The sequence below is a fragment of the Balaenoptera physalus genome (assembly GCF_965194825.1).
Source record: "Balaenoptera physalus genome assembly, chromosome: X".
Lineage (NCBI taxonomy): Eukaryota > Metazoa > Chordata > Mammalia > Artiodactyla > Balaenopteridae > Balaenoptera > Balaenoptera physalus.
Genome location: NC_138903.1, coordinates 90,606,044 through 90,678,132, shown reverse-complemented (window position 1 = coordinate 90,678,132; position 72,089 = coordinate 90,606,044). Strand labels below are relative to the sequence as shown.

Sequence of the window (72,089 nt, the reverse complement as noted above, 5' to 3'; positions counted from 1 at the left end):
GCAGGGTCCTCCCTCCCCACCTGCCCACGCCGCGCCCCGTGTCCCTCCTCACCCATCTCGGGACCCCTTCCCCTCTCCCCGCTGCTCCCGGAGCCTAGTCCCACCCGCTTCCACCCCCACCCGGGCCGCCAGCAGCGCCCACCTTCACACTGACCTGCAGCGCCCGGGCCGGGCCTGCGCCTCCTCTGGCTCGCCTAAGCCCGCTCGCCCCTCGCCCGCCGCCTGGGCAGCTCGGGGAGCTGGTTCCGCGCGGGCAACGCGAGCGGACGGCGCCGGGACCCGATTGCAGGGTGCCCGGCCAGTCACGTGAGCGTCACGTCACCGGAGCTCGGTCTCCCCCTGCACCCCGCCCGTCACCCCCATCCCAGAAGGACCGGACAGCTGCGGACGGGCTGGGGGGCGGGGTGGTTGGAGAAGGAGCAGTTACCGACAGAGCAGGTCGGGGGAGGCTTCCTGACTGCAGGTGCTTTACCTGGCGCCTCTCAGGTCCTCGCTCAGCATCCCTCTGAGATGTCCATTATCCCCAGTTGTGACAGCTGATCACAGGGAGGGTACCCGACTTCTCCAAGAGCGCTCCACACGGAGCCCCACAGCCCGCTTTCAAGACCAGCTCCGCCTGACTCCAGAGCGCTGGTGGTGGTGCCCGCCAGGAAGCTGCGCTGCCTCCTTTAGTAGCAGCTATGTCCTGAGCCTCTGCTCTTCTCGGTCCATGTGTTCTCGCTCCCTGGCTGATCTCTGTTCATTTCCCTCTAAACACAGATGATTCCCAAATCTACATATCCAGGTTATTCCCTCCCTTGAGTCTCAGACCTTCTTTGCCAACTGTCTATTGGACACCACCGCCTGAATGTCCCTGAGGGACCTCAAAATCCATAACCCCAAACTGATTTTACCAACTTCCTTCTCACCTTCTCTGTTCACTTCTCTCCACACTGGAAACTTGCACTCCAATGTTTAACCTATTCTCATCTACAGAGAATGTCAGACTGCTAAAAAGTGAAAAAAGAAAAAAGGATGCATTAAAACATTTAAAAATATGGACCACAGGTGCACAGATGCATCGTGTAACCCATGTTTATCCCTCTTCCTTCTCTTCCATTCCCTTTTTTTTTCCTCTTTCACATTTGTGAAACCACCACCCAACCCAAGACTAGAAAACTGCCAATAGTGTAGCTTCTACAGTGTTGTCACAGACACACACACAAACACACACAGGGTATACGTGTGTCTGAGTGTTCATATGTGTAACTATGGGACACCACCGTTTCTATTTTGATTTGCAAAATACCACATCTTCTTTACACAATTATTAATTACATGTGTGACACAACCAATTCTGATTATATTTCTGATGCATGTGTTTCTTAATTTAGTAAAGCATTTATCTTCCTACAACATTTTGTTCCACCAAAATGTGTATTCTCATTAACACATTAACACCACATCACAAGTAATTTTATCCTCAAAGTTGAATTTATTAACTGAATTCACAATGCCATTAATAACAAGGCTACATGTTTCCCTTTCATCAATAATACAAAAAATGCATTATTATTGTATTATTATTCCATTAATTTGATGAAAGTAATATCAAATCACTGTTGCTAGTAACTGATTTTCTTTGTAATCATCTGATGATGCTGATTTTAACTATGATCAATAATTGTTTCCTAAGTTCTTTTGCTAACAGAGCCAACATATTAGGAGCTATCGCTCCTACCTTTGAATATGCACACAAAAACTTGGGATTCAAAATCTGAATAATTAAATTAGAAGAAAAATAATTTCTTCTAAATTAGAAGTTCTGTTCATAGAATGAGAAGTTAACACAACTTCTGCATCTGTATGTACTAAATTGACATATTGTTTTAAAAATAACTACTATCTTCTGAAGTAGATGCGAATGTTTCTTTAGCAGGTTTGTAGATTTGGGTTTTCTTGAGGTCAATAATATCACTACAGTCCCCTTGGTGCATAGTAAATGTCAGCAAACATTTTGTGGGAGTTAAATGTTTATCACCAAAGAAAACAGAATTCGTTACTTAATTTTTCATTCAATCTTATTCAGAGATTGAAGAATCATTTCCAACAATAAAATAAATATAGATGTAGATTTACACTGCATAATAAACGACAAAACCACTGTACCAAGGATGTTCAAGCTCCAAGGCAGCACAGCTCAGCTTTTACTTCCCTCACATATTTCTCATACATTTTCATGCATTTTAAATGTCCTTGGCATGGTCATGGCCCAACTAGCTAATCACATATAACCAGCAGAGGTAGCAGCATCAAATGCTTTTGTCACTACCACTCAGGACAAAAAGGGGCTCGCTCTCTAGCTGCTCCTGTGTGAGTTTACTTCATTTTAACAGTGAATACCCTGCACGTTGTCCTTGAAAGGGATGTGTTAATTATGTTGAATTAGAAAAGGGACTTTGCAAATGTGATTAAGAATTTTGAGACAAGAAGAATATCCCGGATTATCCAGGTAGGCCTTAAATACGATTACAAGTGTCCTTATAAGAGGGAGATAGAGGGAGATTTTACTATAGAAGGCGGCAATGTGACAACTGAAGCAAGGTGCTAAATTGCTGGCTTCAAAGATGGAGTAAGGAGCCATGAGCCAAGGGATGCAAGGAATGCAGCTCTATAAACTAGAAAAGGCAAGAAAATGGATTCTCCTCTAGAGCCTCCAGAGGGAACACAGCCCTGCCAATAAACTTGATCTTAGCCCAGTAAAACTGATTTTGAGCTTTTGACTTCCGCAGCTGTAAGATAATAAATGTGCATTGTTCTAAGCCTTCAAGTTTGTGGTTATTTTTTTATAGCAGCATTAGGAAACTAATACAAGTAAACAAGGTCTACTAAACCCATTCTGGCTTACTTTTGTAACAAGGAAGAACAACTCTTACTCTATCTTGAACCTATTATAGTTCTTACCTTTGTATTCTGTTGTTAGTTGCCTTTGCTTAGTTATGCTAGCTCTGCACATAACCACATTAATCATTGAAGGAATTTTGCCTGCAGCTTGGGGTGTAGGTGATAGCCCCCTTTTGAAAAAACTCTACCTCCCCCCCGAGGTGATAAGGAAACAAGAACAAGAAAAATTAACGTTTGTCTTATCTAGTTCTGCAGGAACATCTTGACCAGACCTGATTAACTTCAATGGGAGTTTCATAACCTCCCTCAGACCACCACCCACGCACAGCTGCTTGAGGCTATTCCTCACCACCTGACCTCACCTCCTCCTGCTTCTCCTTTTGCTAGCATAAAAGAAGCTTGAACTCTACCCCAAATTAACATGGTTCTTTAGGACAGTCTGCCGTCTTCTCAGTTTGCTGGCTTTCCGAACAAAGTCGATTTTCCTTGCCCCAACACCTTGTCTCTCGATTTATTGGCCTGTCTTGTGGCAAGTGGCGTGAGCTTGGACTCAGTAACACTTTAATGTAAATATCAGCAATAATAATACATTGTTTAACAATGAAGATTTTGGGACTAATGTTAAACTATATGGGATGCCAGGTCAACAGGCAACCCTTCTGTTCAGGGCAGATCAGGAAGTATTTTTATCCTAGAGGTAATTCATGTAAAGCCACATGCCTGGGCTTCCCTGGTGGCGCAGTGGTTGGGAGTCTGCCTGCCAATGCAGGGGACACGGGTTTGAGCCCTGGTCTGGGAAGATCCCACATGCTGCGGAGCAACTAGGCCCGTGAGCCACAGCTACTGAGCCTGAGCGTCTGGAGCCTGTGCTCCGCAACAAGAGAGGCCGCGACAGTGAAAGGCCCACGCACTGTGATGAAGAGTGGCCCCCGCTTGCCACAACTAGAGAAAGCTCTCGCACAGAAACGAAGACCCAACACAGCCAAAACTAAATAAATAAATAAATAAAAATTAAAAAAAAAAAAGCCACATGCCCCACTGCCTAGCACATAGCAAGTGTTCAATTGGCGGTGGGTTTTCTTAGTTTCCTAAATGAGAAAAACCTATTTTTAGACAATTGTAGATTTACAGGTACTTGTAAGAAACAGTAGAGAGAGCTGTCTTATGCCCCTTACCCATTTTCCCTCAATGGTAACTTGTGTAGCTACAATAAAATATCACAAACAGAAAATTGACATTGATATGATGAAATAAAATTCATAGTTTAAGGTAAGACAAGAAAAATTTAAACATAAAAATTTTTCTCCACTTCTTTGGTCCCTCTCCCTCTCCTCTAGTGTGCATTGTGCATCTGCATTATGCATTGACCAGACCTCCCCAACAGCAGAAATACCTGCTCAACCACAAAGGACAATTTTTCTTTTTCTGATGCCAGCCATGTAACTCCTTAGAAGATAACATTGCTTTCTTAATCATGTAAGGGGACACGATGACCCATCGTTCACCTTGTACGTACAAACATCTTTGGTGAACTTTATGTACAATGCCAATATATCACTTCCCGTAAAGATAGCGATTGGTGAAGAACAGGCTGGTCATATGACCTGGGGAGATACTGGGCGCCCCACCTAATGGAAGGTCTTAGCTTAAACACTTACTTATGACCTTACTAATGTTACTATGTATATTACTTGTATTCTGCCTATTTTATGATTGTTTTTTTTTCTTGCATTACCAAATGTGTGACTGAGCCTCCAATAAAAATAATGAAGACTAGGAGACTTGAAACAATTGACCAAATATGTAATTCTATATGAGAATAATGATTGTAATAGTGTAACTCTAGATATGTGAAGAAGCAACAAGAGGGAATCTTTTCCTGGACCATAACAAACTAGTAAGACAGGCGTTCTAGAGAGTTTTAGCTACTGTTAATAGGGCTTAGTCCAGTAATAGCACATTGAGTGGCCTGTCAACGAAATCCTGACCTGACCTGGGAATGAGCATTTCTAACACCATGGGACAAAATGGTCATGAAATGTCTCCCAACCCTTGGTCATATTTATGACTATGAGGGAGCCATGCCAACTAAAGAAGGTTGCTTACCATGAGGCTCTACAAGTCTCTGACCTTCAACACACCCTGAAAGGAGTTCAGGGTGGAGATCAGGAATGAGGCACTCTGTGCTCTGGGAAAAGTGGCAGAACTGGCCTTCAGATAGCTAGATATTTTCAGGAGAAAAATTTTATGAATACAGTTTCTTGCATCTTCTCATACTTAGAAAAGCACTAAAACCATTAACTAAGATATCTGTCCCTTGCGAATAGCAGTAACCTTCTACCAAGATGTGTGCTTGATTGTACATACCTCTTCTCTAAAATCACATATATACTGATCTCCCCTTTTACCTCTTTGGAACAGTACCCAGTGCTTTCTGAAAGACTGTCTCCTGGGTTGTAATCCTCAGGTTGGCTTGAATAAATTTTCCATTTCTTTCTTAGATTGACTGTTGATTAATTTTTTTGTCAACAGATATAACCCACCAACCTTATTCAGATTTCACCATTTTACATGCACTCATTTCTGTGTGAGTGTGTGTATTTAGTTATATGACATTTTATCATATGTGCTTTCCCAGATGGGATCTCATAAACCCCTACATCTATCTGGGATGTTATCCAAAAAACAACCAGCACAGGGGAGATTACTTACCCAAGACCCTATGGTGTGCCTGGTCCCCAGTGTTCTATTGCAATGCTCCACTGCAAAGCCTCTTCCTTATGGGTCACGTCGCACAAATTATTCTTGAGAAAATAACATAGAATTAAAAAGTAGGATGGGGAAATATATGAAATAAAATGGGATGGGGTGATGGTTTTCTTTTGCAAACGCTATGGAACTGGCCCAGTGATTGTTTTTCTTTTTTCTAAATTATCAGAGAGATCACATCCATACATAGAAATGACACTGAAGTTAATACTTAATGGAAGCTTGTACATTTTCTTAATTAACATTTCCACGTGATTAACATGTAATCATGCTATTTGGATTATGTCAAAGGAGTCTTCTTTAAAGGAAGGATGGATGTGAGAAAGGAAGGGAACTCACGTCTGTTGAGTACGAGATAACCATATGCTGTGTATGACACTTGAAATATTTTGCTTTTTTGCTTCTCACATTAATTGTCTGATATAGATAAAATTATTCCCATTTTACAAATGAGAAGAAGAAAACTCAGAAACATCAGGTAATTTTTAAACATCTTCCCATAGGTATAGTTATCACAGAAAAACTAACTCTGAGCCAGTAGTTCTCCTCAAATAACACACTGAATCCTTTTTATTTTGTGGTCATGCGGGACTTAGGGATAAGTGTTTTGAAATGGGTATTTTTTTTTTTTTGTGGCTGTGTTAGGTCTTCGTTGCTGCACGCAGGCTTTGTCTAGTTGTGGCGAGTGGGGGCTACTCTTCTTTGCAGTGCATGCCCTTCTCATTGAGGTAGCTTCTCTTGTTGCAGAGCACAGGCTCTAGGCACACAGGCTTCAGTAGTTGTGGCTCACGGGCTCTAGAGCACACGCTCAGTAGTTGTGGTGCACGGGCTTAGTTGCTCCACAGCATGTGGGATCTTCCCGGATCAGGGATTGAACCCCTGTCCCCTGCATTGGCAGGCAGAATCTTATGCATTGCACCACCAGGGAAGCCCGAAATGTGTATGTTCTTGTTGATAATTCATGCATGTATGGATGGATACTAATACCTTTCTTTCTTCAAGTGGTCATTTCCAATAAATATAAGCATCTAGATCTCAGAAGAAAGATCTGGGACATGAATTTTGGCTGTAGTGTCTGGCAAATAATAAACACCCAATAAATATCTGTTGAAATAATAAATATATTATTATTGTGAAAGATATTAGCCATAATTCCTTAAGAGCCCCTATAACAAAATAGCAAAATGGACAAAATTTGTAAACAGTGCACAGATGATGAAATGTAGCTGGTCAATAGCTACAAGAAAAAGTTCAAACTTACTAATAATTTAAGGAATGTAAATAAAAGCATCTAAGTAAACTTTTATCACCTATCATCTGACAAAAATTAAGTATAGAAAGAAGCCCCAAAAATGGACCAAAATTTACACAAGAAGAATTTTAAAATTGGCTCTGTATGTGTGTGGAGAGAGAGAGAGAGAGAGACTCAATTTCAATACAAATCAAGGAAATAGAAGCACACTTATCAATTAGACATGAGTTTAAATATTTTGGTGACACCAGGAATAGAAGTGAAGTGAAGAAATGAGAATTCTCATATATTTTTTGAGAGAGTTTAAATTATTGAAATAAAATCCCAGGGAATATATGTGTAAGCATGTAATATAGGGAAATTTTCTCACATGTACAAGAATAGGCTGGCAAAAGGATATTCGCTTCAGCATTGCCTGAAACAGAAAAAAAAAAGGGGGTGAAATAAGCAGTCCAAAAACCTTTGTCTGTCTGTCTATCTATCTATCTACCTATCTATCTATTCCTTACTTAATAGATAATTTCAGCTAGTTCATGATATCTATACAGTTATGACTCTCCAAGTCCATACCTCACTCCTGATATCTGGGTAATATTATTTGACTTGCTCTGCAATTCATTCTTTTCCCTTTAAAATGCATTTCAGAGAACTTTCCATTAATGAACGCACTTCATAATTTATTTAAATACTCTACTTCTTTATGAAAATTTAGGTTGTTTCCAATTTTCTTTACCTCTACAGGACACAGCTATACTACATTGTTTAACTTCCCTTGTAATTAGGTGAAGGTCATGTGTAGCAAGAAGTTTTGGTGCCTCCTATCATATCTCCTTAGCATGCATCCACAGCTATCGTGGACAGTTGCCTGTGAGCTCACACTGATAGCAGCAGTGTCCTACTCAAGCAGGCCACTTTCATTCACCTTCTTGTATCAGATTCTTCTTATTCGACTCAAGCAATCCTCATAACCCCCACAGAAGCTCATCCTTGAATTGCAGGGGAATTAATGCCCTCCCCCACTCCCGGAGCAATCCTTAACCAACAGAACATGGAGACATGGAGAGATAAATAAACCTTCCAGCCCTCCAACTTTTTAGCAGACAATTCTGGGAGACATATTGTATGCTTCTCAGAGGTCACAGCTAACCCTAGTCCCCATTACTTACCTACAGCAGTCATGTTGACAATGCACCGTTATATTGGCTTTAACTCTTTCTTGACTCAATTCTGGCTCTTACCTCTTTGTTGCTTCCTGGGATCACCTCCCAAATAAGCTATCAGCACCCAAGTTCTGCTTTGGGGGGAACCCAAACTGAAACACGGAACAATGGAGTTCTATCCAATGGATGTGGACAGAAGTGATATTTGTCACTCCTACATCTGGCTTCTAAAAACCTCCCAAGCAATACTCCATGCCCTCACTCTCGTCAGCAGAGAATTGGTCATAGAACTCTGAATATCAAGGGAGTGGCAAGGCTACAGGATGGAAGAACCTGGGTCCCTGTAACCCCCTTGCAGGAAAGGCATCCATGAAAAAAACCTGACAAGTAACACCAGAGTTGGACTGTTTTATGAGAGAAGAATAAACTTCTATTATATTAAGTCAGAGAAAAATTAGCACTGTATGCTGTACCATCTTGAAAAATACAGTTGGGTACCATCTTTTTTTTTTCCATTGGTAACAGTTTAGAAGTTATAAATCATTTCTCATTGTTTTCTCATAATGAGAGTGCAGGCATCCAAATGATGGGAGCAAATATCTCTCTGGTTGGTCTTAAGTTCAAAGGTTTGGGGACAGAGGTTCTCTTCTTTCTAGGGTGATTCACAAACTCATAAGAACTGTTCCACACTGTGCCTCTGAGCAGATACTAATCCAGTTCCCCATGCTGGGAAGACAGACTTGCCTTTGACTCACCTGATGAGCTCAGTGAGAGATGGCACCAGGGCAGCAAGCTGTGGTGTTTGCCTAGCTGCTGCTCCTGGACTGTTCTGTATGTTAATACATTTATAGGAAAATTCTGGACCCATCCCACAGTCACCAGTGCAGACATCCTCAGAGCATGCATTACCTAGCAGCTACATCCACCAGGACTCCAGCTAGCTACCTGTTGCCTCCCTGAGAGGCAAAAATCCCAAAAGGACTAGCACTCCTTTGATACACGAGTACTCATTTTTCTATTCACTAATAACTAAATGCATATTGAGCTTAAGACCCATAGTGTTCCATTAGAGGTGTCATTAAATCTATAGAGGAAATAGGAGGGTAAGGAGGGAAATGAATACATGGGAAAATTCAAGGATTAAATCTGAGAAGAGATGGCTCTTTAACATTAACTTTTAAACTTACTCAAGTTTCAAGGCATTGAAGATTTAAAAAAAAAAACCTCTCTTTGGACCCCTCATCCCCACTCAGCCGCAAGATATCTCTCTCGCTTCACCCCCAATGTCCCTCTCTCTCTCTCTCTCTCCCTCTTCAAAGACATTTTCTGCATTCCCTGTTAACATTCTTCACTTCCAACTGACTCATTATCCCACTGCACTATGGATTCTGTCACATGCTCTCAAAATGGTCACAAAACACCTTTTTGTCACTAGGTCGAGATATTTTGCATAATATATTAACATACTTAGTGCTACTTTTAATGACCTCCTAAAATATGAATGTTTGTGCAGACTGCTCCTGTCACTTAACAAATCTTTGACAGTTTCCCAGGCTCTGGAGCATGAGGTTCTGGGTACAAATCCAAGCTGTCCTGCTCCCTAAATGTTCAGTCCTGGGTCAAGTCCTTATTTCCCCTGTCCCTCAGTTTTTCATCTATAAAATGAGGATTAACACCATATCTACCTTATAATGGTGCTGTGATCATTAAATGACTCAATACATGAAAAGCACTCAACACATAAAAATTTTACTCATTTTAATTTATTTTTCTCTATCTTTATCAGGCATTAGTATACCTACTATCCATATGGTATAGACTGATGTTTATTCACAGTCACTGACTGAGGAATGTTGTTAGTGAGATAAGCAGGTTACAAAACTAAACATAAATGTGATCTTATATTTGTACATAAATCTATAAATGCATGCACACATGCATAACTATATAAATTCTTGCATAAGAAAACTACTAGAAGAATACAATGCAGGTGAAAACATTAGTGGTTTTTCTGGGTTGAATTGTATCCTCTGAAAAATGTATGCTGAAGTCCTAATCCCAACTATCTCAGAATGTGACCTTGTTTGGAAATAAGGTCTTTACAGACGTAATCAAGTTAAAATGAGGTTATTAGGGTGGGCTCAAATCTGATATGACTGGTGTCTTCATAAAAAGGGGAAAGTTAGACACAGAGACACACACAGATAGAAGATAATATGAAGAGACAGAGGGAGAATGTCACATGGAGATGGAGGATTGGGAGCGATGCATCTACAAGCCAAGAAACACCAGAGATTGCCTTCAAACTGCAGGGAACTAGGAAGAGGCAAGGATGAAGTCCTATAGGTTTCAGAGAGAGCATGGCCCATTGATACCTTGATTTTGACTTTTAGCCTCCAGAACCATGAGACAATAAACTTCTGTTTTTAAGCCACCTACTTTGTGGTACTATTTTAAGGCAGCCCTAGGAAACAAATACAGTGGGTATGCTTTAGATGGTGTGTTTTGGGGTAATGTTATTTTAGTTCCTTTCTATGTTATATATTTTTACCTATAGTACACATTTATTGATCTTGCAGCAATACAAAATAATTAAATGGTATGGAAACAAATATTTTCAGTTCTACCAACAGGAAACTCACTCAGCTTTAGAATGGGGAATGCACCTGAGGCACAGGAAGGGAAACAAGATGGGGAGAACTTTTGCAATATACCAGGACACATTTCCCCAAAACTCCAAACCATACTAATTATTATCAATATTTTAAATGTCTGCCTAGTTAACTGGGGAAAAAAAAACATGGCACCTCAGGTTCTTTTATCTTACTTTGCCCTGAATAACAGTAAGGTTGAAGGCCTTGTCATAGGAGAGGCAATAGCATATCCTGGTTAGATGTATGGGCTCAGGAGCCATACAGTATATCTTACCCTTACCACCTGCTAGCCCTGCCCTTAGTTTCTTTTTTTAGAATTTATTTTATTTATTTATTTTTGGCTGGGTTGGGTCTTCATTGCTGCGCATGGGCTTTCTCTAGTTGCGGCGAGTGGGGACTACTCTTCTTTGAGGTGCACGGGCTTCTCATTGCGGTGGCTTCTCTTGTTTTGAAGCATGGGCTCTAGGCATGCGGGCTTCAGTAGTTGTGGCACACGGGCTCAGTAGTTGTGGCTCACAGGCTCAGTAGTTGTGGCTTGCAGGCTCTAGAGTGCAGGCTCAGTAGTTGTGGCACACAAGCTTAGTTGCTCCACGGCATGTGGGATCTTCCCGGACCAGGGCTCGAACCAGTGTCCCCTGAACTGGGAGGCGGATTCTTAACTACTGCACCACCAGGGAAGCCCCTGCTCTTAGTTTCTTATGTTTAAAGTTGGGCAACAATAGCTCCTCCTCATAGGTTGTGGTGAGGATTAAATGAGTAATATAGGTTTAGCACTTATAACAGTGTCAGGCACTGAGGAAGTCAGCAATAAATAGTAACCATTGCCATCATTATTTTCATACCTGAATTGACCATTAGTGCTTCTACTGTCATTTTAATTATGTGGATTTATATTGATCGGCATGGATTGACATTCATAATATGATGTTTTTCTATAAATAAATCAGTTTGCAAAACTGTAAGATAACATCTCATTGTTACTCTTAAATATGATTATAATTAAATATGTGGCTATATTTGCATAGAATTCTGAAAACAATATGTATGTTCAAACGATAACAGTGCTTACTCAAGACTAGTAGAGTTTTAAGGGTTTTTAATGATTTTTTTTTCTTTCCTGCATTTTCCATCTTTATCTACAATGAAAGTGTCTTGGTTTTGGAAGTGAAAAGATAAATAAAAAACTTCCTAGCCCTTTCCATAGGAAAGTGCCTCAGTGTCATAATGGGGAACATCCCTAAGCCAAGGCTACCACCTGACAATCCCCATTTGGCAGCTCCAGAGAAATTAAAGATGCTTAGGGGAAGAGCAAGCACAAGCAGGTCTCTCAAATAAACCTATATTCCACAGTCAGACAATGTCTCCACTTCTCTGGATATTTGTGAAGGTCATGAGATGAAAATAGTTTCACAACATGCTTCTTTCTGTTCTCTCCCAAGTAAAGCCCCTTGAATTGAAACCATATTTAACCACCCAGTTAGCCAAGTAGTGAGTGCCTAAGGGGAGGGAAAGGGTCTGCATGAGATCACCCATCATTCGGCCCCACAGCTTCTAGAAAGGGAGAATTCTTAAACAGAGGCTTTCAGAGTAAAAGTTTAATCACAGTCTCTTTCAGCCTAGGACCCCAGGGCAATCGACACAGGCAGATTAAAACACCTTTGATATATTTTCCCTGTGCAACTAAAAATAATAAAAGGAGAGAAAAATACAGTTGTCCTTCGTTATTCACAAGGGATTGGTTCCAGGATGCCCCACAGACAGCAGAATCCATGGATACTCAAGTCCCTTGTATAAAATATATAAAATGGTGTAGTATTTTCATATAACCAATGCACATCCTCCCTCCCATATGCTTAATTTTTTTTAATTAATTTTTATTGGAGTATAGTTGCTTTACAATGTTGTATTAGTTTCTACTGCACAGCAAAGTGAATCAGCTGTATGTATACATATATCCCCTCTTTTTTGGATTTCCTTCCAATTTAGGTGACCACAGAGCACTGAGTAGAGTTCCCTGAGCTATACAGTAGGTTCTTATTAGTTATCTATTTTATTCATAGTACCAATAGTGTACATAAGTCAATCCCAATCTCCCAATTCGTCCCACCACCACCCCCCTTCCCCCCTTGGTTCCATACGTTTGTTCTCTATGTCTGCATCTCTATTTCTGTTTTGCAAATAAGATCATCTATACCATTTTTTTAGATTCCACATATATGCTTTAATAGACGATTTTTGTTTATCTCTTTCTGACTTACTTCACACTGTATGACAGTCTCTAGGTCCATTCACATCTCTACAAATGACCCAGTTTCGTTCCTTTTTATGGATCAGTAATATTCCATTGTATATATGTACCACATCTTCTTTATCCATTCATCTGTTGATGGGCATTTACGTTGCTTCCATGTCCTGGCTATTGTAAATAGTGCTGCATTGGGGTGCGTGTGTCTTTTTGAATTATGGTTTTCTCAGGGTATATGCCCAGGTGTGGGGTTGCTGGGTCATACGGTAGTTCTATTTCTAGTTTTTAAAGGAACCACTATACTGTTCTCCATAGTGGCTGTATCAATTTACACTCCCACCAACAGTGCAAGAGGGTTCCCTTTTCTCCACACCCTCTCCAGCATTTATTGTTTGTAGATTTTTAAAAATAATTTATTGGAGTATAGCTGCTTTACAACATTGTGTTAGTTTATACTGTACAGCAAAGTGAATCATCTGTATGTATACATATATCCCCTCTTTTTTGATTTCCTTCTCATTTAGGTCACCACAGAGCACTGAGTAGAGTTCCCTGTGCTATACAGTAGGTTCTCATTAGTTATCTATTCTATACATAGTATCAATAGTGTATATATGTCAATCCCAATCTCCCAATTCATCCTATCCCCCCTTTCTCTTGGTAGCCATACATTTGTTCTATGTGTCTCTATTTCTGCTTTGTAAATAAGATTGTCTATGTCAATTTTTTCAGGTTCCACATATATGTGCTAATATACGATATTTGTTTTTCTCTTTCTGACTTACTTCACTCTGTATGACAATCTCTAGGTCCATCCATGTCTCTACAAATGACCCAATTTCTTTCCTTTTTATGGCTGTATATATGTACCACATCTTCTTTATCCATTCTTCTCTTGATGGACATTTAGGTTGCTTCCATGTCCTGGCTATTGTAAATAGTGCTGCAATGAACATTGGGGTGCATGTGCCTTTCTGAATTATGGTTTTCTCTGGGTATATGCCCAGTAGTGAGATTGCTGGGTCATATGGTAGTTCTATTTTTAGCTTTTTAAGGAATTTCCATACTGTTCTCCATAGTGGCTGTATCAATTTACATTCCCACTAACAATGCTTGAGGGTTCCCTTTTCTCCACACCCTCTCCAGCATTTATTGTTTGTAGATTTTTTGATGGCCATACTGACTGATGTGAGGCAATATCTCACTGTAGTTTTGATTTGCATTTCTCTCATAATTAGTGATGCTGAGCATCTTTTCATGTGTTTGTTGGAGATCTGTACATCTTCTTTGGAGAAATGTCTATTTAGGTCTTCCACCCATTTTTTGATTAGGTTGTTTGTTTTTTTTGGTATTGAGCTTCATGAGATGTTTGTATAATTTGGAGATTAATCCTTTGTCAGTTGCTTCATTTGCAAATAATTTCTCCCATTCTGAGGGTTGTCTTTTCGTCTTGTTTATGGTTTCCTTTGCTGTGCAAAAGCTTTTAATCAGGTCCCATTTGTTTATTTCTGTTTTTATTTTCATTACTCTAGGAGGTGGGTCAAAAAAGATCCTGCTGCAATTTATGTCAAAGAGTGTTCTGCCTATGTTTTACTCTGAGTTTTATTGTGTCTGGCCTTACATTCAGGTCTTTAGTCCATTGTGAGTTTAGTTTTTTGTGTATGGTGTTAGGGAGTGTTCTAATTTCATTCTTTTACATGTAGCTGTCCAATTTTCTCAGCACCACTTATTGAAGAGGTTGTCTTTTCTCCATTGTATATTCTTGCCTCCTTTATCAAAAATAAGGTGACCATATGTGTGTGAGTTTGTCTCTGGGCTTTCTATCCTGTTCCATTGGTCTATATTTCTCTTTTTGTGCCAGTACCATATGTTCTTGTTTACTGTAGCTTTGTAGTATAGTCTGAAGTCAGGGAGCCTGACTCCTCCAGCTCCATTTTCTTTCTCAAGATTGATTTGGCTATTCATCTCCCGTATACTTTAAATCAAATCTAGATTGCTTATAATATCTAACTCAATGTAAATGCTATGTAAATAGTTGTCAGTTTGTGGCAAATTCAAGCTTTGCTTTTTGGAACTTTCTGGAATATTTTTTTTCAACTGTTTTCCACCCATAGTTGGTTGAATCTGCAGATGTGAAACCCGTGGAAACAAAGAGGCAACTATATACACATGACCAACACTTGTAATACAAAATCAGCTCAAGTTCAAAATGGAATGCATCTTTATACCAACCTAAGGTTATGGGTGTTAGTCAGGACACCAGAAAACTAGTCTTTTGTGTCTTTTTTCACCAGGATGGCCCAGATTAAGTTCTGGATATACAGGCCTAAAGGAGTAACAGCATGACTAAAAGACAGAAAATTAAGCCTAGACAAATATGAAGATGTTTCATGTTCAGAATACATTGAACATTGTTTTAGAATAGCTGGTACCAGGGAAACTCTTAGACTTTGAACACATCAGGAAAAAAGTGCTTGCAAATAGTATGTGCAGATTCTGTTAGTGCCTCCTTCAGCATATTAAACTGAAAAAATAATGGGTGTGTCCATTTTAGAAGTTCTGAAAGAGAATACACATTGCAAGAAAGGCACATATACAGGTCATACTGTCAAGCTGTTATGTGTATTTGTTCTCCTTTTTTTTGTTCTTCCTCCTTTCTATCATTCATCCAGGCATCTACAGATAAACACACGCAACAAAACAGTACCATATTTCACTTAGGAATATATGCATATGTAATAAAACTATAAGTTCCTAAGAATGAAAACTCAAATACTTTATAGTAGTTACCTCTGAGGAAGAAGGAGACTAAGGTAATCATAAAAGAATTCAAAGTGAGTTTCAACTGCATATGTAATGTTTTATTTCTTAAGTTGAGTACATAGAAGTCTGTTTTATTCTTTTCTGTAACTTTTTGAATATCTGAAATATTTAATAACAAGTAATGTTTCTATGAGCTTTGATTTTGATTTTTAAAATGATCCATACAAATTTAGAAAAAGTGGAAAACATAGTAAAGTACAGAGATAAATATGTAACTAATCAGTAACACTACCACTCATTAATTTTTAAAAAATGTATATTGTCTGGCATTTTCTCTCATTATTGTGTTTATGCATGCATATAACAATGAATATACATATATCATTTGCAAGATTAAGATCACATACATAATTTTCAGCATCATGCCTTTTTCACTCGTCATGATAGCCTAGGATATTAACTTGAATTTCTTTAGCTGTTGTAATTTGGTATATTTTAGAAAGTTTTATCAGTCTGTATATTGCTTTTTTATGTGAATTATCTGCTGATATCATTTGCCAATCTCTCTATTCATTATATATATACACAAATATATATCATTTCTATGTATGTATAATCCATATGACAAAACTGAGCCCAAATGACCAAACACATTGGTCATATCAAATACTTGTAAATGAGTTTAACTCATCTATTAAAAAGTTTCTCATATTGCCTATCGAAGCAAAACCCAACACATTGCTTTTTCAAATGATATACCTAAAACAAAGATAGTCAGAGAGGTTAAAATTCTAAAATAAGCAAATATATACCAGGCAGTTATAAATAAAAAGAAAGAAAAGGTTATAATCTTGGTGTTTAAGGAGTAAGAATTGAGATCAAAATGGATTAAAAGAGATTTTTAAAAACACACTTGATAACTGTAAACACTACAATTCACAAGGAAGATGTGTTATTAATATTTATGTCCACAGACACATAACAAAAATATTCATAAAATAAACACCACAGGAGGTGTAAGGAGAAATAGAAAAAAACACCAATAATATATAATTCTACTATAACTTGCCTCAATCCAAGAATATTCAAGTGGACAAAAAATTTCAGTTAAGTATAGAGAAGCTCTAAAGAACATAATCCAAGGGTAGATCTAATGTATTGAACACTGATGCCTGCTAATAGAGAACAAAACTACAGTTCAGGGCTTCCCTGGTGGTGCAGTGGTTGAGAGTCTGCCTGCCAATGCAGGGGAGATGGGTTCGAGCCCTGGTCTGGGAGGATCCCACATGCCGCGGAGCAACTAGGCCCGTGAGCCACAACTACTGAGCCTGCGCGTCTGGAGCCTGTGCTCCGCAACAAAAGAGGCTGTGATAATGAGAGGCCCGCGCACCGCGATGAAGAGTGGCCCCCACTTGCCGCAACTAGAGAAAGCCCTCGCACAGAAATGAAGACCCAACACAGCCAGAAATGAATAAATAAATACACAAATTTATTAAAAAAAAAAAACAAAAAACTACAGTTCAGATAAACATGGAATATTTATGCAAAGTGACTGTATCTGAGGCTCCTAGACAAATCTGGGATAAAGTGGAAATAGATTAATTTTGCATAATTTGATTACAAAAATGATAATGAAAATACAACATATCAGAATCTACAGCTAGAGCAGTTGTCAGAGGGAATTTTTATGGTATTAAATAACTATAACAATAAAAATTAAAATTAATTAATATTCATTTCAAAAGCCTGATAAAGAACCACAATATAAGTTTAAAAATGCAGAAGGAAAGAATCATTAAAGGTAAAAGTAGAAATGAATGAGTTAGAAAAAACTACAGCAGAACTTAGGTCAACAAAATGAACAAATCCCTAGGTAAATTAATCAAGAAAACAGAGGGAAATGAACATATACAACATCTAAAATGTCAAAGGAGAAATAGTCATCCAGTTTTATCTATTTTTATTTTATTTATTTATTTATTTATTTATTTTGGCCACACCGAGTGGCTTGCAGGATCTTAGTTCTCAGACCAGGGACTGAACCCGGGTCCTCGGCAGTGAAAGCACCAAGTCCTAACCACTGGACCGTCAGGGAATTCCTGAGAAATAGTCATATAGTCAAAGAAAAATTTCAAGATTCTTAAGTGAATAATTTACACAACTCTATTTAAATACATTTGAAAACACATATGAAATAGATGTTTCTAGAAAAATGCAACTTATAAAAATTTACCCCAGTAGAGACAAAAAGTTCAAACAGGCCAATTACATTGAAGAAATAGAGAAATTGGTTAAATTTCTCCCCTGAAAATGTAGCAGGCTCAGATGCTTCAGTGGGAGAATTCTACCAAATCTTTTTGTTTGTTTATTTCTTTTTTTGGTTTGTTTTCTACCAAGCATTTAAAGGTAAAATAATCCCAATGCTACTCACACTATTCTGGGGGTATGGAAAAGAAGAAACACTTCTAAATTCTTATGATGAAGCAAGTATATAATTGATTCCAAACCTAATAAAGATTGCATCACAAGTGAGAATTATAGAACAGTTTCCTACATGAATATGAAGGAATATTCTTAAGTAAAATATTAACAAACACAATCCAACAGCACATTAAAAAGTAGATCATAACATGTGGAGCTTATTCTAAGAACAGAATGCTGTTTCAATATCAGGAAATCCATTAATATAATCTAGTGTAATAATAGAGTCAAGGAGAAAAATGCCCACGTCTATAGATGCTTTCAAAAGGTATTTGAAAGCATTAACACCCAGTAGAAGTAGTGAAATGTTAACAACAACAGACAGTGATAATATATCTCTAGCAAAAAATTCTATACAGAGAGATATACTCAAGAAAACAATAAATAAATAAAATTGGAATTCTAAAATTTGTTCAAGTAACCTATAGGAAAGCAGGGAAAAGAAAACAGAGAAACAAAAAAGAGAGGGAACAAACAAAACAAAAAATAAAATTACAGACAATCCATTACATATCCATAATTACATTAAATGTAAATCATTTAAATATACCAATTACAAGACAGATATTGGCAGAGTGGATTAAAGAAAAGAATGTGACCCAAATCAATGCTGCCTATAAGAAACTCACTTCAAATACAATGATATAGGTTGCTTGAAAGTGAAAGGATGTAAAACGGTAACAACAGGCAAATTTTATTGATAGAAAGCAAGAGTGGATATATTTGCATCAGATAAGGTAGACTTCAGAGCAAAGAAAATTACCAGACACAGAGAGGGTTATTACATAATGATAAAGGGGTCAATCCACCAACAAGATATAGCAATCCTAAATGTGTATTCATTGAACAGCAGACCTGCAAATTATAGACATATAAACATATAACTACATTTCAGATAGGACTGAAGTAAAAAAAATCTACAATTTATTCAGACTTCAAAACTCCTTCCTCTAAAATTGATACAACATCTAGACAATCTCTGTCATTTAATTGGTGTGTTTAGACCATGTACAGTAATTGTTAAAATATTTGAATTTCGGTCTACCACTTTTTTTTAAAAATTATTATTTATTTATTTATTTATTTATTTGGCTGTGTTGGGTCTTCGTTTCTGTGCTAGGGCTTCCTCTAGCTGCGGCAAGCAGGGGCCACTCCTCACCGCGGTGCGCGGGCCTCTCACTATCGTGGCCTCTCTTGTTGCAGAGCACAGGCTCCAGATGCGCAGGCTCAGTAGTTGTGGCTCACGGGCCTAGTTCCTCTGCGGCATGTGGGATCTTCCCAGACCAGGGTTCGAACCCATGTCCCCTGCATTAGCAGGCAGATTCTCAACCACTGTGCCACCAGGGAAGCCCGGTCTACCACTTTATTGTTCCTTTTCAGTCTGTTCCCTCTGGTTTTCATTCCTCTGCTTCCTCTTCTTTGCATTCTTTGCTTTCTTTTGGCTTATGTGAACATTATTTGATACTTCATTTTAATTTTTCTATTTTGATTTTGACAATGTCTCTTTGTATAACATTTTTGGTTTTGTATAACCATTTTTAGTGGTTGCTATAAAACTCCCTATTCAACTTTTCAAAGTCTGTTTAAAATCAATATTTTACCACTTCAAATGACATGTAGTAACCTTACCATGTTGTAGATCCCTTTGCCCTCTGCTCTTAAGGTTATGGTTCTCTAATGTATTTTACTTACATTCACTGACATGTCATCAGAAAATGTTATTATATTTTTTTGCTTTCAACGATTAAAAATTTTAATGAACTCAAGAGGAGATGAATAGTCTATTATATTTACCCAGACATTTACCATTTCTGTTGCTTTGCCTCTGCAAATACAGTCATGATACTTTTAAAATTTAAGATGTTTTCCTCCCTGTAATATTGTAACCTGCCTTTATTCACTACTAATATATACTGAATGTCGTTCAATGTCAATAATCTGCCATTTACATTATAGGTATTAGTGCTTGCAAAAAGATTGATGCTCATAAAAAATGAAAGTATTAAAATTAGCTAACATTTGCTTTGGATCAAGTAACGACATTTAATTCTCACATCTACACTGTGAGGTTGTTCATCCTCATTTTACAGATGAAGAAACTGAGAGACAGGGAGGTTAAGTACTTTTCCTAAGCTTGCACACTTAGAAAGTGACACATTGTGGATTTGACCCAAATCATAATGGCTACAGCCCATGAATATTTAGGGTGATAGAGTTTGAGACATACAATCACACAGATAGTATCAAGTTTCAGGAATAGAAGCACACTGATGTACACTCAAACATACCATATATTTCCAAAACAATAAAATCATTAGTAAATTATCTCTTAATCTCTTTAAATGTCACTTCTGTTTTTAAATTTTTATCTTCATACTATGTCCTGTTTATAGCATTTCAAGCAATATAGAATTATATTCTAAATATTAAATGTATATATTTGTTTACATATTATGTATAAATTTGCATATTTATATGTATAAATATATATTTTATATTCATAAAATGAAATCACCCTGAATCTCACTCTTGCCTAACTCTCACGCTCTGAGCCAAAGGTGTTCAATATCAATAGGTTGTTGCGTGTTCACCAGATGTGTTTCTTTGTAGGTGAATTATTATCATATAGTCACAGACACACAAAATACGCATACCTTTTCTTCAATATTAGAATCACATTATCCCTATTGTTCTGCAACATGCCTTTTTTCATCTAATTTAGTATATCTCTAGTTTTCATTTGTACTTCATTAGATAAACTGTTTTCAAATGTTTGTTGAACATGTATATTGCTCTTTACATGTATTCTGTGATTATAAATGTATTAGTTATCTATTGATACATAATAACATACTCCAAAATAAAAGCAGTTTGAAGTAACAAACATGTAGTAATTCACCATTTTGGGGGGTCAGGAATCTGGATGTGGCTTAGTTGGGTGCTTCTGGCCCAGAGTCTCTCGCAAGGATTCAATTAAAGCATAGGCTGGGGCTACAGTCATCTTAAGGGTCAATTGGGTGAGGACCCACTTCTGAGCTCACACTTTTGTCTTTTGGCAGGCCTCAGGGCCTCACCGGTTGCTGGCCAGAGACATCGGTTCCTTGACATGTGGGCAACACACAGCATGGTGGCTGGCTTTCCTCAGGGTGAGCATAAGAGCGTACTTCAAATGAAGCCACATCCTCTTTGTAACTAATCTCAGAAGTAACATCCCACCACTTCACAAGTATTCTATTCCCTAGAAGCAACTAACCTCAGCCCACATTCAAGGAAAAGTGATTACAAAAGAGCATGAATACAGAGGTGTGGATCATTGAGTGTCTTCTTGGAGGCTGCCTACCACTTCATTTGCCCATCTGTTATATATCACAAGAATTAGCCTATTATCACAACATTGTAATTCAACTATACTTCAATAAAAATAAATTTAAAAAAGAATTACCCTCATATAATTTGAAAATATTTACTCTAGCCTTTTCAGACAAGCTTTGCTGATTTTTTTTTGCCATACAAAATGTTTTTAATTACAATACTATTTTAATTAAAAATATAATACAATTCACTATAAAAAAATAGCAGTATATGGGCTTCCCTGGTGGCACAGTGGTTGAGAATCTGCCTGCCAATGCAGGGGACACGGGTTCGAGCCCTGGTCTGGGAAGATCCCACATGCCGCGGAGCAACTAAGCCCGTGTGCCACAACTACTGAGCCTGCGCGTCTGGAGCCTGTGCTCCGCAACAAGAGAGGCCACGATAGTGAGAGGCCTGCGCACCGCGATGAAGAGTGGCCCCTGCTTGCCGCAACTAGAGAAAGCCCTAGCACAGAAATGAAGACCCAACATAGTAATCAATCAATCAATAAATCAATAAATCTTTAAAAAAAATAGCAGTATATTGGATAGCATCAATTGCCCAGATACAATGGGAAAAGCTTTAGAATAATTCCAGCTTTAACTACTGAGCAGGCATTTGCAAAGAAATTTCCCTGATTTACTTAACCATCTCCAAACTTACTATGGTCTGATCTGAATTATGGATTTAATAATGTGTAACTTGAATAAATGTTAAAATTAAAGGAGACACAACTTAGAGTTCCACTTGCTTACATTAGTTTTAAAAACATTAATATCCTACTTTCCAGATCATCTTTTCCAGAAGAGACACCTACTCTTCTGACTGAGCCCCTGTCTGCCATCTTAAAAACCAGTCAGTTCTCACGGTCTCCATACCCAGGTCTTTTGACCCCAGGAACAGGATTTCATTTTCTTCATCATCATCATCATCACCACCACCACCACCACCACCAAGATTGGCCGTTAAAGAGTGAGCATTGATGAGGGAATGTAAAATGACCAGTCCTTAAACCCTGGTGGCCCATCATCTACATGTTAAATCACTGAATATACGAATGTTTCTCAACCTTTTTTCATTATCATCCACTTTATGGAGGTTCTTTAGACACTTTTTTCTCTAATCATTGCCCCATCCACAGAATGTGAAATTTTTAATACCAGAGATGTGGTGTATATCTGTTTATGTACCTTGATCTTTCTGGGGGCAACACAACATAGTACTATCTAAGATCTCTTCACCCCTAAGAATCAATTTTCAGTTCCTTGGAGGTGATGCTGCTTCTGTTATGAATGCAAGGTATATTGTAATGTGGGCAAAAGTTGAACCCCCATTTTTGCCCCTAACTTCATGTGTGATGCTGGAATACTTGCTTAGCCTCTGTAAGCCTGCCCTTGGTCATCTGTAAAGGAGACTCATGATGTCTTTCTTACAGAACTGTTGTGAGGTGCAAATGAAAAACCCTGTACAGAGTGTATAACATGCAGTAGGACTTCAACAAATGTTAATCTTGGCCCACCTTTCTCCTCTCTCCCAGAGAAAAAATGACTTTTGCCTAAACCAAACAGCATAACTGCCATAAAGACCACCTGGAAATGTAGCATCAAGATGTAAAATGTGTAGAATGTGTAGAATGAAGTTTTGGGACCACTTCTGTTTTGCAGGATGACTTTTCTGAGGTATTTATGGTAAGGGAAGATCATCAAACCATCTTTTGGTGTTCCTACATCATCCAGTCACATAATTATAGACAGTCTGTTAGTTTTCTGCCACATTAACTCTCTGCTTAGCATGGCCTGTGATTTTACATGTTCACCCTCTGAAGGCTAGGTCATCTCCAAGAACCCTAGGATACCTCCCTGGATCTCTGTGCACTGATAATACTCCCTACTGTCTCTTTAGAGCAAACAAACTTCCTGACAGCAGGGACATGCTCTGTTCCACCAAACTAGGCAGAGTTCCGTCTGTATCCCAGTCTAATTCTTCTAATTATTACACTTTCTCATGTGGTAGCCTGAAGAGCGAAGGTGTTTTGCTTTCAAGCGAGAAGCCTGGGGGTGGAGGAGTGTGCAGTGGCATTTCCAGTGTGGGGGACTAGCCAGCGCATCGCAGTTGCCATAGAAACCTGACGTCAATATGGCGACCGTGACGACTTTTCTACAGAGACAGACGTGGTCTGAGGAGAAGAGCAGGTCCCGCCTTCAGGTGTTTGAGACTCAGCTGAGGGTGTGGGTCCCGGCGGTGAGGGCTGAACAGCCCTGGGGTGTGGGGAGACAAAGGGATCCGAGTCGTGTCTTTCCTGCTTTGGGAATCGGTGTCCCGGCTGTCTGGTGAGGCAGAGAGATGTGCCCTTGGGGTCCCTCCCGGCCCCAGTGAGTGTGGTGTCTTGCTCCAGGGGTGTCCTGGAGCTATTTGCCTTTTAAAAACAGGGGCGAGGGAGGATAAGGCAAGGTCTTGGCTAGTGAGAGAGAGGGAGAGAGCACGTGCGTGTGTGTATGGGTGTGTGTGCGCGTGTGTCTGTCCTATTCAGTTCCTAGCACATATTAGGAACCAAATTGGGTTATTGTTTCGTTTTGGCAGCTTTCCTTGGCCAGCTTGGTTACCATGGTGGCTCAGTGACTGCTGTGGGATTTAGTGCAGACAGATCATCCATTTTTGATTCTTGGCTGAGTCATCTGTTACTATGATAGTTGTCAAGTGCTGCTTTTCTGATTCCTTCATTCCTTCCAGTTTTATTAGTTGGCACTTGAGTGCACGGTAGAGCTTTTCCCTCCCCCTTATTTATGTATTTATTCATGTATTTATATCTGTATAACTCACAGATTCCTACTTTGCTCAAAGGGTTACCTTTTTTACATTTGTTACTATCATTATATATTTTGATGCTCAAATTGTCACAGAATTGGCCAGTGTTAGCCCCTTCAGGCTGGCTTCTATGTCCGTTGACACCTCCCTAGAATTTTTTGATCATGTACTTTGCTCTCAGAGCCTGACGATCTCCCTGTCTGTAGAAAGGAAATAATGATGCCCACTTCAGAGAATTGCTTTGAGGATTTGAAGAGGAAAAGTCCAAAAATTACAACCAACAGTGTATGGCATCTAGTAGGCCCTCACCAAATTGTATTTCTCCATTCCAACATGACCTCCTTCATTCTGTCAATTTGATGCCTCTGACATGACCATAATAGCATGACCTCCAGAGAGAATGGTTGGACATGTAACACAAGCAGGAATAAGCGCACATGTCCATGATGTGAGAGCCTCAGTGTCACTGCTGTGTGTGGAGGGGACTGTGTGATGGAGCTGGGGAAGAGGAAAAGTATCATTGCACAACTTGCAGTGAACTGAGTGGGGACAGACAAGCACATCCTCAACCCCTTCCCCTGCATTTCACGTGTTTTCCCATCCTTTCACATTCCTCTCTATTCCATGTGCTGTCTTATCCTCTTACTCTTCCTTACAGTGGAACATCAGAGAAGGTATGGACTCTGAGCCACAGAAACAGGATCCAGTAGAGAAGAACCAAGTGTGATGTTGAATCTGCTAGAGAGGTTCCTGGAGCAAGAGTGAAGAGATCAGGCCCCATCCCTGGGACATTTCAGGTAAGTCACCACCCTTCCCTCCATTGTCTTGTATACAACAGGATAACAGTACCCAATGCTTCCGACCGCCCAGGAGTATTGTGGAGTTTAGGTATGAGCCCACGTGGGAAAGCAATCTGTGATTGTAGGTGGGAGGGAAGGACCAGTGCACTTTCAAGTAATAATATTAACAGACACACCCCAGATATCATAGAACTCTGGTGCATGGTTCCAGATGCATGGTAGGCATCAGATTAATGCTACACAAATGTCAGCTGTTTAGCTCAGGGTTTTTCCAACTGTGGTCCGTGGACCACCTCATCAAAATTGTCAGGTGGTGCTGGTTAAAATTGCAGATACCTGGGCTCACCCTAGGTTGCTGAACCCAAACCAGGGAGGTGGGGTGGTAGGTATCTACTTTTGAATAATTTCTTCAGTTCATTATGGTACTCACCCAAGTTTGAAAAATACTGCTATAGATTTGCAACAATATCTTCTTAAAATTTTGAATCCTTTGATGTCTAATTTTGTTGTCATTTGTTCCTGACACTCAGCTTTAAATCTGTGCCTGCTCCTTTGTGTCAAATAGGTTAACAATTCCTTGATTTACATAATTTTTATTCAATGATGTGTATGAGAGGCACTGGGGACACAGCACAGAGAACAAGACAGGCAGGATTCCTGGAACTTTCATTATAGTTTGGGAAAACTAGAGGTAAGGAGGTAAATCAATAAACGGGGCAATTTCATATGGGGATTTGCACTTTGAAGAAAATAAACACATAAATAGAATAGAAAATGACTGGGACAGGGATTATTATACAATAGATTATTATCCAATAGTTGTCAGTGAATCTCTTTATCAGGAAGTGACATTTGAGTTGAATCCTGAATGACAAGAGGAAACCAAGGCAGGCTTTTGGGTCATTCACCCTGTGATGTGAGTCACACCAGTTGTTCCAGGAGCAAAGGACAAGCTCAAGTGGCAGTTGCTTGGCAGACAAAGTGCAGATGGTAGGAGATGAGGTCAAGGGCAGACAGGAGCCACATGGTGTGGGCTGTGTAAGGAGTTTGGAGTTTATTCTTAGGATGGAGGGTTAGAGGGTGGGAGTGACATGCTCTGATTCACGTGCTCACAAGGTGACTCTGGCCGCTGTGTGGGGAATGGACTGGACAGGGACAGGATAGCTATGGGGATAACCATTAGGAGAATTTGCAGGGTCCAGGGGAGAGACGAGGATGGATCAGCCCTGAGCTGCAGTGGTGTGCAGAGGATGGGTGGCCTGGACAGGGCATGTTGGAGGTAGGGCAGGAGGGACCTGCAGTGTGTGTGCACGGGAGGTATGTGAGGATAAGGCAGGATCCTGCGTGGGGCCTCAGCTTTATGTTTGGCCATGTGCAGAAATGGTGGTGTGTTTCCTGAGATTAGTTGTTCCAAGTGCTTTTGAGACGTTCTCCAAAGAACTAGGTCATTCAACAGTGATTATAGTGAAATTTAGTGATTTAAATATGCATCAATTGATGAATAGGATTCAGTTGTTAGATCATTAAGCTTTATTAAAGACACATGCAAACTCAGACTATCAAAATGATAAAAATCTCAACTTGTATTTCTAAAAATCATCTAGCATTTATTGAGTTGTTATTGTATGTCTAGTACTGTTCTAAGAGTTTTCATGTATTAATTCTCAGAACAACAACCCCTGAGGTACAGATGATTGTTTTTGCCATTTTACAGAAAAGGAAACAGAGACACTGAGATACTTTCACTCTCCCAAGATCACAGAGAGTACAGTATTCCAATGTCTCTGCAGTTGATTTTTTAAAATAATGTGATTCTTGAACATTTATCCTTGTAAAAACCAAAACACAAGGCAATATTTTTAAAAAGTTTTTTCTTCTATGATCAGTACAGTAAGTCCCCTACATACGAATGAGTTCCATTCCTAGAGCATGTTCATAAGTCCAATTTGTTTGTTAAGTCCAACAGAGTTAGCCTAGGTACCCAGCTAACACAATTGGCTATATAGTACTGTACTGTAATAGGTTTATAATACTTTTCACACAAATAACACATAAAAAACAAACACAAAAAATTTAAAAAATTTTAATCTTACAGTACCTTGAAAAGTATAGTAGTACAGTACAACAACTGGCATACAGGGGCTGGCATAGAGTGAACAGGCAAGAAGAGTTACTGACTGGAGGAGGGAGAGGAGGTGGGAGATGGTAGAGCTGAAGGATCATCAGCAATAGGAGATGGAGGGCAACCTGCAATTTCACTCATGCCTGACGTTGATGGCACAGGTTCTGGTTCCTTGCTGGATTCAATTCTATCTACCCTCTTGAAAAAATAATCCAGTGATAGCTGGGTAGTAGCTCTTTTTTCTTGTTATAGATGACATTGTAGTACAGGATTGCATTCTGAATGGCTGCTGCAACCTTCGTGTACTATTCTACATTTGGGTCCTGTTCCTCAAAAACTAGCAGTGCCTCCTCAAATAAAGAAAATCCTCTTGCCATTTCTTGCATCGTGAATCTCTTTAGTTCTTCAGTTACTTCTTCCTCTTGTCTCTCGTTGTCCTTTCTCTGGGCCTCCAATTCCATCAGGTCATCATTAGTAAGCTCCTCATTTTGCACAGCAAGAGTACTGTACAGTAAAGTACACAAAAGCACAACCACTTGTAGAGGATGCACACACGTGACAATGTACACCAGACACGTGAACTAACTTACGTGACTGGACATGCGAACGCACATTTGCATTTTTGAAAGTTCGCAACTTGAAGGTTTGTATGTAGGGGACTTACTGTACCGTATAATCCTGGTTTTGCAGATGAGACAATTGAGTGACTGTAGGGTGAAATAAAATTATTCAAACTCACACAGTTTGTAAGTGGCAGAACTAGTGGCAGGACTGTGTATCTAGAACCCACACTCTGAACCAGTGCACTTAGGAAGAAGAAAAAAGACCTTTTTTGAACTATCTCAGCCCACAGTGGTTAAGGTTAGGTGGGGTCGTATCTCTTTGTGTGGAAATTATGCTTCAGGAGTCATTTTGTCATATACTAGAGTTTTAAGAAAAACAGAAAGGGAATAATTATGAAAACAAATGCATTGTGTGGATATTTCACAATATCTTTGTTATGGAGATTTGGATATTTTCCACTTTTTTGTCTTATTGAATAATGAGGCTATAAACTTTCTTGAATGGGCTTTTTTTTTTTCATTTCTTGGGTATGTACCTAAGAGTAGCATTTCTGAGTCAAAGGGTATGTGTATGTTCAGTCAGTACTTCCAATGAGTTTTTCAAAGTAGTTGTTCCAATCTATATTCCCCCACAGCAGGATATAAGAGTTCCATTTGCTCCACATCCTTGCCAACACTTGGTATTTTCCACCTTTTTCATTCTTGTTCTTCTACTGTGTGTGCGGTAGTAGCTCATGTGATAGTAGCTCATGTGATTTTAATTTTAATTTCTCTGAAATCTCTTTTTATCTAAAGAACGTCTACCCTCTTTTTTTTTAACCTTCCAGTTTATTTGCTTAAGAAACTATAACTTTTGTCCTGTGAAGTTTGCTTTCTGGATTTTGATGATTGTATCCCTATTGTGTTTTTATGTATTTATTATGTTCTACTGGCCCCCTCCTATTTCCTTTAAATTGGTAAGTAGATTTAGAGGCTTGATCAGATTCAGGTTTTTGGCAAGAGTACCTCAGATGTGGTGGTGCATTTCCTGTTGTGTTATACCTGGGGGCTCATCTTTTGTGGTTGTCTCTCCTTCTGTGTTGTTGAGATTGATCACTGGGTCTTAGGTGTTGTCAGCCTGATCCATCCATTTTCAAATTTTGCATCTGCTTTTCATCACACATTTTTTGCAGCCTCTGAAGTTCATTGCCTAGATCTGCTTTTAAAGGTTGCAGAAAGGTGATGTTTTAATTCTATACTTTGTTCTGCATTTATTAGCTGGAATTCTTCTATAAAGTAACTATGAGGTTACACTGAGGTGTGGTACATACAGGAAGGTAGGAGGAACGTATGTGTAATTATTTTGCATTATTTCCACTTTTCAGAATAATGAGTTCTTTCCCTGGGATCCACCAAAGGTGAGAAGTGAGTTAGTTTGTTTGTTTATTTTAAGTGCCATAGTGAGCTCACAGATGCTTACATATTTGATGTGGTTTAACCCATTGTAGTCATTAATCTTTTTGATGTTCAAATTGTTCTCTTTGTCTGGGGGTGTGCCCTTCAGGTTGGCTTGAGTCTTTTTGATATGCTTTCTGGTATGAGAGTTTGGTCTAGACTCACCTGGTACAGTCCCTGCCCAGACCTAAAAGGAAGCCTGATTCCTTTTAGTGGGACATGTTTTCAGACGACTCAATCTGGGGACTAGAATTGAGCATTGCTACTGGGTTGGTCATTGTTTCTTGAACTTTTCAGCGCATGAAGCAAGAGAATACACATCATTGCCTTGCATCATGGACTGCTCCTCCATCTGCTTGTAGGTAATTTTGTCCGTTTTTGTTTTAACTTTCCATATTTTAAATATGCAAGCAAATGAAATATGTGTATTAGTTTCCTTCCCCATCCAGATTTAAAAGGTGGCACATTCTTCACCAGCACTGTCCAATAGAAATTTCTGCAGAAGTGAAAATGTCCTTTATCTGCACTAACACTATAGCCACTAGCAACAAGTGGCAGCTGAGCACCTAAAATGTGGCCAGGACAATCACTGAATTCTTAGTTTCATTTATTTTTTTTAAAATTAAATTTATATAGCTGTTTCTGGCTAGTGGCTACCATATTAGCAGCAGCTCTATACATTTTTTCTGCACCTTGCTTTCTTCATGTAACATTATATCCTGGTGATCACTCCTTAACAGTCTAGAGAGGGAATCCTCATTGCTTTTTATGGCTGCAGAGTACTCTCTGATGTAGATGTACTTTAGATTACTCAACCAGCCCCCTGTTGGTGGACATTTGTCTTGTTGATAATCTTCTGTTGTTATGGACTGTTCTGTGAGGAATGGCCTTGTGCTTATTATGACTTTTTGTATTTTTGCATTGTTTTGGGGGGATAAATTCTCAAAAGAGAGATTACTGGTTCCAAGACTGAATACCTATGTAATTTTACTAGGTAGTATCAAATCCCCTCTATAGGGCAGTATTATTTTACATTACCACCAGCAATATATGAGAATGTCTATTTCTTCACAGACTATCTAATTGGTAAGAAGAGGTATCTCATTATAGTTATTTTTCTTTGCATTGCTTATCATGAGTTAGGTTGAGCATTTTTCTTGTGTTTAAAGACTTTTTTTTTACTCTTGCATCTACATCTTTTTGGTGAAATACCTGCTTGTATCTATTGCCCCTTTTTTTCTCTTATGTTGTTTTTTGCATCCACTTTTTCATAAGACTTCTACATATTAGGGATATAACTGTTATCTAAATTGTAAGTATTTTTCCCAGTTTTTAATTTTTCATTTTACTTATGTTTTTCTTTAGCCATTCAATTTTTAATGAGAAAACAAATTATACATATCACTCTTTCCCCTTATTACTTCTGGAATTTACATCATAGTTAAACAAGTTTTCTCCACTACCAGGTCATAGGAGAATTTCTCTGACAGTGTACTTTAACAGGCAGGAGATAGAGAAGAGAATTTGGATCATATTAGGGTGTTGGGTATAAGAGGAATGCTGAGGGGAGGTGTCCATCATGTGAGAAGTCTACAAAAACTGTTCCACTAAATCAGGAGAATTAGATGTTTAGACCAGTGTCCCAGTCCTGTGCTTGTATTTGAGAACTTGGTCTCCACTCTTTTCTGTCTCCTGTGGAACTTGGGCCAGGCCTGCTTACTGGTAGAGATCTTACTTGAAGCAGAAACTCCATGTCACCTCACATGAACCTCTCAGATGACTAAATGGAAGGGACCATCCCCTAGGGATAAGACAGACACAAAACCAGTTCTGAAATCTACCACCAGACCTAGACAAGGAGTAAAGAGAAAGTAAAACCCATGAGGAGAATCAAACTGAAATCACACAAGGGTCACTGCATCCTTCACTCTGTATCTGAGAGTGAGATCCTGTCAGAAGGTAGTAGCCCCTTAGTAGTATGCAAAATAACAGACATGAGGATTATAAAATGCCTCAGTTTCCCAAGGTGGCAAACTTTCCCCACTCAACGGCATCATTTCCTGTTTAGATGTTGGTTTTCCAGGACTCGGAGTGAAGCTTGGACTACACTGGCTTGGAATGGAGTCTGTTTTGGGTAGGCACTAACGTCCATCTTGCTCCCTGTGAGCATTTCCAGTTATGCAGGTCTAGAGATCAAGAGAGGGAAGGCGTGGGATGCAAATGTGGAATTGGACTGACAGTGCCTGGTACACAGTAGACTATACACATTAATAAATAAAAGAGATGTAGATGCAGATGTAGATGTAGGAAACAAAACTAAGTATACGTCCTCTCAGTCTTTTAAATACATATGAATTTTACAAAGAGGGTTGGAACTACACTGTACTTTTTTTTTTTTTTTAATTTTGGCTGTGCTGGGTCTTCATTGTGGTGCATGGGCTCTTCGTTGTGGGCTTCTCTCTAGCAGCAGCACGCGGGTTTAGTTGCTCTGTGGCATGTGGGATCTTAGTTCCCCCGACCAGGGATCGAGCCTGTGTCCCTCGCGTTGGAAGGCAGATTCTTAACCACTGGACTACCAGGAAAGTTCCTGTACTTATTTAGTTATCTACTTTTCAGAAACTATTTTGTCTCTATTTCTAAAAATTATGCCTTTTTTGGGGAAAAAATAATCCATAGAAAATGGAGAAAGATGCCACCTGGTGATATGCGTCAGAATCATCAGCCCCCTAAGGGGCTTGGCAAAGGGTGAGGTAATGGAAGGGGGATTGAGGGGTGGGGGGGGTGAATGAATTCCATCGTATAGGCCAAAGCTTTCTGGAACTTTCCACATACTGGTGGTGATCCCTCTATATTTGTGCCCATTCTGGGATTTTGAAGCCCTAAAGCTAGAAGTCCCATCCCATGTGAGCTAAATGGAAGGCTGCATGAGTTGGTATATGAGTAATTGGTATGAAGTTTGAGACATAGAAATACACACATACAGAGAAACAGTGTCAAATAAATTGTTATGATCTGCTTCTTTTACTCATAAAACAGTATGCTATGAACATGTTTCCAAAGCAATGAATATATGAGCATGATATTTATAACCAGATCATAATTATTATGTTTTTAACATTTTATACAATAAATGCTCCATATTTAAAACACTATGGAAATGCAAATTTATAAAATGAAAGTATCCTCTCTCTTCCATCAACCCACACACATTGAATTATTATCAAAGAAATCTTTTTAATGTGTTATTTTCACATAACAGTATATGAACATGTTTCTAAATCAATAAATGGATCTTTGCACTATCATTTTGTGGCTTGGCTTGAAGGTTTTCCTATTTTACAAAACTTTATCTCAATAACTTTTTCAAATTACCAGTTAATACTTTTTGTTTTTTAACAAGCTTTAAACAATATTGAAATGTATATTAAGAAACTGAAATTATTCTATCTCTCCCTCTGCCTCCATCTTCTGCTCATCATAATACAGGTATCATCTTTTAATTTATTGGTGCCTACTCTCCAGATTTTTCTCTGTATGTAATGCACTAACATATTTAATGACACGCACATACACACATTGATGTGTATTCTTTTGCAGAAATAGAATCACATTCTACATACTTTATGACTTCCTTATTTCATTTAATAAAATTCATTTTCATTTAATTTGTTTATTTGACATGGAATGTTTACAAGTATTTATTGGGAATTTATATTGCTTTTTATGCACATTATCACTTGATATCATTGACCTATCTTTATTGTTTGAGTATTTTGCACGTCAAGGTTATAAACCTTATGTCTGAATATAAGTGGTAAATAATTTTCCCAACTTTTCACACACATTTTGATTTTTAATTTTTGTTATTCACATGGTATTTTATATTTTATAGTGATTTTCATTATTTAAAGAGTGCTTCACTCCATTGTTTGAAAAAGTATAACTGAATAGTAATGCTTTGAGGTAATCTGAATGTTAGCTCACAGGACAGAGGGGGAAAAAAACTTAGTCTTTTTGTCATTTTGGGTTTTGAGTCCTGGAGCAGTAATTTATAAGGTTGTTTCCCTAGGTCAAGTTGCTTAATTTTTACTTCTGTTCCCTTATCTGAGTAATAGGGATAATTATTCATCTTAAATAAGTTAGCATTAAATGAGATAAAATGTAAAACCCCTTTCATAAAGTAGCTGTGTACATGTTAATATCCTGCCATTCAGGTTCTCTTTCCAAAGGGTGACAGCTTGTGCTGCTTTCTGGGTCCAGTTCAGCACCTCAAGAATCAGCTAGTCATTGTGGCCCCCACACCCAGTCCTCTTGGCCCACGGAGTAGGATTTCATCCCTACCATCATCTTCATGTCCAATGGGGAGCATGACACAGCCCAGATTCCACATCAGGCGAGTTTTCCACTATCAGTCTTCAAGCTCTGGAATTCTATCATCTAAACAGGAGGCTGCTGGTTGATCTGTGTAGCGGGCAAAGTGTAGACATTTGACCCTGGAAAATTTACATACTCCGTGAGTCTGAGGTTGGCCATCTGTAAAATGGGACTAAGAGTGCATATTTCCAGACTTGTAAGAAGAAAAGGAAATAAAAACCTCAAAGAATATCTGGCATGTAGCAGTATTTTGAGATATATTACTCCTGGCCCATCCTGCCTCCTCTGTCCCATAAGGTAGAAGATTTGAACCAGCATCTGGAATTGTATAAGTAAGAAGTGAACTTTGGTCCCATCTCATCATTTCTTTTTTTTCCACGTGCTTTCCTGTCTCCTTATTTTCCTTCTAGTTTGATATGAGTGAAGCAGTTTCTTATTGAGCCCCAGGAAGAAGAAATAGTGCAGAAGAGAAGGAATAATAATGGGTCAGCTAGACAGAAGATGAGAATCATCAAACATGTGTCCCAGTAGCCAGACCTATCAACAGAGCACAGGACCTTGGGTGAGTCCCTTCCCTCGTGCTAGCCTCGGGCCTAATATAGAAGGGCACTAAATATAGAAACAGTGGTTAGGGGCATGGGCTTTGGAGTCAGAAGGACTGGGATTTGACATTGGGACTCATTACTTGCTGGTTGCATGATCTTAAGAAAGCAGTTTATCTATTATGTGCTCTATGATCATTGGTGTCTTTTATTATTGCTTATTATTGTTATTATTATTATTATTATTATTATTATTCCTACCACCCATCCAAGGGGTGAATGATAGGAGTGAAGATTATACTGCCTGGCATTACAGTGTTCCACCGAACTATGATTTTATAACTGTTGGATAGAGTGATTGACACACAGATAAAAGGAGGTCTATAGACAGCTCACGAGCAGACCCAGACATGTAACATTATTTAATATGTTACAGGTATGGCATTTCCAATCATATATATTGTTCAAGAGTTGGGGCTGGGTTAACTGGTAAAGGCTTCATTACAAATCATAGTTACATCTCATCTTATACCTTGTCATTTAATCAGAAAACTTTCTCTACATGCTAGTACTCAAGGCAAGAATTAAGATAAAAGCAAAACCAAAATAACAACAATAAAAAGGATACTGAATTGTATATAGAGTAAGATAATAGTTATAGGAAATGTGTATGTAATACATTTATATTATGTTTACATATTTACATGCAGAGGAAAATAAGGGAACGAAATAGCATAGTGTGAATTTCAATGATGATGGGATTGCTGGGTATTGATATTTTTTAACACTGCATTTGACTCAAAATGTTAAACATTTGCTAAATGGAGTATGTATTACATTTATGATAAAAAAAACTGAATCCCCTAAAAGTGCTACTACTTATGAAGGATTTCAGATGAAGAGCATAGAACTATAAAATCAATCCAGATTAAGAAAAAACTTTACTCCTCCCTGATTGTATCCCCTTCCTCTCTCCTAGAGATAATTAGTATCCAGAAAGGGATGATTATTATTCCCATGCATCGCTATATCCTTTTATTCCATATGAGAACTTTCCTAAACAAATTATAATATTTTTCTGCATGTTGGCACTACACACACACACACACACACACACACACACACAAAGTGTTCTTATCCTCTAGCTTGCTAAGTTATTTAATATATAACGTGTGCACACACACACTCACATATACACACATATGTATATGTGTATATATATATTTATATGTGTGTATGTGTGTTTATGTGTCTATCTCCTGGTCCTTACACTCAAAGGAGTGATGTGAGGAGTTCAAGGGTAAAATTTCATCAAGATCCCAGCACAGTATTTGGCACATCGTCCACAACACCAATGTTTGCTTCCTTTCTATCCTAACTTCCAATCTTTAACAGGGTTGTTGTTTATTAACCTCAATAGCATTACTATATTTGAGTGAGCATTTGGGGATGTAAGAAAAGGAAAGGAACCGCGCACCTAACTATATTACGTAGGAATTTCAGTGCCATCTCTGTGATATGCAGTGTAATGGAGTTGGGCTGGGGAAAAATCCTCATTCTTTCCAGTGAATAATAGTGCTTTTCCCGTCCTCTGTTGGTGACCTGAGGGTTCGGGACCTACTTGGAGTTCTAGGAAGAGGTGACTGGGGGTTGGCAGGGAGGGACACTGGAACAAGAATCAGGATCTCTTTCTGGGTCCCAGAGCCTGAGCCACCCAAGGTGAGTTCCTTCCCCTGCTGTGTGTTATGAAGCATGTGTCACTATTCATACCTCTACTGACTCAGGGGCTACAGAGGTCATGTTTATGATTTCACACATTCTTGTTCCTTGTGGTGTTCTGGTCACCTCTGTAGAACCCTCTTAATTTATAAAGAGGAGGAAGTTGTCAGAGACTCTGCAAAGAGGAGCTGGGCCTGGGACAGTGGGCCAGACTTATGGGGGCTGTATGGGAGAAAGTGGGGGGGAAGTCCACCCTGACTGGAGTGAAGAGTGGGGGCTCCCGGGTGAGGAGACAGAGCTCAGAGGTAACTGATGGGACACTCCAGGGGTCTGAGGCTGTCCAGGTATAGGACTGATTGGGGAAGGAACACATTCGCTTCCATGGGACACTACATAGCCCCTTTATACACTGAAATGGGACAACGATGGTAAGGAGGAAAGTGCCCTGCTGGTGTGTTGCTGGTCCGTGGGGGCAGAGAAGAACCGGGAGCACAGACAGTAGGGAAGCTGAGTTGATGCTCAGTTCCCTAAACCTCCATTAAAGTAGGAAGCAGACATCAAGTGGAAGGATTCACGACTAATGGATCCCCCACACCATCTGGAAACCATACACCCTCTAGTTTCTCTCTGACCCCAGGTTCCATGGACTCCATCTGCCAGCGAGGTTCTACCTGCCTCCTGAAGTCACATTCTTAACCAGAACACTCTGTCCACCTGTTAGCTCTTCCCACACTCTCCTTTGTTTCATCTCTGCGTCATCCCTGAGGTCACTCAGGCTTTTCTCCTCCTTTGTTGCTTTCCTCCTTTCATCCGTTCAGTGAGGTGTATCACAACACAGCACTGCTCTGACAAGTTTAGGCTTTTTTTTAAAAAAACACATATTTTTCTTGTGCACTTATCATTTCTGCAGAGTTAAGATCTGACCCTTGCCCCAAACAGATCTTTTTTGACAAAACCCCTCCTCCCTTCTGCTTGGGTAACTCTTTGCTGTTGTAGACTCATGGGCTCAGTATACTTAATTAAATGTGTTATCATCCATACTTCCTGACCTTTTTCAACCCTGTTCAGTAGAGTCTCTGCACAGGATTTCTCCTGGGATATAATAGTTTGTTTCTGGATTTCAGCCATGTCATCTGCACACGTTCTTTCATAGACAGTTGGCCCTATCACTGGATCTTTTTTGGAGGGCTTCAGTAGTTTACCATGTGGGCCCACAATGCCTCTTTCCTTGCCTCTAAATTCATCTCTCTGCCAACTTACAGAAGGTAGGGATTAATGAAGATGCAGGGTAAAATTCTTGGGCTTCCCTGAGTCCCTTGGCGTTGGAATAGAAGCATTTAATAACCAGGGAGTGGATATTACAGAATGCAGTTGGTGGTGTTAGAACAGATTTGAAACGTCTGAAAAGCACTGCATTCTGATAGAGATATTTTCTAAGGGCAGAGGAAAGAGCATGATACCAAAGTAAGTGAGTGTTCATGGAGATGATGTAGAGATTTTAATTATCATTTAGAATCTGGGGAATATTTGTGCCCTTATCCTAGGATATCTTTCATTCATTCACTGATTCATATCTACATGGGTATTAGGTAGCTCAAATAGTGGTGAGTATCTGCATGCCCAACTCTTTCCATTGTGTGATCAACAAAGTTCCATTATTATCCACCTTTTGTAGTAGAATAGTCTTCAGTATTTTCTCTACATTCATTGAGAACCACATAACATAGTGTAATACTTTTTGATTCAACCATTAAACAGAATTTTAGAAATTTCAAGAGGAAAAGGAAAAGCTACTATGTTTATATTTTTGCTCTTTCCAATTTTCTTTCCTCCTTACTGACATTCTAAGAGCACCTCTATTATCAATTCCTTTCTGTCTTAAGAACTTCCTTTAGCCATTCGTTTACTTTACATTCTGCTGGTGATAAATTCTCTTCATTTTCCTTCATCCGACAATGTCTTTGCATACCCCACCTTTCCTGAAGGATAACATAACCACCGGATATAGAATTTTAGGTTAACAGTTTTCTTTCAGCACTTGAAAAATGTTGTGCCACTTCCTTCTATACTCCATGGTTTCTGATGAAAAAATTGCTGTTATTTGAATTGTTTTTTTCCTTTAGATAACGCATTATTTCTCTCTCCCTGCTTTCAAATTTTTTCCGATTTTTTTGGGGGGTTTGTCTTTAATATTTTCCTAAGTTTGATCATGATGTGTGTTTCATGGATTTCTTTGGAACAATTCTTTTTGGGGTTCGCTCAGCTTCTTGAACCTCTAGGTTTATGTCTTTTGCTCAACTTGAAATTTGTTAGCCATAATTTCTTCAAACACTTTTTCTCCCATGCACTTTTTCTCCTCTCCTTCCAAGAAAAAATGACATGAGTATCACATCTTTTGTTTATGGTCCCATAGGTAGGTCCCCGAGGCATTGTTTTATATTTTTTTAGTCTATTTTTCTCAGTCGTTAAAGTTGGGTTGTTGCTGTTGTTCTGCCTTCACATTAACTTTCCTCTTTCCTCTCCATTCTGCAGTTACATCCATCCATTGAATTTCTATTTCAGTATGTTTCAGTTCTAAAATTTCCATGTTTTGTGACCACCTAGAGGGGTGGGATAGGGAGGGTGGGAGGGAGGGAGACGCAAGAGGGAAGAGATATGGGGATATATATATATATATATATATATATATATGTATAACTGATTCACTTTGTTATAAAGCAGAAACTAACACACCATTTTAGAGCAATTATACTCCAATAAAGATGTTAAAAAATAAATTAATTAATTTAATTAAATAAAATTTCCATTTGGTTCTTCTGTGTATCTTCCATTTCTTTGCTGAGACTTTCTACTTTTTTCATTTGTTTCAAGCATGTTTGTATTTTCTCATTGCAATATTTTTTGAAACATTTTTATGATGACTACTTTAAAATTTACGTTAGAAAATTCCAGTATTATTATCTTGGTGGTGTTGTTTGTCGATTATATTTTTTCACTCAATTAAGATTTTTTTATTTTTTTGGATAGAAGAGTTTTGATTATATCCAGGACATTTTGGGTATTATGTTATGAGACTGTGTCTTATTTAAGTCATCTGTTTTAGCAAGGCTTCAGTGACACCATGCCAATGGGGGAAAGGGATCACAGTCTCATAGCAGCCAGGTGAGGATGAAAGTCCAGGTTCACCACTCAGTCTTCTCTGACTCAGGAGTTGGAGGGTAGAGAGGGAGAGGAAGGGGTGCCTGCCTCATTAGTGCTTGGTAGAGGTGGAATTTCAGGCTCCCCACCAGGCCTCCACCTACACTACCCTGGCTGGGAGAGGGAGCACACCTCCTTACTGTTCCGTATGTGGCCTCCATTGACACCATCCCAGGGGGAGGGGGTGTTCATTACTGCCAGGTGGGGATAAAAGTCCAGGTTCCCCACTCAGGCTCTACTAACATGGGGGATGGGGCAGGCATGGGGGTGGAAGGGAAGTGGAGCCCTGTTACTACTGCTTGGTGGAAGAAGGATTTCACTCCCCACCAGGTCTCCACCGACACCACCCAGGTAGGAGTGGGAAGGCACTTCTTGCCTGCCTTCCTTGTGGCCTGCCCTGACACTGTGGAGGGGAGGAGGGCTCCTCATCGGATGGTCGTGAAAGTTCCACTGTTTCGCTTGGCTTCGGGTGGCACCAGCCCAGAGAGGGGAAGGGTGCCTTCCCTTCCATGAGAGAGGAGGGGAAGGGGAGCCTAATTTTCACTGGATGTGGGTGGAAGTCAGACTCCTTGCATGGTCTCCACTGACACCATGGGTGGGGTGTGTGCTCATTTCCACCAGGTGGGGATGAAAGCCCTTCCTTCCCATGGGGTCTTCTCTGATACCACCCCAAAGAGTGGGGAGGGGTATTTGTTTATAATCAAGTGAGCATGGAGTCCACATTTCCCACTCAGTCTTTGCTGCCATGGTGAGGGCGCAGCTGTGTTTCATTCTGTGATTTTAGGGCAGTTGTTGTCTAAAAGCTTTGTTTCTTGCTAGGTTCCTCCTTTTTCTGGTTCTGTGTCTAAATACAGCAGGCTTTTCTTAGAGCTCTTTTTGTCTTTTCCTTTTGGTGTTTTATGGTCTCATGCTTCTCCAGCACCCCATCTGGTGTGTATGAGGTAAAAATAAAGCCAAGGGAATTCACTGCCTTATTACTTGGATCTCAAAGTCCCCAGCCAGTCTGACTTTTTTCTTTTCACTTTTCAGAGGCATCTTATATTTGTTTTACCTGTAATATCCAGGATTTTTAGCATACCTAGCCAAAGTAATAGGGAGAAGTGTGTCTATTAAATCTTGTCCCCCAAACAAAAGTCATTTCCTTTTATTTTTTAATATAACTACAAGTGTATATACAGTTGACCCTTGAACAATACAGATTTGTCCACTTATACATGGATTTTTTTTTTCAGTGGTAAATACTGCAATACTATTTGATCCAAAGTTGGTTGAACCACAGATACGGAACCACAGATACAGAGGACCCATGGATATGGAGGAACTGAGTATATGGAGGGCCAACTATGAGTTTTGTGCAGGTTTTCGACTGTGTGGAGGGTCAGTGCCCCTTGTCCCTGTGTTGTTCAAGGGTCAGCTGTATTTGAATTCCCCCAATTCTTAGATTAAAAAAATACCATGCTATATACCTTTGTGTACATGGACTTTTTCTCTTAGCAGTATATCCTGGATGTCCCACCGTAGCTTTATGTGGAGCTATTCATAATTCTTCTTTGAGCTTACTTAGTATATACTGTGGGTTGTGTGATAGTTCATCCAGCACAGAATTGATGGATATTTAAGTTGCTTCCATTTTTTCTTATACAAGTAGTGCCTCAGTGAATATCTGTATTTATATCTGTCATCTTTTTGTGTCATTACCCATATATCTTTAGTATATAGATATAATGTTTCTGGAAATGGGATTTCTTAGTCAAAGCATAAGAACATATATAATTTTGCTAGGTATAATCAAATTCCCTTTTATAGTGGTTGCATTACTTTCCTATAGCTACCGTAATAAATAACTACAAGCCTGGTATCTATAAAAAACAGAAATTAATTCACTCACTAGTTTAGAGGTCAGAAGTCCAAAATTAGTTTCACTGGGCCAAACTCAAGGTGTCAGCAGCATGACGCTCCTTCTGGAGGCTCTAGAGGAGAATCTGTTCCTTGCCTCTTCAAGCTTCTCTTGGCTGCTGACATTCCTTGGCTTGTGCCTGTGTCACTCCAACCTTTGCATCCCTGGTCACATTGCCTTCTCCTTTTGTGTCTGTGTCAATTCTCCCTCTGCCTCTCTGTTGTAAAGACACTTATGATTGCCTCTAGGGCCTGGATAATCAGGATAATCTCTCCATTTCAAAATCCTTAACTTCATCACATTTGCAAAGACGCTTTTTCCAAATATAGTAAGATTTATAGGTTCCAGAGATTAGGATCTGATATCTTTTTTTTAAAAATTTATTTATTTTGTTTATTTTTGGCTATGTTAGGTCTTTGCTGCTGCACACGGGCTTTCTCTAGTTGTGGCGAGCGAAGGCTACTCTTCGTTGCGGTGCGCGGGCTTCTCATTGCGGTGGCTTCTCTTGTTGTGGAGCACGGGCTCTAGGCACATGGGCTTCAGTAGTTGTGGCTCACGGGCTCAGTAGTTGTGGCTCGTGGGCTCTAGAGCGCAGGCTCAGTAGTTGTGGCACATGGGCTTAGTTGCTCCATGGCATGTGGGATCTTCCCGGACCAGGGCTTGAACCTGTGTCCCCTGTGTTGTCAGGTGGATTCTTAACTACTGCACCACCAGGGAAGCCCTAGGATCTGATATCTTTGGAAACAAATATTAAACCTACTACGGTAATCATAACCTTTTGCATCGCCGTGAGCAGTATGTGAAAGGACATGTGTTTTTTTACATCCTCATCAAATGAGTGTGTTGATAATCTTTTGGATTTGCCAATCTAATAGTTTAGAAATGGTATCTTACTGTAGTTTTAATTGCATCTCCCTTACTAAAAGCAAGTTTGAGCATCTTTTACATATGTTTAAAGACAATTTGCATTTTTTCCATTAATTGTTTATTTCTTCCATGTCTGTGATAGGGTTGTTGTTTATTAATGACTGTTTTTTAATGACTCTGATAAGCTTCTATATAGAAGGAATATCAACAGTTTGTTAGATATTAGTTACACATATTTTTCTTGTGTCTTTTTAATTGTCTAGCATGTTTTATGGCATGCCAAATTGTTATTGTTATTTTTATGTAGTCAAATTTACTAATCTTTTTTCCTTAATGTGCTTGAATTTTGAGTCGTAGTTAGGAAAGTTCTCCTTCCCATAAAAGAGACTTTAACATGAATATCTCATAGAGATCAATTGAATTTGAAGCAGAAGTAAATGAAATATATGCATATTTATATGATGGATAAGCTTTGCTGACATTCTTATAGGATGAGATACCTGAGGATGTTGAGGAAGAGGAAGTAATCATCCTTTCAATACTTATTTTTAAACAATAAGGGGAGTTTTCTCATTTAACAAGAAATCTGGCAGAAAGCCAATTCCATGATTGGTTTAATTTAGCTGTTCCAACAGTGTCATCAAGGACACAGGTTCTTTCCATCATCAGTGTGTTGGTTTGTCTGGCTCTCGTGATCTCAAGATGGCTGCCATAGTTCCAGGCTTCACACCCAATTAACAACATTCAGAGACAGAAAAAGAGTGTCAGCATGCTTCTCTTTCCCACCCTCCTCTTTTGTTATTTGTGGCAAAATATACATAACAAATTTATCATTTTAACCATATTTAAATATACAGTTCAGTGGCATTTAGTGCATTCACATTGTTGTACAACCATTGCCACTTCCTATTTCCGGAACTTTTTTATCATCCCAAACTGAAACTCTGTACCCATTAAAAAATAACTCTCTGTTATCTGCTCCCCGAAGCCCTGGTAACCACTATTCTACTTTCTGTCTCTATGACTTATTATTATATGTATTTCATATAAAAGAAATAATACAATATCTGTCCTTTAGTGTATGGAATATTTCACTTAGCATAATGTCTTCAAGGTTCACTCATGTTGTAGCATGTATCAGAATTTCATTCCATTTTAAGGCTGAATAATATTCCATCGTATGCATATACCACAATTTGTTTCTCCATTCATCTGTCAATGGACATTTGAGTTGTTTCTGCCTTCTGACTATTGTGAATAGTCTAAGAGCTTTGTTGTGCAAATATCTGTTTGAGTGCTGCTTTTAATTATTTGTGGTATATACCCAGAAGTGTAATTGCTGGATCATATGAAAATTCTTTGTTTAATTTTTTTGGGGAGCCATCATCCTGTTTTCTACAGCAGCTGCACCATTTTATATTCCCACCAGCAAGGCACAAAGTAATGATTTCTCGACATCCTCACCAACACTTGCTAATTTCTGGTTTTTGTTATTTATTAATTTTTAATTGAAGTGTAGTTGATTTAGGATATTTTAGTTTCAGGTGTACAACATAGTGATTCAATATTTTTATAGACTATACTCCATTTAAATTTATTACAAAACAATGGCTATATTCCCTGTGCTGTACAATATTTATATCCTTGTTGCTTATCTCTTTTATAACATAGCAGTTCATATCACTTAATCCCATACCTCTCTCTTGCTCCTCCCCTCTGCCCTCTCCCCATACTGGTAACCACCAGTTTGTTCTCTGTGAGTCTTTTTTGTTATATACATTTGTTTTACTTTTTAGATTCCACATATAAGTGATAACATAGGTTGTCTTTCTTGGTCTGACTTATTTCACCAAGTATAATACTCTCTAGGTCCATCACGTTGTTGCAAATGGCAGAATTTCATTCTTTTTTATGGCTGTGTAATATATATATATATATCCCAAATATTCTTTGTCCATTTATCTGTTGATGGCCACTTAGGTTGTTTTCATATCTTGGCTATTGTATATAATGCTGCTATGAACATTGGGGTGCACGTATCTTTTCAGATTAGTGTTTTCATTTTCTTCAGATATAAAAAAAAAAGAATTGCTGGATCATACAGTAGTTCTATTTTTAGTTTATTAGGAAACTCCATACTGTTTTCCAAGGTGGACGCACCAATTTACATTCACACCAACAGTGTACAAGGGTTCCCTTTCCTCCAAATCTATGCTAACATTTGCTATTTGTAGACTTTTTGATGATAGCCATTCTGATAGGTGTGAGGTGATGCCTAATTGTGGTTTTGAGTTGCATTTCTCTCATGATTAGTGACGTTGAGCATCTTTTCATGTGCCTGTTAGCCATCTGTATGTCTTCTTCGCAAAAATGTCTATTCTGTTTGTTTTTTTTATTAATAGCCATCCTAATGGGTGTAAGGTTGTTCTCATTGTGGTTTGGATTTGCATTTTCCTAATGATTAGTAATGTTGAGCATCTTTTCAAATACTCATTGGCTATTTGTACATATTTTTTGGAGAAATGTCTATTCAATTTCTTTGCCCAGTTTTTAATCAAATTGTTCATTTTGTTGTTGTTATAGGAATTCCTTGTATGTTCTGGATGTTAATCCCTTATCAGATATATTATTTGCAAATATTTTCTCCCATTCTTTGTGTTGCCTTTTCACTCTGTTGATGGTGTCCTTTGAGGCATGAAAGTTATTGATGAAGTTCAATTTATTTATTTTATCTTTTGTTTCCTGTGCTTTTGGTGTCATTTCTGAGGAGTTGTTGCCAAATCCAACATCATGAAGCTTCTCCCCTATGTTTTCTTCTGAGTTTTATAGTTTTAGTTCTTACATTTGTCTTTGATTTATTTTGAGTTAATTTTTGTATATGGTGTAAGATAAATGCCCAACTTCATTCTTTTGCATGTGGATATCAGTTTTCTCAGTACCATTTATTGAAAACACTGTCCTTTCCCCATTGAATGGTCTTGCACCCTTGTTGAAAATCATTTGACCATAGGGGTGAGTGTATATTTCTGGGTTGTCTCTTACATTCCATTGATCTATGTGTCTGTCTGTATGATAATAGCACACTGTTTTGATTATTATATTTTTGAAATAAATTTGATATGAGGAATTTGTGTCCTCCAAATTTGTTCTTCTTTTTCAAGGTTGTTTTGGCTATTCTGCATCCCTTAAGATTCTATATGAATTTTAGGATACGTTTTTAAAATTTCTCCAACAACATAATTGAAATTTTGATAGAGATTACACTGAATCTGTATATCACTTTGGGTAGTTTTGACAATTTAACAATACTAAATCTTCTAATCCATGAACACAGGATATCTTTCCATTTATTTATGTTCTCTTTAATTTCCTTCAACAATGTTCTGTAGTTTTCAGTTTGCAAGTCTTTTGCCTCCTTGGTTAAGGTTATTCCTAGAGTATTTTATTCTTCTTAGTGTAAATGTAATTGTAACTGTAATTTTTCATAAATTCCTTTTTGGATTATTTATTTTTAATGTATGGAAATATAATTTATTTTTGCAGGTTGATATTGTATCCAGTTTTGCTGAATTAACTTATTAGTTCTAATAATTTTTTTGTGTGTGGAATCTTTAGGGTTTTCTACATGTCAGATCATATCATCTCTGAACAGAGATAGTTGAACTTCTTCCTTTCCAATTTGGATACTTATTATTTCTTTTGCTTGCCTAATTGCTCCGGCTAGAGCTTCCAAAACTATGTTGCACAGTAGTGGTGAAAATGGGCATCCTTCTCCTATTCCTGATCTTAGTGGAAAAGCTTTTGTTTTCACCATTGAGTGTGATGTTAGTTGTGGGTTTTCATATATGGCATTTATTATGTTAAGGTGGTTTCCTTCTATTCCTAGTTTGTTGAGTGTTTTTATCATGAAAGGGTACTGAATTCTATCAAATGCTTTTTAAACATGAATTGATTGTGTGTTTTTTACCTTCATTCTGTTAATGTGGTATATTACATTGTTTAGTTTTTGAATGGTGAACCACACTTGTATTCCATGAATAAATCCCACTTTGTCATTGTGTATAATCCTTCTATATGCTTCTGAATTTGGTTTGCTAACATTTTTTAGGATATCTGTATCAATATAAGGGATATTGGCCAAGTATTCTTTTCTTGTAGTGTATATGTCTGGTTTTGGTATCAGAATAATATTGGTCTTACAAAATGAGTTAAGAAGTGTTCCCTCTTCTTCAATACTTTGAGAATATTTGAAAATAGACCATTTTCTTATAGCAGTTTTAGGTTCCCAGAAAAATTGACAGAAAATTAAAGAGTTCCCATATGACCCCTTCTCCAGCACACACACAGCCTCTCTCACTATCAAAATTCCACACCAGTGTGGCACATCAATGAACCCACATTGACACATCATTATCACCCAAAGTCCATAGCTTACATTAGGGTTCACTCTTGGTGTTGTACAGTCTGTGGGTTTAGGCAAATATATGCTGAGATATGTCCACAACTGTAATATCATACAGAAAAATTTCACTGCCCTAAAGTTGTTCTATGCCCAACCTATTCATCCCTCCCTTCCCCCAACCACTGGCGATCACTGATCTTTTTACTGTCTCCATATTCATGCCATTGCCAGAATGTCATATAGTTGGAATCATACAATGTGTAGCCTTTTCTGATCGACTTCTTTAATTTAGTAATATGCATTTAAAGTTCATCCATGTCTTTTCAAGGCTTGATGGGTCATTTCTTTTTAGCAATGAATAATATTCCATTGTATAAATGTACCACAATTTATCCATTCACCTACTGAAGGACATCTTGATTGCTTCCAAGTTTAGGCAATTATGGATAAAACTGCTATAAACATCCTTGTGCAGGTTTCTGTGTGGACATAAGTTTTCAACATATTTGGGTAAATCCTAAGGAGTGCAATTGCTAGATCATGAGGTAAGAGTATGTTTAGCTTTCTAAGAAACTGCCAAACTGTCTTCCAAAGTGGCCATACCATTTTGCACTTCCACCAGCAATGAATGAAAGATTTTCTGTTTATTCATGATTCGATTAGTAGGCTTTGTGTTTCTAGGAATTTGTTCATTTCATCCAGGTTATTTAGTTTGTTGGTGTATAATTGTCCATTGTATTCTCCTATAATCCTTTTCATTTCTGTAAAATCAGTAGTAATGTCCCCACTTTCATTTCTGATGTTAGTATTTGTGTATTCTCTTTTTATTCAGTCAGTGTAGCTAAAGATTTGTCAATTTTGTTGATATTTTCTAAGGACCATTTTGGTTTCATTGGTTTTTTCTTTTGTTTTTCTACTTTCTGTTTTTATTTATCTCCACTCTAAACCACACATATTATTTCCTTCCTTTTGCTAGCTTTGGGTTTAGTTTGTTCTTCTTTTCCTAGTTCCTTAAGCTGTAAAATTAGGTTGTTAATTTGAGATCATCTCTTTCATGTAAGCATTGACAGTTATAAATTTCCATCTCAGCACTGCTTTGCTGTACCATAAGTTTTGGTTGTTGCATTTTCACTTATATTTGTCTCATGGTATTTTCTAAATTCCCTTGTGGTTTTCTCTTTGACCCATTGGTTGTTTAAGAGTATGTTGTTTAATTTCCACACAGTTGTGAATTTTTCAGTTTTCCTTCTGTTATTGATTTCTAGTTTCATTCTATTGTGATTTAAAAAGATAATTTGTATGATTTCAATCTTTCAAAATTTATTAAGACTAGTTTTGTAACTAACATGGCCTATTCTGGACCATATTCCATGTGCAGTTGAGAACAATGTATATGTTGCTATTGTTTGTTGGAGTGTTCTGTATATGTCTGTTAAGGCCAGTTGGTTTATAGTGTTGTCCTCCTCCCACCCACTTTATGTTATTGATATCACCAATTACATTTTTATACATTGTGCAACTATTAAAATAGATTTTTTTGATGTATTTGTCTTTTAAATCCTGTACAAAATTAAAAGTGGATTTAGAAACCAAAAATTTTTAAATACTGATTTTTATATTTGTCCATATATTTACCTTACCAGAGATCTTTATAGTTTTATATAGCCACAAGTTATTGTTTAGTGTCCTTTCATTTCAACTTTAAGGACTCCCATTAGTCTTTCTTGTAGGGCAGGTCTAGTGCTAATGAACTTCCTTAGCTTCTGTTTATCTGGGAATGCCTTGATTTCACCCTCATTTTTGAAGGATAGTTTTGACAGATATAGAATTCTCATTTGATAGATTCTTTCTTTAAGTACTTTAAATATATTATCTTACCACATCTGGCCTCTAAAGTTTCAGCTGACAAATCAGCTGGTAATATTATTGAGGATCCCTTGTATGTGATAAGGTGATTTTCTCTTGCTACTTGAAAGATTCTCTCTGTCTTTTCCTATTGACAGTTTGATTTTAATGTTTGTTGGTGTGGGACTGTTTATGTTTGTCATAGCTGCGGTTTGTTGAGCCTCTTTTACTTGTACATTTACATATTATGTCAAAGCTGGGAAGTTTTTGGCCATTATTTTTTTCATGTAATCTTTCTGCCACTTTCTGGCTCTCTTATCCTTCTGGGACTCTCATGATGTGTATTTTGGTCCCCTTGATGGTATCCCATAAGACCCTTAGGCTCTGTTCTCTTTTCTTCATTATTTTTTTCTTTCTGCTCCTCAGACTCAATACTTACAAATGTCCTATCTTTGAGTTCGCTGATTCTTTCTTCTGCCTGATCAAATCTACAATTGAACCATTCTAATGAATTTTTCAATTACATTATAATATTATTCAGCTCCAGAATTTGTTTCGTTCCTTTTAAAAATTTCTGTCTCTGCTGATATTCTCATTTTATTCATACTTCTTTTTCCTGATTACCTTTAGTTCTTTGTCTGTTTTCCTTTGTCTCTTGAGCATATATAAGACAGTTGCTTTAAAATCTTTGTCTAGTAAGTCCTATGTCAGGGCTTCTTTGGGTGGAGATGGTTCTATCAATTTTTTCTGTGCCTTTGAATGGGCTATATTTTCCTGTTTCTTTGTATGCTTTGTCATTTTTGGTTGCAATATGAACATCTCAAATAACAACACCTCTACCAGTCTTTGCAGACTTGCTCTCTACAAGGGTAATCCTTTACCAATGAGCTGGACTTGCTCTGATCATAGGAATTAGCCTGAAGTGAAAGCTTAAGATCTTCTCAGGCCTTTTCTGCACATGCATGTTGTGTGGGCCTGTGTGTGAATATCTCAGTTCCCCTTTATACATGGCTACTTTTAAATGTCTTAATTTCCCAAAGAGTCTCACGCCAGATTCTTCTTGGCACCTTAGATAGTCTATTGTATGCCTCCACCTATAATCTCTTGTCTCAGCTTTCTGTAGACCTATAGTCTTCTTGCACCTTTCACAGGCACTGTCGCCTTTCCCGCCTGTCTTCAAAGTTAGGAAAAACAAAGAGGAGTCCTTCAGGCAGCACTCAGACAAGTTAGAATATTGGAAATTAGGTCTATTCTACTTCTCTGGTTTGAAGGACGGACTGGGAACTGGGCTGCCACCTCCTCCAATTCAAAACTGCTGCCACACTGGGCAGGTGGTAAGGAAAGGGTAAGTAATGACTCAAAACTTTCCCTACCATTTTTAATTAGGTCTTTTCCTGACTGGGTGTTCCTTAGTTGCTGTAGACCTTTGACTAGTCTCAGATCTCTTATAAAGTTATTTTATCAAGTCTCTAGTTATTTTTTATAATGTTTTTTGTGGGTGAATGAGGGCCTGGAGCTTCTTAGCCTGCCATTTTGCTGACATCACTTCTCTTATTAGTTTTTAATGTATTTTCTTCTCTCCCCATTTTATCTTCCATTTTCACATTGGAATAGCATTAACCCATTGAGTGCCAGAAAGAAGAAAGTACAAAATAACAGAGTATTAAGAAGGGTCTGCCATATAACACACTGAAATCAGGATACCTGTGTCCTAAATACCAGATTTATTTTTTTATAAGACCAAGCATAGTCATTTCCCTTGTGTTGGCCTCATCCATAACAGAAAAAGTTTGTATATCCCAATGGTTAGCAACATGGGCTTTGGTGTTAGATAAAGTTAGATGTGAGCTGGGCAAATTTAATTACTGATTTCATGATCTTTATAGCTAATATTGAGCCTCCAGAGATGTGAGACCCATATGTAATATATAAGCATTATATGTACATACATGGAGAATATGATTAGAGTAAATGCACAAACATCATATATTATTTTTAAATCACTGAATGGTAGGTTTCTGGTTATTTATTTATTTATCTCTGGACTTGACAATATTTTCCACAATTTCTAAGTTAGTAATGGATCATTTTTCAGAGCAGAATTAAAGCTCATAGAAAGAATGCTTGTTTTGAAAATTTCAGACATAGATTTATAGAAAATAATATAACGGACTTCTGTATATTCAAATTGAGAAATAAAATATCACATATGCAGTTGAAACTCACTTTGAATCTTCTCTGATTATATTAGTCTCCTTCTTCCCCAGAGGTAATTTTTATCAAGACTTTGGGTTTTCCATACTTAAGACTTTTCTTTATAGTTTATTACCTATGTATATATATATTAATTTTATTACGTATGTATATATCCCTAAGTGAAATATGGTATTGTTTTCTTGCATGGTTGTATCTATAGGTGCTGGCTACCTGATGGAAAGGAGGAAGGAAGAAACATAAGGAGAACAAATACACATTCACATCTCAACATTGTGACCTGCCATATATGCCTTCCTTGCCGTGTGTATTCTCTTGCAGAGCTACTAAAATGGACACAATCATTATTTTTAGCTTATGTGCAGTAGGGAGCACTAACACATTCTGCAGATACTATTTTCAACCCTTTTTTCCCTGATGTCTTCAAAGGCTTAGTTTCCCAAGTGCCATCTAGCTCAAAGTTCAGGCCTAATTTACTGGCTTTCATTCAGTTACTCATGTAGGCCTGTGTATCTAGAATCTAATCTGTAGCATCCTGGTGAAATTTAGTTTTTCTGTTTCCAGACTACTACCCATATCCCTTGATTGGCTTAAGGATGCATCCCATTTTGAACTTGATCTGATTTTGTATTACAAGTGCTGGGCATGTGTATATTTTCCTTGCCTTTTATTATTCTTAATTGCACAAGGAAGGTGATTCAGTGGTGTTTTAATATGCATGTGTTGATTGCTCGTGAATAAGCCTGTGACTAAACTTTAACCCTGAATCCCACTGTTTAAGGGTTTTCCCCCTCTGGATGCTGTGGAGCTGAGCTCTGGGTGATCCCATGCAGACTGTCACCCTTTTACTCCCTTGTGGCATTCATTGTTTAGATTATTGGGAGGTTAAGCTGATGAGCCTTCTTTTAATTCAAGGAGCTTTATTTGGGAGAGTACATAAAGAATGTTGTGAAACTACTTTTATCTAAAATCCAGGGAAGTGGAGATGTCATCTGACTGTCAAATCTAAGGTTTATCTGAGAGACATGCTTGCCCTTCCCCTAGGCAATTATATTTTCCCTGAAGCTACCAAAATGGGACTGTCATGTGGATAGATTCATAAATTAGTTTTGTGGCCACCTCATTACCTAATTCCCTTGGTTTAGGCATGTTCTTTATCTGACACCGACCCACTGTGGAATGGCCGGGGATACTTATTTTTTCTCTTTATTCTTTTTGCTTCAGAACCCAAGTGCTTTTGTTGTAGATAAAAATGGGAAATGCAGGAAAGGTAAAAAAAAAATAGAAACCCTTTAGAAGTCTACTACTTGTGAGTAGGCACATTAAATAGTTGAATATAATATTTTTCAGAAAACAAAACCTACCCATATGTTGTCTACAAGAAACTCACTTTAAATACAAAGATTCATATAGATTAAAAGTAAATGGGTGGGGAATATGCTAACATCCTAACACTAACCAAAAGAAAGCAGAAGTAGCTATATTCATTTCAGACAGAGCAGACTTCAAATCAAGGTGAGTTATCAGGGATAAAGAAAGGCATTCTATAATGATTAAAGAAGTCAGTTCTCCAAGACGTAACAGTCTTTAACATTTATGTGCTTAACAGCAAAGTATAAAAATATGTGATGCAAAAACTAGTAGAATTGCAAAGGGAAGTATAATAGATTGATCGCATGATCACATCAATACATTTGACAGAAGCATTTGACAAAATGCGACACTCATTCATGATTGAAAAAAAAAACCTTCTCAGTAAACTAGGAATAGAGGAGAAATTCCTCACATTGATAATGAATATCTACAAAAAACCTACAGCTAACATCATATTAATGGTGAGAAACTTAAAGGTTTCCCACTAAAATCAGGTACAAAGCAAGGATGTTCACTTTCACAACTCCTTTTCAGTATCATACTGGAAGTTCTAGCTAATGCAAAAAGGTAAGAAAAGGAAACAGAAGGTATACAGTTTGGGAAGGAAGAAATATAATTGTCTTTGTTAACAAATGACATTATCATCTATGTAGAAAATCCAAAAGAATCAACAACAAAAATACCCCTCTAGAACAAATAAGCAGTTATGGCAAGGTTGCGGTATACAAGGTTAAAATACAAAAGTCAGCCACTTTCCTATATACCAGCAAAGAACAAGTAGAATTTGAAATTGAAAATACAATGCATTTACATTATCACCTTCCAAAATGAAGTACTTATGTATAAATCTAACAAAATATGTACAAGATCTATATGAGGAAAACTACAAAACTCTGATGAATGAAATCAAAGAACTAAATAAATAGAGATATTCCATGTTCATGGACAGGAAGTCTCAGTATTGTTAAGATGTCAGTTCTTCCCAACTGGATCTGTAGGTTCAATGCAATAACCCCCTCCCCAAATCCCAGCCAGTTATTTTGTGGATATTGAAAAGCTGATTCTAATGTTTATATGGAGAGATAAAAGACCCAGAATAGTCAACACGATACTGAAGGAGAAGAACAAAGTTGGAGGGCTGATGCTACCCAACTTCAAGGCTTATTATAAAGTTCACAACACTGTGATATTGGCGAAAGAACAAATAGATCAATGGAACAATAAAGAGCCTGTAAATAGGCCCACATAAATATAGTCAACTGATCTTCAACAAAGGAGCAAAGGCAAAAGAATGGAGTAAAGATAGTTTTTACTACTAATGGTGCTGAAAGAACCAGACATGCACATGGGAAAAAATGAATCTAGACACAGACCTTACACCCTTCACAATGATAACTCAAAATAGATCACAGACCTAAATTTAAAACATAAAACTATAAAATGGCTAGACGATTTAGGAAAAAACCTAGTTACCCTTGTTTATGGCAATGTCATTTTAGATATAATACCAAAGGCACAATCTATGAAAGAAATAATTGATAAGCTGGAATTCATGAAAATTAGAAACTTTTGCTCTGCAAAGGACAGTGTCAAGAGAAAGAGAAGACAAGTCAAAGAATGGAAGAAAATATTTGCAAAAGACACATCTGATAAAGGACAGTCATCCCAAATATACAAAGAATTCTTAAAACTCAGCAATAAGAAAATGAACAAACTAATTTTCAAGTGGGACAAAAACCTTAACAGACAACTCATCAAAGAAGATATACAGATGGCAAATAAATGTAAGTAAAGATACTCCACATCATATATGATCAGAGAAGTTCAAATTAACAATGAGATACCACTACACATTTATTAGAATGGCCAAACTTCAGAACACTGGCAACTGGAGTTGGATTTGGAGAGGAATTGGAGCAACAGGATCTCTCATCTATTGCTGATGGGAATGCAAAATGGTTACAGCACTTTGGAAGACAGTTTGGTGGTTTCTTACCAAACAAACATACTCTTACCACACAGTCCAGTAATCACACTCCTAGGTGTTTACCCAAAGGAGTTCAAAACTTATGTCCACACAAAAACCTGCACACAGATGTTTATAGCAGCTTTATTTGTAATTGCCAAAACTTGGAAGCAACTAAGATGTCCTTAATTAGGTGAATGGATAAATAAACTGTGGTACATTTATACAGTGGGATATTATTATTCAGCATTAAAAAGAAATTATCTATTAAGCCTTGAAAAGACAAGGACAAACTTTAAGTGCATATTACTAAGTGAAAGAAGCCAATCAGAAGAAGACTATGTATCTTTTTTGAAGTAGTGTTTTCATATTTGGATAAATACCTAGAGGTGGGATAGCTGGATCATATGGTAGTTCTATTTGTAATTTATTGAGGCATCTCCATACTGTTTTCCATACTGATTTTACCAATTTACATTCCAACATACAACCTATATATAGGTTCCCTTTTCTCCACATCTTTGCCAACACTTGTTATTTCTTGCCTTTTTGATAATAGCCATTCTAATAGTGTTCATTGCAGCATTATTTACAATAGCCAAGATATGGAAATAACCTAAGTGCCCATCAATGGATGAATGGATAAAGAAGATGTTATACACATACACACACCACACACACACACACACACACGCACACACACTCACTGGAATACTACACAGCCATAAAAAGATGAAATCTTGCCATTTACAACAATATGGATGGACCTTGAGGATATTATGCTAAGTGAAATAAGTCATATGAAATGAGACAAATACCATATGATTTCACCCATATGTGGAATAAAACAATGAAACAAAATAAATGAACAAGCCAAACAAAGGCAGAGAGGGGGAAGGTAAAATGTGTAAAGGGGATAAACTGTATGGTGACAGCTGGAAACTAAGTTTTTGGCAGTGAGTACCCTGTAGTGTACACAGCATTAGAAATATAATGTTGTACACATGAAACTTATATAATGTTATAAACCAATGTTACCTTAATAAAAAATAAGAAGGGACTTCTCTGGTGGCACAGTGGTTAAGAATCCGCCTGCCAATGCAGGGGACACAGTTTCGAGCCTTGGTCTGGGAAGATCCCACATGCTGTGGAGCAGATAGGCCCGTGCGCCACAACTACTGAGCCCATGTGCCACAACTACTGAAGTCCACATGCCTAGAGCCCATGCTGTGCCACAAGGGAAGCCACTGCAATGAGAAGCCTGCCCACTGCAACGTAGAGTAGCCTGCACTCGTCGCAACTAGAGAAAGCCCACGCACAGCAACGAAGACCCAACGCAGCCAAAAATAAATACAAATAAATAAATAAATTTATTTAAAAAATAACTTAAGAAAAAGCTACATATTGTATGATTCCAACTATATGACATTCTGGAAACAGTAAAAATATCAGTGATTGCTAGGATTTTCAAGGAGAAAGGAAGAGGATGAATAAGCAGAGCACAGAGCATTTTTAGGGCAATGAAACTACTCTGTGTGGTATCATAATGATATACATGTCATTATACATTTGTCCAAACCTATAGAATGTACAACACCAAGAATGAACCCTAAGGTAAACTGTGGACTTTGCGTGATTATGATGTGGCCACGTAGTTTCATCAATTGTAACAAATGTACCAATCTGGTGGGGGATGTTGATAATGAGGGAGGCTATGCATGTATGGGGATGGGGGAGGGTATATGGGAAATCTCTATACCTCCCAGTCAATTTTGCTGTGATTGTACCACTGTCTAAAAAAATGTAGTCTTAATTTTTTAAAAAAGTTAATGTGAAGGAGCCATGTCATCTCAGATTTAACCTTTGAATTTGCCCATAATTCATTTCCCCTCTTACCCTCCTATTTCCAATATAGAGCCAATGAGATGTCTCCAATGGAACAGTATGGGATTTAACAATATATATTCAGTTATTAGTGAATGGTAAGATGGATACTTGTGTGTCAAAGAAATGGAAGTAATTTGTGGAATTTTGCCTCTCAGAGAGGCAGCGGATGGTTGAAACTGTGGTGTGACGTGGCTGGATGACGCATGAACTGAGGACCCCTGCACTGTTGAATGGGAGACAGGTCTAGAATTTTCCTATAAACGTATTAACATGCAGAGCAGTCCAGGAGCAGCAGTTAGGCAAACACCACAGCTTGCTGCCCTGGTGCCACCTCTCACTGAGCTCACCAGGTGAATCAAAGGCAAGCCTGTCTTCCCAGCGTGGGGAACTGGATTAGGGTCTGCTCAGAGGCACGATGTTGGGCAGCTCTTAGGAGCTTCTGAGTCTCCCAAGAAACTAGAGATCCTTCTGTCTTTAAAACTTTGAACTCAAGGCATACCAGAGAGAGATTTGCTCCCTTCATAAAGATATCTATATTCTCATTAGGAGAAACACCTTTCCATAATGCCTGCCTTAGCCCTAAGTCTCAGCCAGCCCCTGCTACTGAGTCTTGACTTTTAAAAAGCCTTTGAAGTCCCACCACGTGCCATATACTCTGGGCAGTTTTCCTCATTCACCCCTCAGGACAGCTCTGTGACATAGGTATCGTGAGTCCCACGTCACAGATGCCCAAGTTCAGAGTGACAGAGCCTAGGTCACCTGGCCACATAAGTGGCAGGATGGGATGAGGTTCTATCCCTCGCCCTCCCTAGAGGACACAGAGCAGCCTCCCTTTTAGAAGATGGGCTTCCAGGGCTGGAGAAGTGGTCGATCACACTCCCTGCTATTGTGGCCCATGGGTACTCACTCACCAGCCCCTCAGGGTGAGGAAGATGACAGAGGAGATGAAATTCTTTCCCTTCTGCCAAGAGACCTGGGTGTCTGGGCCACATCCATTGGCTGATCCCTGAAGCGGGGAGTAGGGCTCAGACAGAAGCTCAGGTGTTGCCCTTGAGACAGGTGATCTGGAGGGAAGGAAAGTGATATGTAAGGAAGTGCTTTAAGAAATTGTACTTTATATTTTGTCTTCTTTAATCCTAACAGCCATTCAAGTTACCCATCATTTTGGCCAACATCATACCAGGGTACTGATTTTAGGGGAGTTTATGTAAATCAGGTAGACACCTTTGTTATCTCCAGGTCAGCAGCCAACTGTGGAAATACTTTAAAGATTTTTTCCATTTTCTCCTGATGCCTCCAGGACTCTGAATGCTCTAACCTCCCTGGAGGCTGGCAGTACATGCTCCTCACATTTTTTTTCCTTTTTAAATAATACTTGCATTGTTTTTAAGTCTAATCATTGAAATTGAAAACTTTCTAAATTAAAAAAAAGAGTTATGTTAAAAGAGGGGAGAAAACATTTGTAAACTACGCCTCATAGTGGGTTAATATCCATGATTTGTGAAGCACACTCAGTAACAAATGATTGGCAACTAATTTCAACAAAGAACTCAAATAAATATATATATGAATAGCAAACATGTTAAAATATGCCTAAACCACTAGTGTGTTATTCAGGGTTCTACAGAGAAATGGAAACAGCAGGATATGTATTTATATATAAAAGGAGATTCATCACAAGGAATTGGCTTGTGCAATTATGGAGGCTGAGAGGTCCCACAGTCTGTCCTTTGCAAGCTGGAGACCCAGGAAAGCTGGTGGTGTAGTTCAGTCCGAGTCCAAAGGCCTGAGAACCCCGGAAGCTGATGGTTTAAATCCCGGAGTGAGGGCCAGAGAAGATGAGATGAGATGTCAGGCAGTGCAGCAGGAAGCAGAAGGGGGGGAATTCCTCCTCCCTCTGCCTTTTGTTCAATTCAGGCTTTGAACAGATTGGATGAGTCCCACCCACAGCGGGGAGGACAGTCTACTGAGTCCACCAGTTCAAATACTAATCTCATCCAGAAACACCCTCAAACACAACCAGAATCATGTTTAATCTGGGCATCCCATAGCCAGTTGAGTTAACACATAAAATTAACCATCACAACTACAACTAGTGAGATGAAAATATAAACCCTAAGAAGAATATTAAGTGGAAAAGACAAGATGCAAAAGATGAATAATGTGATTCCTCTTTAGGAAAAGACACCTGTGTGTGTGCAGTTGTCTATGATCATGTACCCTCACCTACAGGGACACGTCTGGAGGGGAGGCACTGTTCTATGACAACAGATCCTTTTGGGTCAAGGGGCGGGAGCCAGGCCTGTAAGAGAGGTGAGAAAATGTACTTTCACGTATTGTTTGGAATGTATTCAGGAAAACATTTTCATAAAAATTTGAAAACAAAGTACTGTGAACAGACTGACAAAGGTAATGTGAACATGTATTTATTACTTTGGAAAAGCATTCACTGTATTCAGTTTCCTGGGGAAATGAAGTAGATTTTAAAATGGAATTGACTGTGTGTGTGTCTGTGTCTGTGTGTGTGTGTTTCTAGGTCTCCTCTAGCTCTATAACCCCAAACACATGCTTACAAGTGCAGCTTTCTCTTTAGTTCGGGCCAGGGCTGGACACCCTATCTAAGGTTTAGAGATCCCAGAAAATGATGGACACAGAGGGATTGCTCACAGTAAGCGCAAGTTTCCAGAAAATACTGGCTGCAATCACTAAGCCAAGATCACAACCTCCATCCCTTCGTTCCTCTTGTTGACCAGTCCCCTGGTCTGAGACTCTCAGAGCTTGCAATCCTGGGTCTGGGCACCAGATGGCATCCATCCCTTTTTTTTCCCCCTGTTTTAAGGGAAAAAAGTACTTTTTGCAAAAGTAACAAACGATATATGATTTGTTTACTATGATACCAATTCTTTTTGGAAAATTCATATCTATATTAAAACAGTTCCACCTGCTTTTGACCACAAATCTACATCGCGTTCATTGATGTATCTCTTCCGTCAGTGTAGGCTGAAGTATCTAGGCTGCAGAAGGTCCCTCCCAGAGAACACAGCATTTCACTCTCCATTACCGCACCCTGTACAGGCTTCCCAGACCTTCCCCCACCCCCTGTCGGGCATCTCTTGTCCATGACCCTGGACACAGCTACCCAGACATCGCTCCTATGCCCCATCCTCTCTCAGTCACCTCTGCCTGCGGTGCCTTCCACCTGCCTGCCACCCACTGCCAAGGAGCTATTGCCACCTGGTGTTTCATTGTGTGCAGTCCCTGGAATATATATCTTTACAGTCTTCTTTTACGATGAGTTTTTTTTTTCAGACAATATTAGAATTATTCAGTGCATAGGTTCAAAGGCTGGCATTTAAGGGAGAGTACTGTATTTTTTTGCTCCTTGAATAAATGTCTTTGTAGAGAAGTTTGACGATAGCGGTACGTTGGTGCCACCTCGTGACACAAGCCTGAACTGCAGCTTGAACTTCCCGGAACTGGAAGGTGGGAAGGAGGGGTGGCCAAAACTCACCGGACAGGTTTCTGAAAGTCTGGGTGGAAAGGGGGGCATTGCTAGTGTACAAGGATACTGAGAGGCACCAGACAGAAAATTCAGCCTCTTACCATGCTGAAGAGAAAGCTCTATGTGAGAACAAAACGATTTTTATTTTTATCCTTTGAGACCTAAGGCCAAATAGCTAGAGACCTGTATAAGCAACAATGCATCCATGTCATTAATGATCTTTTTTTTAACATCTTTATTGGAGTATAATTGCTTTACAATGTTGTGTTAGTATAACACAATGAATCAGCTATACGTACACATATATCCCCATAGCCCCTCCCTCTTACATCTCCCTCCCACACTCCCTATCCCACCCCTCTAGGTGGTCACAAAGCACTGAGCTGATCTCCCTGTGCTATGCGGCTGCTTCCCACTAGCTATCTATTTTACATTTGGTAGTGTATATATGTCCATGCCACTCTCTCACCCTGTCACATCTTACCCTTCCCCTTCCCCATATCCTCAAGTCCATTCTCTAGTAGGTCTGTGTCTTTATTCCCGTCTTGCCACTAGGTTCTTCATGACCTTTTTTTTTTTCTTAGATTCCATATATGTGTTTGTTTTTTTTAATTCATTCTTAGGAATCAACTGGGTCTTGAAGTTACCAATGCTAGAACAGAGACATGAGAATCTAGAATTTTAAACATTGTTTATAAATGTATAAAAGATGTATTGATGTTGTTTAGTTTTGATTTGTTATTTTCAAAATAAACTAGTTGTTATATGATTCATCCATGAGTAAGATTTTAGAGATGAGTCAGGGATTACACAGTTCTTAAGTGGAATATTTTGGGTAATTTTTAATCAAATAGGATAATTTCAGAGAAAATATATGCAAACTCCAGACTGTTTGACAGAATGTGGGCAGATAGATTTCTTACCGTTATGGAAAATTGTCTGGTAGGCAAGACTCATATTAAAGTTAGAATATATAAAACTTCAAAGTGGAAATATTTGTTAAACTCTCAAAATATGAGAGAATAGTCATGAAAGTGATTCTAAAAATTAAGTTGGCTTTGAAAAAAAGACATTAGTATTTGATCTTTCCAAAAATTGTGTCATAATTATGTTATTCTCTTGTTAGAGAGTGTAAGTTGTTTGAAGAGGAATATTATATAACAGTCATTGCTAACATTTCAGAAAACTCATTACATTATGGTAAGATTTACCTCATGAAATATCTATTTTTATTTATTGTTTTTGCAGATATATGATGCACAAAAGAGTTAATATACATGCCTTGCATAAGAAAGTGATAGTTCTTATCCTCTAGAACTTTACATTGATGATATAGCAAAGTTAGAAACGAAAATGGCTAATAAGAAAAATAAAAATTAGAACTCTAAGTCCTCTTAAGGCCCCTAAATAAATATTGCACAATTTTCACTAGATATTTTAAAGATTCAATTATATAAAAAATTAAAAATATGAAACTGGAAAAAAAATCTACTAGAGAAATGGGAGAATAATAGACAAAGCAGATTGATGAAAGTGGTAAAAGAGAATACTGAATCTGCAAAGAGTAATAAAAATACGAATATTTTAGCTGACACATAAGAGTTTAGAAGATAATGGCAACAATATTATCTATGTTATTACAGTGCTACAAGGCAGTGAGGGAAAGTGGATCAGGAACTACTTTTGCTGATAAGAGAAGCCTGAAACAGGTTAGAAGTTACATCGTGGAGGTTTTAATCACTCAGATATTGGCCGTAGTATCAGTTACATACAAGCTCATTTTACAAATAGAACAGATATTCCCTTTCTTAAAATATGTGAGATGAAAACTATTGCAATTTGTGTCTGGGAGAGAATGAAGCAGTTGTGATTAAAATGTTGAAATTTGTGTCATCTAATATGGAGAGCTATATGAACATAAAAGAAGCAAAGCAGTATCCTGTGATTTTAGAGGTGACTTTGAGGGGTTATTGGGCTGTCCTTTAAACTTTTGAATGTATTGCATAAGGATTTCTGTAACCTTATGCAAATAAATTTAAAATATTTAAAAAACTTAAAGATTTCAATAAAATAAAATTTAATTAAAACTAAAGATGGAAAAGGGCAAAACAGGCCTACATATTTAAGTAGAAATGCAAAGAGTTGTGTAAGCAATACACAGGTGGTTTTTAAAAATATATCTGTTAGAAAGGGAAATTGGAAGATCTATAAAAAGCAGAATTAAGATAGAGGGAAATGTATATGTATTACATTAAACTGCTGGAACAGCAGTTTATTAAACAATAAAACATTATCAAATATATATACAAGGTGAATATCTCTGTAAAATATAAAAATAAGAAAAACTACAGGATTAAGGAGGTGTCAACAATTCATAGAGAACACAATTCACTTTTTTTTGGCAATCTTTAAACCTATTTTAAAAATCTGGGGAGAGCAATTTAAAATTTATTTTTCATATATTTTAGTGCTTATAGTTTTAGGCTGAGTATAATATGCATATATGGCATAAGAACAAGAAAGGAGGCCTTTTCAATAGTGAAATATTTATTCTACTTGAATGTTTCTAGAGAAACAACAGATCTTCAAAATATATGAAGCAAAAAGCTGCCAGAACTAAAAGGAGAAATAAATCAATTCACAATTATGGTTGGAGACTTCAACAATCCTCTTTCAGTGATAGAACTAATAGGCAGAAAATCAGCAATGATATAGAAGTGCTGTATAACACATTCAACCAACGGGATCTAATTGACTTCTATAGAGATCTCTACCAAAAAAAAAAAAAAGAATACACATTCTTCTTAAATGCACATGAAACATACATTAACAAAGGAAGATTATATTCTGGTTTATAAATTAAACCTTAACAAATTTAAAAGAATTGAAGTAATATGAAGTATGTTCTATAACAAAAATGAAATTAAGCATTACATCAATAACAAAAAGATAACAGCAAAATCTCAAAATACTTAGAAATTAAACAACAAATTTCAACCATTTAGCAACAAACAACTCTCAAGGGAAATTAGAAAATATCTTAAACTGAGCAAAATTTAAGCACAACATGTCAAGATTTGTGGGACATAGCTAAAGCATTGCTTAGAGATAAATGTATAAAACTAAATGGTCATATTAGAACAAGAAGAAAAGTCTAAACCTAAAAATCTAGCTTCTTACTTAAGAAGCTAGAAAAAGAGGAGAAAACAAACCCAAAGTGGGCAAAAAGAAGAAAGTGATAAATATAAGAACAAAAATCAATAAAATTGAAATCTGGAAAACAGGAGAAAATCAATGAAAACAAAGCCAATTCTTTGAGAAGACAAATAAAATTGATAAAACTTAGCAAAACTGAAAAAAGCAAGAAGACACAGATACAAGTTTGTAATATTAGGAATTAAAGAATGATATCAATGCATACACCTAAGGTGTTAAAAGAATAATAAGGGAACACTCTGAACAACTCTGAGCATAAATTCAACAATTTATATGAAATGAACCATTTCCTCAAAAACTGTAAACCACCTAAATTCATTCAAAATTAAATACATCACATAAATAGTAATATGACTATTAAACATATTGAATTGATAGTTAAAAACCTTCTCAAAAAATCACAAGTTCTAGATAGTTTCACTGACAAACAATATAAAATTTAAAAAGGAACTAACAATTTTCCATAATTTCTTCTAAATAATAGAAGAGGAGGAAACATTTCCCAAATCATTTTATGAGGTCGACATTTCCTTGATACTAAGACCAGACAGACAGACTACAAACAAAAGAAACTACAGACAAATAGCCCTCATGACCATAGATCTATAAACTTTTTTGCTAATATTTTATTTTGAGAACATAAACCTGGTTCAATATTCAAGGATCAATCAATGTAATTTATCTTAGTAACAGATGAAAAAAGAAAACAACATGATCATATCTCCTGATGCAGAAAAAGCACTTGACAATACATAATTTTATATATATATATATATATATATATATATATATATATATATATGTATATATATATATGTATATATATATATATATAACATTCAGCAAACTAGAACCAGAAGGGGATTTCCTGAACCTGAACCTGACAAACTATGTCTAGAAGAAAATCTACAACATCACACTTAAAGTTGAAAGACTGGATGTTTCCTCCTAATATTGGAAATAAGAGAAGGATGACTGCTCTCTTCACTCCCATCATAATGGACATCCTAGGCAGGGTAATAAGGCAAGAAAAAGAAATAAAAGACATATAGATTAGAAGGAAAAACATAAAACTATCCCTATTTGCAGATGGCATGATTGTCTAGATAGAAAATCCCAATGAATCTATAAAAATAATCTAGACATTATAAGTGAGTTTAACAAGGTTGCTGGATATATGGCCAACACACCAAAATCAATTGTATATTTATACACTAGTAATGTATAATTGGAAACTGAAATTTGAAAAAAATATCCTTTTACAATGGATTGTAGCTTCATGGATAATTCTCTCTCTCTCAAAAAAAAAAGGAAAATATTTAGGCACAAATCTAGCAAACATATTCAAGATCTCTATGCTGAAAACTACAAATGATGATGAAGAAAATCAAAGTCATAAATAAATGAGAAGTATATCATGCTCATAGAGTTGAAGACTAAGCATGGTAAAGATATCTAGTCTCCCCAGATCATCTATAGAGTTAATGCAAGTCCAATCAAAATCCCAGAAAGATAATTTGGAGATAGAAATAGCATGATTCTAAAACGTGTATGAAAAAATAAAGGAGCTAAGATATGTAAAACAATTCAATTGGAAAAGAAGAATTAAGTTGCAGGAGTTACACTTCTCAATTTTAAGACTCCAGATTATGTGGTTTTAGGTAAAGGGAAAAACACATAGATCAATAAAACCAAAACAGAGATTTCATAAATACACCCATATGATTTTTGATAAACATAGAAAGGCAAACAAAATTACAAGACTTTAGAACAAAATAGGAAAAAAAAACCCTATATGACCTGGTGTGATTTATTTTTAATCTCACACTTAAACCAGAAAGAAAATATATAAGTATCAAGTAATTATAAGTGCAGTGTTTTACAAACATCAATAAATCAATTTTTGAATATAATGGAAATTAGTAACTTCAACACATTCTGGGAAATACTAGAGACAGGTTCTGGCACTGTAAAGAGCTTCTTGTTTTTCCTTGTCCAAAACCAAAAATACTTGAGCATCACAACTGAAACTTGAAAGAAAAATAAATGCTAAGCACAAGAACAGACTTTCAACTATCTTGCAAATAAATTCTTCTTTCTCTTCTTCTCTGCCTCATGAACAGAATGAAAGGTTAATATTGTCAAAATGTAGACATCTAAAACCAAATAAATCTAAGTGCTTAAATAGTTTTAAAATATTTTCTCTTCTTGCAATACACTTCTTTTTATTTTTTGTCAACATTGAGTTCAAAATTTCCTCAAGCCTTTTAGAGCAGATAATTTATAGAGCAGGATTCATGCAAAGTTCCCTTTCCATCTTCCTTTGAACTCCTATCTTTGATACTGTGTATTAGGAATAGTTCTATATGTGAGACTGCAACTCTGGCATTTACAAAATGTGACAAAGTTTATGGCCTTTGGAAGAAAATAGGGCAATTAGACAAATTCAGCTGTTCAACTTTATGACCTTATTAGCCAGATTTTCTCTACTCTTTTCCATTTTTACAAACAAGTTTTCATTCACTATCAATGTTATTGCAACTATTTTCAACTATTGAATTGACCTTTCATTTTATAAACATCAGTAAATCAACCATTAAAGTGCAATGAAAATTTGTAACTGCAATTCATCATGAAACTTACAGAAACAGTCTGGAGAGTATAACACATTATTAATCACAATCACAATCAGAGTTCTCCATGGCATCATGTCTGCTGACAGCAGGAAGTCACTCCAAAACTTCTGTAGCCCAAAGGTTAAAGATTTCAGACTTCTAGGCTCTCAGGGGGAAAAGAAATCCATGGTTATCATAAGAAGGAAGTGCAGGTAAGTAAACGAGCTTTATATTTAGAAAACAATATAAAATTTTATTTCATGATGAATATATAAGATTTTTTAAAAAGCAGTAGATATTTCTGATTTATTAATATGTATCGCCTCTCCAAGGACTCAAATAAAGTACTCACTGCAAATAATAGTAATTTGGTCTAATTTAAAGCAACTAGCTTTTCTCCATATTTTATTGTTTATCTCTTTCAGATCACTTCATTCAATGCCAGAAGTAATTTTTTTCCCAATTGTTCATCTGTCATATTTGGCTTAGACAAGTATACATATGAAGAACACCTTCATTAACTTTACACTATCATCATATTATTAACCATTTCCTGTATGGGCAATAGTTGTAAGACCATATTTATTTATTATGTCCAGTATCTAGAGAAAGTATCTGATTATAAATAGTAAGCAAAAACTTGGCTTACAGTGCATTAATATATAAGCATTAAATATATTGCCAGTCTTCAGGAATAGCTCTTGGTACTGTCTTGATTCCTATTTGCAACTATCCTCCCAATTTCTGGAAATGACATTAGAAGAGCAATTGTCCTTTGGTATTTTTCCTAAATACCTTATTTACCTTGTTTTCTCTTTCACCCCACTCATATCCACTTGCAAAGATGACCTCAAAGCTACAATTTGTTTATGAGATTTTTAAATAATTTACTATATGTAGTATGTGTCAGCCATTGAACTAGACCTTTCATTCACTGTCTCATTGGACATGCACCACATATATTTTATGATATCATTATTCTAATATTTACAGACAAATAAAGTGAATTTCAGCACAGAGTTATTCAGTGGCTGAAGTTTCAAACTCTGATATGTCAGTTTTCAAAATCACTTTATTTTATTTTAGTGTTTGGCTTCTGAAACATCAGAAGGGCTCCCACTGGAAACGGGAGAGTATGAAACATATCTTTATATAAAAAGCAAACACAATATCTCATTGTTCATTGAGCTATCATGACTGTATTATGTTCTTCTCTGCTTAAAATTGGTTTAGATAAATATTGCGAAGGTGTTCTGTCACGCAAGCGTAGTTTAATTTGTATTTTACATGGGGATAAGAGAGGAAATCGAGTTTTCATGGAAATGCCCATTAGTTAATGTGAATGACAGAAAAATATGAAAAGTGGTAATACTTAACAAAAGAGGGGCTTCCCTGGTGACACAGTGGTTGAGAATCCGCCTGCCATTGCAGGGGACACGGGTTCGAGCCCTGGTCCCGGAAGATCACACATGCCACAGAGCAGCTAAGCCCATGTGCCACAACTACTGAGCCTGCAATCTAGAGCCCACGAGCCACAACTACTGAAGCCCACGTGCCTAGGGCCCGTGCTCCGCAATAAGAGAAGCAACAGCAATGAGAAGCTAGCGCACTGCAGGAAGAGTAGCCCCCGCTCGCCACAACTAGAGAAAAGTCTGCACGCAGCAATGAAGACCCAACGCAGCCAAAACTAAATTAATTAAAAAAAAGAAACTTAACAAAAGATACTTAAAAAAAGATACTTAAAGTATCTTTCATCACAGGGTTTCCAAACATGAAAAAAATAAAAAGCATTAAGACTCCCTAGACATTCCCATATGGCAGTACAGGAATTTTTACTCAAATAAAAATTAATTTAAAAAACAGAAAAAAAGAAAATATAGAGCAATACCTCTCATGAATATAGATTCAAAAATGCTTAACAAAATATTAGCAAATGGAATTCAGCAATATATAAAAAGAATTATACATCATGACCAAGTGGAGTTTATTCCAAGGATGCAAGACTAATTCAACATTTGAAAATCAATAATTAGTAGTCTACAGAAGAAAAATCATGTGATCAATCAGTGTAGAAATAGTATTTCATAAAGTTCAACACCCACTCATGATAAAAACTCTCAGAAAACTAGGAATAGAGGGAACTTCCTCAACTTGGCAAAAGGCATCTACAGATAACCTACAGCTAACATTATACTTAATGCAAAATAGAATGCCTTTCTCCTAAGATCAGGAATAAGACAAGGATGTCTGCTCTTGCCATTCTTATTCAATGTACTACTGAAATTGCCCCTAATTGCACAAGACATAGTTTTTACATAGAAAATCCCAAGAAATATAAAATTTTAAATGTTTAGAACTAACAGGGGAAGTCAACAAGACTGTAGGATATAAGCTAAGCATACAAAAGTCAATTTTATTTCTCTATGCTAACAATGAACACATGGACACCAAAATTAAAAACGCAATACCATTTACAATTACTCAAAAAATTAAATACTTAGGTATAAATCTAACAAAACCAGTGTATGACTTATATGCTAAAAACTGGAAATGCTGAAAAAAAATGAAAGAAAAATCCAAATAAATTAGGAGACATTTTGTGTTCATTGATTAGAAGTTTACATGTGGTAAAGGTGTCAATTTCACTCATATTGATCTACAGATTTATGCAATTTCTATCAAAATAAAAATCAATAAATTGGACCTCATGAAACAAACACTTTTGCTCTGCAAAGGATCCTCTGAAAGGATGAAATGACAAGCTACAGACTAGGAGAAGATAATTTGCAAGTCACACACGAGACAAAAGACTAGTATATAGAATATAAGAAGTAGTCTCAAAACTCAACAATAAACAATGAAATAATCCAATCAGAAAATGGCCAAAAGACACTAAGAGATATTTCACCAAAGATGGCAAATAAGCACGTGAAAAGATGTTCAGAATTGTTAGCTATTAGGTAAATGCAAGTGAAGACCATAATGAGCTATTACTATGTCATTAAGGAATTTCATATCATATATCACCAAGGAATTTCAAATTAAAGCAATAAGATACCACTGCACACCTATTAGAACAGCTAAAATGAAAACAGTAACAACGCCAAATACTGGTGAGAATGTGGAGAAACTGGATCACTCCTACATTACTCGTAGGTATTTATAATGATACAGCCATTTGGGAAAATAGTTTGGCAGTTTCTTTTTTTTTTTTTGGCAGTTTCTTTTTTATAAAATAAATGTACACTTACCATACTATCTAGCAATGGCTCTCGTGGGTATTTATCTCAGAGAAATTAAAACTTATATCCACACATACACAAAAATCTGTAATAGCCCCAAACTGGAAATAACCCAGATATCCTTCAATGGGTAAATGGTTAAAGAGTCTGTGGTACATCCATACCACCAGCTACTATTCAGCAGTTAAAAGGAATTAGCTTTTTTTAAAGCAGATATATGTTTCTCTTTTCCCCTATTTTCTTATATTAAAAGAAACACATACATTTTTAAACTTTGATTTTTTTTCACTAAAAGTTATCCTGGAAATATCTGCATATCATTATATACATATCTTTATCATTGTTTTTTAATAGCTGCATAGTGTGTTTACTATAGTTTGTTCAACTAATATCCTTTATTTGGGCATTTAGATAGTATTCTGGTGTTTTGTAACTGTAAATAATGCTACAATGAATAACCTTTTGTATATGTGTTTTCATATTGCTAGAATTTTATCTTTAGGATAAAAATCCAATAAATGGAATCGCTGGGTCTAAGGGTAAATTCAAGGAATGAACTACTGATACATGTAACAACTATGATGGTTTTCCAGGGAATTATTCTGAGTGAAAAAAGCTGATTTCAAAAGTTTCCACACTGTATGATTCCATTTATGTAACATTCTTGAAATGACAAAACTTTAGAAATGGAGGACAGTTTAGTGGTAGCCAGAGGTGAACGAAGTGGGGATAGGAGTACAAGGTTAAGAAGTTGTAGCCAAAACCAAAAAAAACACCCTAAACAACAAAAAAAGCAACAGGTAAGATCCTTGTGTAGTGGAATTGTTCGGTATCTTGGCTATATCTGTTTCCTGTTTGTAAGAGGTTACCATTGGGGGAAACTTGGTAAGTGGTACATGGATTTCTCTGTATTATTTCGTACAACTGCTTGTGAATTTGTAATCATCTCAAAAGAAAGTTTAATTTTAAAAGTTTAATCTTTAAAAAAAGGATTTTGCAGGTGCCTGGGAGAAGGAAAAGTATGTGACTCAAATAGGTCTTTTATTCTATAGGCAAATAAGTACTTTCCTGCTTCCTGGATGTTTGAAGAGTATCATGAGAGGTGTTTCATAATGAGTCTCCAAACAGATGCAAATCGATGCCCTTGAAAGGAAATCAGACTTATATCTAATGATCCATTTTGTTATTCAAGCTGTCGTTGTATTAGTCAGTTAAGGCTGCCAAAACAAAATACCACGGACTAGGTGGCTTAAACAATACGAATTTATTTCCCACAGTTTTGGAGGCTGAGAAGTCCAAGATCAAGGTGCCAGTGATTCAGTTTCCCAGTGAGCACTCACTTTTTTTTCAGATGTCATCTTATTGCTGTGTCCTCACATGGTGGAGAGAGAGAGAGAGAGAGAGAGAGAGAGAGAGAGAGAGAGAGAGAGAAAGCAAATTCTCTGGTATCTCTTCTTAAAAGGGCACTAATCCCATTATATGGACCCCACTCTTATGACTTCATCTCAACTGCACAAAGGCCCCATTTCCAAATACCATCATATTGAAAGTTAGGGCTTCAACATATGAATTGGGGGTGGGGGAGCAGGGACACAATTCAGTTCACAGCAGTCATCAATGCAGTTTCAGAACAAACAAAAGAATTCAGGTAATTGTTTGTACAAAGGAGAACTCACTCACTGCCCTCTCTCAGTCTCTCCTACCTCAAGATGGTTGAGCTTAGGTCCCAGGTGCACAAGTGTTACATAGTAACAATGTGAATAAAAGATATTTTTAACAAACCCTGATTCAAAACAACATGGATGACTCTCACAAGAATAATGTTGGTCAAAAGAAGCAAGGCACAAAAGATGCACACATTATAAGATGCCAATTATATAAAGTTCAAAATCAGGCAAAACTAATGTATGGTGTTAGATGGCATGACAGTGGTTACCTGTTTAGGATGGGCCAGTAGTGATGGGGGAGGGAGAGCTCATAAGTGGCTTCTGGATTTGAATATAGTGTTCTGTTTTGTGATCTGGTTGCTGATTACACAGGTGTGTTCACTTTATGAAAATTCACTGAACTGTACTCCTATGATTTGTGTACTTTTCTATATGCATGTGACATAGCAATAAAAATTTCTAAAAGAACCCTATAAAAAGAAGGTCTGAATGAATGGAAATCTATACCACATTCAGGTTACATTGTTGAGGCATCATTTTACACTGGAAAACTTTAGAAACTTGAGCTCAAATAGCTAAAATATTGAGTAAAATTCTTAATTTAGGTTCCTAATACTTAATATAAGTTCCTGTGATACTCACAGCATATGAGCTAAGAGAATGGATGTTTGTGAATTTTAGAAATATCTAAGAAGGAAAACCATACGTAGCAGTACATTCTTGTGAGGTATTGTTTACTTCCTTTCCTTTTGTTTTTCTCATTTCCTACCCCTTTTTCAGTAGGAAGCTTCAGTGTGGCATTGTGGCAGGGATGGAAGCAGAAGTGCTTACAGTCAGTGAGTCATCCTATTATCTGTAACTCATTGAATAAATTTTGTGTCCCTGGATTGCAAGGGAAAACCTTGGAGGATACTCTTCCATCTCAAGACCAGTGGTGGCTCTAGGTGTGTCTAGGGAGGCTGGGAAGCCAGTCTTGCCAATGATTCACCAACCTGGAGTGTGGAACTGAAAGAATAAGGTCACATGACCCAAAGACATGCCAGCCAGGTTAAGGTTTATCTCTAAACTATTTGGCAAGACAGTTGATAACAGCAGGGAAAGGTACAGGATTCAGTGCTAGATAAACCCAACAGTATTGACTCAGAGCAGATAGCCTATCAGCTTGGCAGGAATGAGTTTCAGATTATTTTCAGTTCATTTGAAAGCCTTCTCTGATCACTTTGACCCGTACAATTTGGAATCAATTGTATTTCCCTTTGTTTTTCCACATGATTTCACTTGTTGCTACAGAGGATAGGGCATATTTCCTACTGTGTGGCTAAGGACCCATTCCCATGGCTTGTGACTATGTATGTGCACCAGAGTGTGCTTGAGTCTGGTGTGTGTGTGTGTGTGTGTGTGTGTGTGTGTGTGAGAGAGAGAGAGATAGAGAGAGAGAGAGAGAAAGAGACGTGAATGAATAAGTGTTTTAGACTATATCCTTTGAGCGTTTAAGTGGAAATATAAACCAAGACAATCAGGTTGAAAATATTTATACAGATAAGATTTTGGTAAATTTATATTAATAAATATTTATATTCTTATATATGAAAATCTTATTTTATCAATACACTGATGGTAATGCACATAAAATTTGTCATTCAGCTCTGTTTTATTCCTATAGAATGCAAGGTGTCAGAGAGGGATTTGGCACAACGTATTCTGATGATTGAGAGAAAGACATGGTGTTTCCCTGTTTTATAGATGAGGACAGCAACGGGGGAGAGACTTACCCAAATTCCCAGAGCTAGTGATGATTCAGGCACCAGCACCCAGATCTCTTGATTCCCTTTCAATGCTTTGACCAGAAGCTCAATTATTATGCTTAGATTTTTTTCACAGGAACTTCTCATCAAGGGTACATTTGTCTTCCAGGGGCTCAAAATTATTTATAGATATGCAGTTCATAAACTTTCTGATGTCAACCTAAAGCACGAAACAAATCAGACAAGAAAGCACAATGATTAAATGGCAGGATTATTAAGCAGAGTATCAGGAAAAATCACAAAAGTGTTTTCTGCTTTGGGTCCTGCCACTCTTTTGGCTAATAACTAATCTAGCCTCTCGGAGCTTCAGATTATCTTAAACTGAAGTTGGTGGATCAGATAACCTCTAAAACCATTACATTTCTTACAATCATAAGCAGATGAAAGACTTGGCTACTAAGAAGCTTTTGTCATCTATAAGATGAGCGAAAATTTCCTGGTGCTAACACAGAGGGAACTTTCTTCACTACATGTT

At 37.5% G+C, this 72,089-nt stretch overlaps 1 protein-coding gene and 1 long non-coding RNA gene across 3 annotated transcripts in view; one reads left to right on the top strand and one right to left on the bottom strand.

Annotated features, from left to right (window-relative positions):
* Positions 1-284, bottom strand: part of TCEAL6 (transcription elongation factor A like 6) — a 1,995-nt gene extending 1,711 nt beyond the window's left edge. The window contains exon 1 of one of the 2 annotated variants that reach the window (XM_082447802.1): positions 155-284. The gene's annotated coding sequence lies outside the window, so the exon portion shown is untranslated. Of the gene's footprint in view, positions 1-142 lie in introns of both variants that reach the window. The other variant, XM_082447803.1, reaches the window with a different exon arrangement.
* Positions 285-13,728: 13,444 nt separating this feature from the next.
* LOC309653270 lies at positions 13,729-58,364 on the top strand. The gene is made up of 5 exons (XR_014259056.1): positions 13,729-23,888; positions 25,022-25,160; positions 33,497-33,675; positions 34,067-34,218; positions 50,543-58,364. It is a non-coding gene; the product is annotated as an uncharacterized lncRNA (long non-coding RNA).
* The last annotated feature ends 13,725 nt before the right edge of the window (positions 58,365-72,089 follow it).